The sequence below is a fragment of the Magnolia sinica genome, chromosome 18, assembly GCF_029962835.1.
Source record: "Magnolia sinica isolate HGM2019 chromosome 18, MsV1, whole genome shotgun sequence".
Classification (NCBI taxonomy): Eukaryota; Viridiplantae; Streptophyta; class Magnoliopsida; order Magnoliales; family Magnoliaceae; genus Magnolia; species Magnolia sinica.
The window spans coordinates 45,971,167-46,043,255 of record NC_080590.1 but is presented as its reverse complement, the minus strand read 5'-3'; the positions used below and the strand labels follow the sequence as shown (position 1 = coordinate 46,043,255).

The window sequence follows — 72,089 nt, the reverse complement described above, 5'->3', positions numbered from 1 at the left end:
AATTAGCATTTGTAATGGGTTCATAATTTCTAACTTATCGGCTAAAATGTCATTTTTCTCGATGTGAGGTGTCGTATATGGACTTGACCACCCACATAGAAGGACGTTTGTCACGTACAACATTCCCATCATCTTCATATATCACCCAACGTGTAACCTGGTGTGGTGTCACAAATGATGACACCGCCTCGATGTGTGCCCCTGGCTCATGAATGTCACTAGGAATTGCCCCCCCCCCCCCCAATCCACTTTAGCCGCTGCATCCCCCGCCTGATCTAGAGTGGCGAACTAGGCCCTCGACTCGTCCATTTCATTAGCAGAGTCCTCCATTTGATCTCATGATGCAAAGTGGGTCCCCGACTCATCAGATCACATGGGCTGCCTCCGCGCCTCAACCCCTAGTGACGTGGGATGTATACTCTACAAGATCATATATATATATATATATAACATACTTCGAATTAAACTAAATTTGTACATGATAGAAGTTGAACATTTAAATGCCTCCTTGGACTCCACCACAACCCATAAATAGTTTATTTCCCTACGTAGTATCTTATTCTCCCTTTTGACTTCATGCAATTCTTCTACATACTATGCCAGCCTTTCTAACAATCCCTTTTGGTTGGCGATCATTCTTCTTATCAGAGCCTCTATTTCGATAGAACCCTCCACCATCTCTTTCCTTCGACCATATTGTGTAACACCTTAAATTTTCACGGCCAGAGTTTATACTCATGCCCGAGAAAATCGGATATTAATAATGTAAAACTTGGATGCTTTAAAAATCTCACCATATTTATTATATTATTTAAACTACATCCGGATACATTCATGAAGGCATCATCCATGAGAATAAAAATGACTGTATTGATTATTTCATTAGAGTAAAATAATTTAGTAAATAATCAAATGCCCTCTCAATGGAAGCTTATTACATTTATCGAGTTCGCAACGGAAGTATAAGACTAAATAAGTATAGTCTTCTATAGGGAGATGGTTCTCTAGGTCTTCAAGCTATACATCACCTGCATCATCTATACAGTTGGGAGAGGGTCAATGCCCTACTCGTAGTGATAGTTATCCTTTAATATTAACAATAATTCAAAAGATTCATAAAAATAATGTAAAGGTTCTAATACGTCTCGTACTTCATAACTACAAGAGGTATCAATATGCACAAGCAATCTACATGAGATGCATGTTTAGCAAAGTATATACGGTTTATCACGCTTAGAGATCACTACAATGTGGAATATGATTAGAGTTATCCGACTCACCGCGCATCCCATACTACAGAGATTCACCGGCGCGTCACACATTTAACATGAATTTATGTGGTTATCCCAAGACAAATACAACACATGACCAGGTGAATCATGCAACCCGGATTGGAGCGACTAATTGTGACATCCAACCCCCAAAAGAAAAGACCAGATTAGAGCGACTAAATGCGATATCCAACCCAAAAAAAAAAAAGAATTGATGTAACACACACACACACACACACACACACACACACACACACACACACATATATATAACGATTTATATACACCAATTTATGCACCATCACCCATGAAATATGGAATTATGTGTTGCCCCAGGGCCGCTACCGAAAACACATTACATCCACGATATTTATTCGATCACTAGAAGAAGGATTCCCAACATAATACTTGCACTTATAAAGAATACAAACTGAATCATGAAGGTTCTGGAATATCAAGACATATGCACGAGCCCTTTTAAAGATAAATAGCAGAAGGATAATATGGAGAAGAGTGACAATGGTCAACTTAAATAGTGGCAATGGCCAACATAACAAATAGGAGAGTGACAATGGTCAACTCAATAAAAGAAAAGTAGCGATGGCTAACTCAACAAATAGAAGAGCGGCAACGATTGATTCTATAATAAGGAGAGTGGCAATGGCCAAGTTAATAAATATAAGAGCGATAACGGCTAAGTCAATAATAAGGAGAGTGGTAGGGCCAACTCAATAAATTTAATAAGGTAAGGGCAAGGCTTGTATCCATGGCCCCACATAAATTCAAAAAGATCACTTGTAATCAACATTATACTATAAGTCAAAGGCAAATAATTGATGGTAAAACATATAATTACAGAGAAGATTCAAAGTAATATGAAGGCATGTAAAAGGCAAGATAAAATAACATGAAAGCATGTAAAAGGCAAGATGAAATAATAGGAAGGCATGTAAAAGGCATGATAAATATAACAACTTAAATTAGTGTAAGCTTAAAGGATAAAACCCTCACCAGCGTTTTTAGCACAGTAGGACCTAAAAATTGGCTCGATCCCGACCCTGACTCTGTCAAGAACTCGGTGAGTCAGCTCAACATACACTCTCTTTCCCTCTCCTTCTTTCTTCCCTTTCCTTTCTCTTTCTTTCTTTCTTTCCTTTCTCTTTTCTTTTTCTTTTCTTTTCTTTTCTTTCCTCTTTCTTTCTTTCTTTCTATTTTCTTACTGCTACGTCCAGTAGAGAGCTAGACGTTATTCTCCCTCTCTCTCACACATTTTTGATGGGGCGTCTTTCTACAGCAGCGACGTCCTCCTTTTCCTCCCCTATTCTTCCTTCTTCTTATTCTTCCCTTAAAACGTCGAGCGGGGTTCCCTTTTATAGCAATAGGGAGAGTCTTTTAGACTCTACCCATGATTTTCTGAGTCTGTGTGTAGGCCTTACGCTGGTGGTTTTTGTAGCGCTGAGATAGGCTCCACATCCCCCTCTTTCGCTCCGTAGCATTGATCAGATCGGCACAAAGGGTTGTAGTTTCTCCTCTGATTCATTCTGCCATTGTGGGAAGGATCAGATTCCCCATTCCTATGACTTAAATGTCTTGATCAGGGCTAAGACTTTGGTCTGAATCACACTACGTGCGAAAGGTTCAGACACCCCCGATTTTCCTTATGCACGTGCGTTTATTGCGGATTGGACCCATCTGCATTACCTGGTCGGGCCCACGATCTCAGACATCTAGGAAATTTGCTCCTTCCATCAGCTTCATCGTGACTTCTTGGCCTAGGAGCACGGATTTTTGATTTTATATCAGTGGGGCCTACCCAGCTTATTCTCGCGATGAAGATTCAACCGTCCAGTAGGGTGGGGACGGTTTCTGATCTTTTCTCAACGGGACTTTCTAGGTCTGGTTGAAGGCCCCATATACTTCTGGTGGACGGCTCAGATCGTCTGTATGGTTCTAATTGGTGGGCCATTAACAATCTCAGCGATCGTCTATTTAAATCCACTACGGCGGGAAAAATGGAAGGAGAAATCCTTTCGTTTCTTGATTTCTTGCTGTCAAATAGAGTTTGATCGTTTTCCTTGGCTCGGTACAGTGCATGTGCACCTTTATGTGTGCACACTCCATTTGATGTGGGGCCCACTTAGGGTGACCTCTTTAGAGATCTACTCCGTTCATTTGTTTCTCCAACTAATAAGGGGGGTTGAGTCCAAAATTGGAGCATATCCAAAGGTTAGGTGGACCATACTATATGAAACAGTGTGACTTATGGTTCCCACCATTGAAACTTTTCTAGGCCCTTCAGTGATGTTTATTTATCATCCAACTTGTCCATAAGATCATCCAGACTTAGAAGAAGGGAAATATCTTACTATAACTACCCATGACCTTTGATGGACGCCAAAATCAATAGTTAGGGGTTGATCTGTCGATTGGGTTACTTATACAATGATCTAAGGGCTGAAATTCGACGTGTATGGCTAATCTATGATACAAGGATATACTGTAAAATTTCACTTTAAACGAATTGTGGGAAACATGTGATCAAGAATTCGGTGGTTTATGTTAATGGCATTTTTGTAATTATTGCTGATATAAGAGTTTTGTGAAATATAAGGGTTCTACATGGTTGTAGGCACGTTTCTAATTAATTTTTACAAAAGGACTTATATTTAAATCATTATGGATAAAGAGTTATTCACTGGTTTAGTCAAGGAAAGGTACATGTATCAAACCACATGATCAACGGTTGGATGACTTGATTTATGAATGAAGATCATTCTCAACAGTTAGGTTTGTGTCAGGGCAAGGATGTAAGGCTAGTATAGTTGAATTTTTATCGTACACATGTATATATTATGTTGAATCTCATGGTAATGCTTGAGAACTTTCGATGCTCGAGTATCGAAAAGTTCGGGGCATTACAATTGCTTTGCACTCTCCTCCCCACCTCTCTCCTTGCACTATCTTGTTTAGTGTTATTCACCTCCTCATTCGTCTTCTTCTTCTTCTTCTTCTTTGCACTACTCATCTCCCACTCCTTCTCCCCCTCCTCACCCCTTCCACCTCCACATTCTCCTTCACATCCATCTTCCTCTTACTCCTACTCTCTTTCATCCCCGTAATAATTTCACGAACTTAGATAAGAGTGACAATATTTTCCTCATTTGCTATGGGAATGAGTTCGTCATTAATCCTAAGCTGCAATAACATGTATATAATGTCATAAACATTGATCATGGTGTTACAAAATGAACAAATAAATTACTAATATTATAACTTACTTGCACATTCTTAAATATTTTTGATGTACTATTGTATTTTTCCACGATGTCGTACGTCTAGTAGCCCAACCCTTCAGGATAGATAATTCGGAGAAAACCTCATATGCCTAAGCTTGTTTCATGAAGGAAATAAGAAAAATTAAAATAAGACATAGTATAGTGGCAATGAATATGGAAACCTCATAGGAAAAATGATTTCCTATAGGGAAAATGCGCATCCACAAAAGTTGTACATGCTCAGAAAGTGTGTCTTAATTACAGAATTTACTTCTTACTTTAATATCCCATACCTCATAGCCCCCCGAGAGTATCTATCAAATGCATATTTATCATTTATAAAATATATATATTCATCTGCACATGTATTCTTTTGGGCGATCCAACAACTAAATTCTCTACGGACATCAACATAGCCAGCTTCATGGCGCCCATGTAAAGATTTGTCCTTTGGATATGTTTAAATGCAACTTCCAAATCCTCTAAAATTATAGACTTATCTTTAAAATATAGTTCCTTAATAGTCTTTCTTCGTGGTCCTGATATAGTATGCTTCAATTCTTCATCTTCTGACCACTTGAGACCCATAATTAAGGCAAAGTTCATCTTCTTCTTCTTTTTCTTTTTCTCTTCTTTTTTTTTTTTTTTACACACACACACACACCCCACACACTCACGCTGGTGGAATTTCACCACCTATGGGTACTCGAACCCCTGACTGGGAGTTGAAACTCCTGAGAGTCTACCACCCAGGCAAGAGTATGGACCGAGGTGCCTTTGCATTAGTCAATGGATCACCAATCTATTTTCCCTCCATCCGCTTCCATTGAAATCAACAAATGTCTGAATTATGTATTTCGAAACATCTTTGCCCTGTACATGGCAATTGCTGAAATTTTCCTTAACAATCCATAGAAATCCTATTGAGCACCTAAGGGAGACCTTTTCACTTTCGTACTGTAAGCATGGACTAGGTTTTCTCACATCGAAGAAGGATTATGTGAAAGACAACGTATTTGATTTAAGTACAATCATACCAATGTACATCGGTGATTTAAACACACTATCTATATTACATTAAATATTGTGGATCACAGGTATTCACTGTGGATTACCCATATTCACTATGGTTTGTTGATAAACATTGTGGATCACCAGTACTCAATATGTCGACGAACCAAGGTGAGTATCAGTGATCCGCATATATATCGGTGAACCGCAATGAATATTAGTGATTCCTGGAATAAAAAATCCTCTTTTTTTTTTTAAATCACAACTTCGTCGGAACTTGCCCGGAATTATGTTTGAAATTTTGTTCGAAGATATAAAAAAATCCTATTCTTTTCGCCCGGAACTTTGCCAGATATTGGCCGAAATTTATCGTCATCATCGGGGAGTCGAATGTCGGACTATACAACTACCGACCGTCGAGGATGCTTGTTGTGGTTCCTTCCTTTGAAAATGGATAAATAAAGAGAAAGAGAGAAGAAAAGACAAAACTGCCTTTCCCACGTAAGGGACCTACCTATTGAACCACACATGAGACCCTACATAGGGCCCACTAGATTGTCTTGTATCAAATCCAAGTCGTCCACGTGCAATAGGTTTTAATTTCAAGCCATCAGACGAAGTTTGAAGGCAGAACTCATCACAAATGGACCACATCGGTAAAAATGATAATTAACACACAATGCTTATGTGGTTAAGGGACAAACAACTCCAATTTTATTTTATTTTTTGAAATGACTCTACCATGGGTTCATGGATTAAAGTAAACGGATCAGATCGGGTGAAGAGTGGTCCTAATCATTGATTTAGTGAGGCCAACACCCACTTTCTCAAAAAGCCCTCTCAAATTCTGCAATATACTATTGTCGTACGAGAAAATGATTGGCAAATGGCCATTTTTATCCTTCAAAAATCAAAAAGTACCCTGAGACTAAAATAAGATATGGATTAAATATACAGTGCCAATGTCTTTATTACATCATAATTGAGAGTTAACGTTATTTTAATTATTTTTCCTCCCATGGTAGGCCAGATTAGGTACTAACCCATCGGGACCTAGGTAGAGACGAATGTTGATGGTAAGAGCTATGCAAGGCCTATTATGATCTATATGCTTTATCCATATCATTCATTTATTTTGACATATCATTTTATAGCATGAGCCCAAAAATGAAATAAAAATGAAGTAGATCCAAGGCTTCAGTGGACCACACTGCATGAAGCAATGGTGATTGAATTGTTTCCTTGGAAAGATCTCAGGCCGAACATGATATTTGTTGTATTTTAAATTATTTTAAAATAATTTAGTGTTTCAAAATATCCTACGGATGTGTCTTTTCACTGAAAGGTTATATCCTTTCAATTTTGTTTTGAAAAGTTGTGTCTTTTGAAGCCTAAGGGTCACACCACTTGGGTTTAAACCCAATAGTCACAACCCTTTATGAAACGGTGTCTTCACAAAGTCTATAAATAGACTTCTGGTTGTAAGTTTTTATTAGCAAAATCAGATTTCCTTTTAAAAATGTGTTCAAGTATTTTCTAGTTCGGGTTAAGACTACAAGTGGTTCGAGCCCGTGTACAGTGAGTGCACCGCTGGGACTGGGTCATAGTCGTTGTATCCTGGAGGTCGATTGCTCTGGAAACATGTTGCACTTGAGACGCTATCCAAGGGGAGCAAATTCGATTTCAAGCCAAGTGACTTACGTCACGCCTCGACTTATATAAATCGATAAGTTTTCTTTTATTCTTAATTTAAATTTATTTTGTTTAAATAGTTTTTCACACTCCATATCCCAACAATCTTGAAATCGAAATTTTGGTTTGGAAAACTATTTAAGAATTATGGTTGCATTTATTTGGTTGGAATAGCCTAAAATGAAACCACACCAACCCGATTTGTAGGCCATGACTTATATAATCGAGAATTGTCATATCTCATATAAAGGTCAAGATCTTATAGATACTTATTATGTAAGTTCTTTGGACCACATGTACAAAAGTGAACATATGTACCGACTAAGTAGGATATACACTGATCTTTACATCCCTGTACAATAAAGATCAACCCATATAATCTGGAACCATCATATACCATCTAATAGTTAGGATCTTATACATATTTGGTATACATATTTTTTGAACCACCTGTGCAAATCATCTAAAAGGCTTAAAGTTATGCACTGATGCTATAGCTTATTGATTGTTTTTATGTTTATGTCATTGACAATGCCAATCTAAGTTTGCTAGTTGCTCACATGCGGATGGATAATATTCATTGTATGGTCAACCGGTTGATGGATCTAAATCCACCATGTACGTGCCAGAAATAGAATTCTTGATATTGAGAAATGTAGTTGCTAATTATGTACATTCTCATCATTTTCAAGTTGGTGCAACCCTTAAGAAGGGTTCTAAAAAGGAGCATCTGGTGGTTATAATAGTTCTATAAACTTGACAAGTTGCATGAGAGCAAACGACATTCTGATGACCCTTAATCTAGTCCACTGATCTGATGGACCTTAAATGGGAACAAAATCACCAAATATGGAAAGACTTGAATGTCCCAATAATGAGATTTCTTGGACAATCTCATTAAATAAATAAATAAATAGGTGGAAATGACTCAAATCCAAAGAGGTGTAAAAAAAATAAAATAAATAAAAAAGAGTAATAATGAACCGATAATCTAACTCCTTGTTCAGTGGGAATGAAGTGGACAGTTAGAATCATTTATCCTAATTGCTCATGGATTTATTCTCTTATAAGTTTGCTTTCCTATGCAACTTTTTAATACTTTAACAAGAGCATTATGGTTCATACACATGCAATCTATAATTTTATATGTTATATGTCTTTGGATAATCTAATCCAAGCCCAATTTTGATGATCAAGACTATTTAGTTAATGTGCCGGATCATGTATAATGTGTCACCAAAATATTCTTCTATTAGACAATCTTACATGTCTAACTTATGGACTGCAAGTGGATGGTTTATTGTCTACTTTATAATGGAATATTTTGAGAAGATATTTAATGGCAACTGATGGTGGGTGGCACAAGAGTATATAGTCTGAATCGTGAAAATTGGGGCCTACTATATTATTGGTGGTAGAACAAATATAACATATCATTTTGATCAAGTGCATGTTAAGGAGTTGATTTTTATGTGATTGATGTGCATAAAATGAATACCTATATTGATTTTGATCTTTAGAAATGCAGTAGAATGCACGGTTATACACTAAAGCTTCACTACACACATGTTTGTAATATGATTAATTCATTAATGGGTCCTTCTTTGTATTTATAGTGACCTAAAATTAAGTTATAACGTGGACCAACCATTAGTATGAATAACCTTTATGATAATAAGTGCACATAATGAATAAATGAGTATGCTATATTGAACTTGATCAAATCAATGGCCAAATCTATCAAGTCTTGTATTCATATGTTACATGTACAAATTATATTATTCCCATTATAATATGAAACATTAGACAATGTATGACACTTGATACATAGACACTCAGAAATTGTACATATATGGAAAAGATCTCATTTATAAAGATTTTAAATTGTGGGGGTTATGTACTTAGATGTATTACAAGGGTCCAAAATTATAAATCCATACAAATATTATATTTGCCCATGTGGGATGATTGGGCTAGTGTATTTTTAAAATATTACCTTTTGCATGCCTAATAGATAAAAGGTCTAGATCTTGCATGTATATTATTTTTATGAATATTAAGTATTTGAAACTCACATTATATGAATGCTTGTCTTTCTGGAGTTTCACTTACCATGAAGCAAATGGTGACTTGAATTTCTCAAGTAGACTAGTAGTGAATGTGCATTAATTCAATGTTAATTCTGACTTACATTTTATTATGTAGAAAGTGATATTATAGAATATTGGATCCAATAACAGACGGACCATCGACACATATCACTTAACTGTTTAACACACTTATCGCTGCTTTTCTATAAACGGTTCATATTATTGCTCTTATATATAAAGTTGTTGATAAAGTGACGAGTACGCATGCCTAATTTACGTGACAAGTTACATTCACTTTCGGCATTGTTCACAATACTTTCTAGACAATATTACCTGCTTAGAAAGGCGGAGGAAATGTTATTTCCATCCGATCATGTGCCAACCTAGAACACCTGTTAGATCCAGTCAATTCATATGATAGTTCCTACCAAAGATTTCTCTTAACTCTTGGTTAATGGGTTTATCAGGTGGGCCATAAATATATCTATCAAGGCTAAATCTGAAATTTTGGGGGTGCACTTGGATGCATGAACCACTTAACACATGGAATCCAAGTTTAGTCAATATGTATTTGATAAATGGGTTGACATAAAATTGAAGATTTGCACTAAGAAAAATATATGTTGAATGTTATGGATCAATATACACATGTTTTATATTGATGTGTATGTCTTTGAGACAAGGTGTCTGGAATTAAATATATTGCATGTTTTAATGATCAAATTGGTAGCCATCAAATGAATGATAGAAAGAAAATTATTAGTGGTTTGAATTCAAAGGTGATTATTGGGTCAATGAGATTTTTAGGCTATATTCTATTCTCATTGGAGGCTAAATTTGGACATTTGAGATTGGTATTTATATGAGACTATAAATTTATGTAATGAACTGTGTTATTTTACCATCAACAAATGTATCTAATAGCCAAACGTATTCACATATGGAGCTCATTGTTCAATCCATCGATCAAGATACTTGATAATGAACTTGGACATTTCTCTTATATATTCAATTGTTAAATATACATTGATTATAATGAATTTTAATCATCAATTGATAAATTGGCCAACCTTTCATGTGTTAGGGAACATGTGATAACATGATAATATTGTAATATGATTACATGAAAGTTATACTCTATTTTAGTTGTCATATGTTTATGCATGACAAATTACTCTAACCTCTTTGTATTGCAGATACAATAAGGTCGATTGACTTTACCACCAGTTAGTTAATGGTGGGCTAGTGAAGTTGCTTGAATTATAAGAGTACATTCAAGGCTAAGAAAGTTGGTTGTATTCAGAACCAGTGATACAACAACTATCATAATAAAAGTGATGCTCAGTATCTGTTACTTGATGGAGTCATAATTGTTGACTCTATGAGGTTAGAAATGAGTTCAGTATGCTTTAACTTAAGATATGAATAATCATAGAGGCTACAACTGACCGTCAAAGACTTGATTGAGGAGCAAAAGGAGGAATCATCCTAGGCAGAGGCTCATTTATAAGTGGCTAATTGGTGAGGCAATAGCTTGCTAATACGATGATCACTAGCTGATCTGAAAGGATGATTAGCTACAGTGGGACTAAGACATGGCCAAACTCGTATGAGAAAGAAGCCTGATGGAACAATGACAGGTGGAGGTAAAAGGCCTACGGGTCATAAATCCTCTGACCAAGTGACTATTTAAAAGATTAGTCAATGATACATCGAAGGGAATGGGGCTGAGCCTAATATATGAGCTGCCAGTGTTGGCAACCCAACCTATACTAGTAGAGATCCTATTAGATAGGTTCAATGGGTAAACAACAAGACACGAGGTAGACGATTGCACTGATGTAAATGAGCCTCTTCTATGGTATACAGTGCGAGCAGCAACGCAAAAGGATGAGTTTTTAGAACTCTTAATGAATCCATAGCCATATATTTGGTGGTGTATACAGTTGTTGCATACACTTGATGGAATTCACTTATATGGGTGTGGAGGTGGAGGCCGCTTCCTATGAGAATCTAGGCGAATTCTCTAGAGTACTCATGAAATCCAGGTAATGGTGCATGGCCGAAACGCACCGAACCGCAGAATCACTTGTAGCGGAAAAGTTGTGTGAGTAGTATGTACTTGCGATCTACATCAAAAGGAATCAGGTTCAAGACTATGGTGTCACCTGATTCCTGTAAATCTGTCATGTTGACTCTAATGTCGGTTCAAGTCTATAGCGACACCGGCACCATTGCACAATTCTTCCATCTTAACCTGAAATGTCAAAAAATTTTGAAACATGTGGGGGATTGTTGTATTTTAAATTATTTTAAAATAATTTAGTGTTTCAAAATATCCTACGGATGTGTCTTTTTACTGAAAGGTTGTATCCTTTCAATTTTGTTTTGAAAAGTTGTGTCTTTTGAAGCCTAAGGGTCGCACCACTTGGGTTTAAACCCAATAGTCACAACCCTTTGTGAAAGGGTGTCTTCACAAAGTCTATAAATAGACTTCTGATTTTAAGTTTTTAAATGGATTAGCAAAATCAGATTTCCTCTTAAAAATGTGTTCAAGTATTTTCTAGTTCGGGTTAAGACTACAAGTGGTTCGAGCCCGTGTACAGTGAGTGCACCGCTGGGACCGGGTCATAGTCGTTGTATCCTGGAGGTCGATTGCTCTGGAAACCTGTTGCACTTGGGACGCTGTCCAAGGGGAGCAAATTCGATTTCAAGCCGAGTGACTCACGTCACGCCTCGACTTATATAAATCGATAAGCTTTTTTTTTATTCTTAATTTAAATTTATTTTGTTTAAATAATTTTTCAAACTCCATATCCCAACAATATTTATTTGGCATCAAACATGGATATAAGCTTGATTCAAAACTTCCGTGGCCTCAAGAAGTTTTACGTCGGGCTTTAAACACGGAAGCGGATTGCGTAGTGAGTACTACACTTAGCGTACTGAGTAAACCTTATGAGGTCACCGTGATTTATGTGAGGTCTACCATGATTTATGTATTTTATCTGCTCCGTCAATCCATTTTCCCAGATAATTTTAAGGCTTTATCCTAAAAATTAAGGATATATGATGTTCAAATGGACCACACCACAGGAAGCAATTATATTGGACTTCTACTGTTGAAAATTTCTTGGGGCCACAGAAGTTTTGGATCAAGCTTATATTTGTGTTTTCAATTCATCTTTGTCTGTATGATCTTATGAACAGGTTGGATGACAAATAAACATCACTATGGGGCCTACAAGGTTTCAATGGTGGAAATCATTATCCCCACTGTTTCTTGTGATATGATCCACTTGATCTTTGGATATGATTGAATTTTGGGCTAAACCCCTTAAATTAAATGGGAAATAGATGGATAACATAGACCACATAAATTCAAGGTGGGCCCAACTGAGTTTACTCAGTACGATAAGAGCGTACTGAGTAACTCAGTACGCAATCCGATTTCTTTAAAGACCCACTGCCCTGCTTCATGCGGCGTAGTACAGAAGCGGATTGGGGGCGCGGCGCGGATTAGATAGTGACGAGGTCAGGAGCCAAATGGCCACGGAAGTGACGTCACCAAGCTCTGTGGACCCACCATGATGCATGTGTTGTATCCATACCGTCCAAAAATTTGTAGAGATCGTTTTATGGCATTAGAAAAAGAATGAGATAGATCTAAAGTTTAAGTGGACTCCACCGTAGAAAACAGTGGGGACAGTGACACTCACTGTTCAAAACTTCTTAGGGGCCACAAAAGTTTCCAATCAAGCTTATATTTTTATTTTCACTTTATTTATCTCTATGTTAACTTATGGATAGGTTGGATCTAAAACATACATCATGGTGGACACTATAAATGTTTTAACAGTAGGTGTGGCTGATCCCACCGTTTTCTGTGGTGGGTCCACTTGAACTTTAGATCTATCTCATTCTTTTTCTAATGCCATAACAAGATCTCTATAAATTGTTTGGACGGTATGGATACAACACATGCATCATATTGGGGTCCACAAAGCTTGGTGACCTCACTTCAACAGGGATTTGGCTACTGACCTTGTGGTATCTAATCGAGTCCCATCATAAGGTATTTATTATATCTAAACTGTCCGTCTTGCAAGCTCTTCGTAAGGCTTTTACCAAAAATTAAGACAGATCCAAATATCAAGTGGACCACACTGCATAATGTAGCGGGGGATTCAACGTCTACCATTGAAACTATTTTGAGGTCACAAAAGTTTTAGATCAATATGATATTCTTTTTCCTCTTTGTCCGGTATGTGTGACCTTATGGACAAATTGGATGGAAAATAAACGTTATGGAGGGCCCCACAAATGTTTTAACGGGGAGAATCATTATCTCACTGTTATTTTTGGTGTGGTACGCATGGGCCTTGGATATGACTCGTTTTTTGACTCATGATCTAAAATGATCTCGCCAAATGGATGAATATTGTGGATATAATAAATACATCATGGTGTGGCCCATGTAACTTTGATCTCCTTTGAACGGTTTGTACAACTCGAGTTAACGCTGGTCTTCGCACGACACGTACCCACACCAGCCATATTCGCAGTGTGTAGTACACCAGCCAATCCGCTTCCGCATGGTCCACTTGAGCCTTCTATCTGACTTTTTTTTAAAGCTCATGCCTAAAATAATATATTAAAATAGATGGACGGTGTGGATAAAACATAGAGATCTATATCACGGTGGATCCCACATATCCTATGATCTCTGGCTATGTCCTGGTGGGAAACGGATCGGTTACTCCCCCTGCCACCAGCCAATGGCTGGTGGTTGGTACTATGTGGGCCCACCATGATGTATATGTTTCATCCATGCCGTCCATCTATTTTTGTAGATCATTTTTATGGTATGAGATTAAAAATGAGGTATACCTAATCTCAAGTAGACCCCATTATAGGAAACAGTTGACCACTAAAAACACTTGCAGAGCCTAAAAGTTTTGGATCAAGCTGATATTTGTTTTTCCACTCCTTCCTGTATGACCTAATCAACAGATTGGACGTCAAATAAGCAATACAGTGGGCCTTAGGAGGATTTGATTGGTGCTCACTATTGTTTTCACTTTTCACATCGTGTGATCCATAGGAGATTTGTATCCCTCTAATTTTTGGGATAAAGCTTGAAATGATCCGTAAAAATCAATGAAACACATACATCATGGTGGGCCCACAGGACCGACAACCAGCCACCCGGCTGGTGATAGTGGGTGATGGAAACGGATTGGCTACTCCCACGGTCACCAGCCCGGTGGCTGGTTGTTGGTCTTTGTGGGTCCACCATGATGTATGTGTATCATCCACTCATTTCTTCCATTTTTAAAGGTCATTTTAGGGCTTGATCCCAAAAATGAGAGGGATATGAATCTCGGGTGGACCACACCACAGGAAAACAATAATGATTGGATATCCGCCATTAAAATCCTCCTAAGGCCCACTATACTGTATATTTGACATCCAATCTGTTGATTAGGCCATACAGACCCAGATGAAGGGTAAAAACAAATATCAGCTTGATCCAAAACTTTCATGGCCCCCAAAAAGTTTTTATTGGTCAATGTTCATTTAACACTATTTTCTGTAATGTGGTCTACTTGAGATTGGGACATACCTCAATTTTGTTCTCATAACATAAAATGATCTTTAAAAAAATAGATGAACGGCATGGATGAAACACATACATCATGATGGGGCCCATAGAGCACCGACCATTAGCCATTGGCTAGTGGCGGGGGGAGTAGCCAATCCGATCTCGTCATGACACCATCCTCAGAGCTGGTGGTCGGTGCTCTATGGGCCCCATGTTGTCACGCCCCAAACCCAGAAATCGGATTCGCAGGAATCCTGATCACCGAATCTGGTGCCGACAGCCTCCGTAGTACCCCATTCTCGGGTCCTAGCGTCCATACGCCAGATTTCGATCCTGAGATCCTACAATGAGGATTTTATTTTATTTTTGTACATTTAACTCATAATAAGCATAACCACAAGATTACCCAATTCACAAAGGCAACATCATCATCACATATCCACTAATAATCATTTGAGTACAATGCTGAAAGGGAAAATACATATATCGAAATCAAAGCTCCAGAATACAACTGCACGCTCCAAGCTCAACGCTGCTGCAACCTAATAACACCTGCACGCATCTATCGTGCATAAGCTTATAGAAAGCTTAGAGGGTGGTGTAAGTGTGTACACAAGGTAAGTGTCAAGTATTCAATACAATGTCATTATCATACAAACTGGAAGTACTGGTAATCAATAAATCGTACAATATCGGAATAAGCAAAGATACTAGCAAGATCATGAATTATCTGAGTAAGCAGAAATACTGACAAGAGCAAGAATTATCAGAGTAAACAGAAATACTCACAAGATCATAGATCATATGATAACAGAGTAAGTGAAAATACGAACAAGTCCATGAGCCAATCAATATCAGAATACGCAATATATAACAGCTACGCAAACGAGGAGTCATAAAGAGCCAAATATCAAATGCCGAGAATGCAATGGGGTATATAATTCTTTATGTGTTCACAAATACGTCAGCCATATCTAGACCATATAAATGCAGAAGTACAGTAACCCAAGATGTCGTATGCCACGGATGTAATGCAATATGCGATGCGAATGAAATGACTATGTTGGAGTGTGAAGTGGGGATGGTAGTACGTAGTATCGCAGGCTATGGGGTCCATCACAAGGGACTTCTATCTAAACCAGTCCCATACCTAAATTTGGATAGTCAGACTTAATGTGGTAAACTCCTGATCTCAGGTTAGTCGCGCGCTCCAACCGAAATCCTGGCCATTGCGAAGGCATACGTAACAACTAGTTGCGTACCACCAACCCGAGTAGATAGTGAATAAATGAATACATGAATGAGTATGCAACATTTATTTTCCCTTTCAGCATTGTACTCAAATATAAGTGGTGATAATGATTTCCACTACTAAAATGTCCAAGGCCCGCCATAACATTTATTTCCCATCTAATCTAATCATAAGGTCTCAAGATTTCAAAGATAGCCGTTCAATCCTCACCGTGCACTATGGTCCACTTGATAAGTAAATCTGTCTTATTTTCGTCCCAAACCAAAAAAATAGGTTCATTTTCCAAAAATGGTTGGACGGTTGGATGAAACACATGCATCATGTTGGGTCCCATAGGGGTGGAAGGTATAGATAAGTCACATGTTCCATGATGGAGGTCCACAATTGTGGACACAACACATACATAAATAGGTCTTAAGTAAGACCCACCAAAATGTTTATTTTCCACCCAACCTAGGGCCCAACATACTGTCCATCCAAACTGGGGCCAACATGATGTTTATCTTCCATCCAAACTAGTCATAGGGTCACATGGGCCTAGGGCCCACTGTAATATTTATTTGCAATCCAATCTATCCATAAGGTCACGTGGACCCTGGGCCTACCATAATATTTATTTATCATCCAACCTGGGCCACTATAATATCTATTTGCATCCAACCTGTTAATAAGGTCTTATAGACCTAGGGCCCACTACAATATTTATTTTTCTTCCAACCTATTGATGGGGTCACACGATCATGGAACCCACTGCAATGTTTACTTGCATCCAATCTGTTGATAAAGTTACATGGGCCAGGGGCCCACTGCAATGTTTACTTGCCATACAACCTGTTTATAAGGTCACGTGGACTGAGCCACTGTAATGTTTATTTGTCCACCAAACTTTTGGTATAGTTATGTGGTCCTGGGGTCCACCATGATATAGTCCACAAATCCAACCCATTCATTGTGTGTGTCCCACCAATTTAAGGGTCCAAACCGAGTTTTAGGTGGATCCAAGCTGCATATGGACCCCAGCAGTTGATTCCATGTGGCTTGGCATACCACCGCATGAAAGATGATGGTGTGGGCCATCCGAGAACTTTTTATGACTGATTTTTAGAACCAATGCATCAAAAAAGGGGACCTATTAAATGAACAGCATGGATATAGAACATACATCATGGTAGGGTCCACAATTGGGGCCAAGGGGGCCCTCCCTATTTAACGTTGGACGTCCAGACTCCTCTGGACATCAACGTATATACATGAATATTTATTATCATCATTTTTTTTCTTTTATCCTAGGTGGGACCCACATTAACCAGATCTACTCCGTCCATTATATGTGTCCCATAAAATTAGAGGTCCAAACCAAGTTTCAATCACATCCAAAACTCAGGTAGGCCCCACCAAATGATTTTATATGTTTAGGCATGTTTTCACATGATTTTAGATGGTGTGGCCCGCCTGAGTCCCGTATAAGGCTGATTTTTGGGATGGACACCTGGTTTGTAGGGACCCATCAAATTCATGGTGTTGATGGTCGAAACGCCGCCCGTTTGTCAGTCACGGGCCGCGCCTGCTGCGTGCTCTGACAGCAGCAGCTGCTGCTGCTTTACTTTTTTTTTTTTTTTTTTTTGGGAAATTTTATAGGTGGGGCCCTCATCAGGAAAATCCGTCCCGCCCATTAGCTTCTACCGCTCAAGACAAGCCAAACAAGACCAATTACAGCATATTTGGCAAATAAAAACATCAAGATGGTTTCTTTAACGGTAACCACTACTATTTCCTATGGTATGGCCCGCTTGATTGTCAGATCAGTCTCATATTTTGGATCAACGTCTAAAATGAGCTAAGAAACGGAATGGACGGCGTGGATTATCTACATACATCAGGGTGGTGCCTGCATAAGTGGCCCACCCCAAACTTTAAAAGAAATATATTTTTTTTTTGTGTTAGCTGTTAGTACCCGCCCCTGTCAATACACGCACTCCGTGTTAGCCTTCCCTATCACGTCCAGCGTCTTTGGACGTTGGACGGCATGGATGAACACGGACGTCATGGTGGGTCCCACATGTACCGTGGCCCACATTTCATCAAGGTAGGTCCCACATCAACGTGGCCCACCTGATTTGAATCCATCAGATACTTATATATATATATATATATATATATATATATATATATATATATATATACACACACACACATATATATATATATATATATATTTTCTGCCACCGTAACGTAGGGTCCACATGACTTGGGCGGTTTAGATAAGACATACATCAAGGTGGGGTCCATCCGAGTGGGCCATACATCACACAAAAAAAATGAGAAAGAGAAAGAGAAGCACCCACCTTAGATCTTGGACTCCTTCTTCCACCAATGTGATCTAGAGCTCCAAAGGAACAAAATTCAATGGTTGAGATTGATTTTAGAGGGTTGGATTAGGGGTGGAGAGCTTGCAAAAGGGTTGGAAATGGAGAGCTCTAATGGACATTGGGAGCTCTCTCTCTTGCTAGGAAAATAAGAAAGAAAGAGGGAGAGAGAGAGATAAGAGAGAGAGAGAGAGTAATAAATGCATGTCATAATGAAAGTAAGGGAGGGGGTTAGGGGTCTAGACTAGCTATAGGTGGCTAGGGGTCTAGACTAGCCATAGGTGGGTAGGAAATTATGAGGATGATGATGCCATGCATGCATAGGGTGGCGTGCCATGCCATAGGTGGGTCCCACAAATGTGATCAAGGTTCAAATAAAGCGCGGCCTACATCTTTTGATGTACATCTCGGATTGTCATACGAGACACGGCGTTGGAACCGCAGCGACGATGCGGTCGCAATGACATAGGTCTAAGGTCAAGCCGACTCGAAATTACAGAATGACACTCAAGGTCGCATGCAAATGCTATCTACGCATCGCAGGTCGCCGAAATTCGACCTGGAGGACCGCAGGAGCCTATGGAATGGTACAGGCTAGGATACGAGTCTCACACATGTAACGCCCTGAAAATCGAGGGTCGTGCATATACTCGACTCCCAAGTTCCCGGGGTCACTTATAGCCAATTTTCATTAATATGCGATCCAGTCTAAATGCGCAGCCTGGAATCTCCTGGAACATGAAGTACATCCACACAAGTTCACTGAAATGAAAGAGACCGAATACAAATATATATATATACATGTCCAAAAGAATACATGGGTCGCATAAGATGTTACCCAACAAAATCGCAAAAGAATAGTAAATCCAAAAAGGAATAAAACTAAGCCCCCCTGCTCAGCGATCCAATTCCGCCTCTCAAGCTGGCGGAGAACCGTCCATCAACTGGAAGTAGGACAGCTCGTCCTCCTCCTCGAAGCTCGCCTCACCAAGCTCCTCAAGTCTTGAGTCACCTGTATCTTTGAACTGGTCTGGTTGGTGTTTTAAAACACCGTCCCAGAGTAGGAGTGAGTGATCAACTCAGTGGGTGCTATTAGTCTCAAGTTATCACAGGCATCAATTATAATATGATCTTAATAAAAAGTAGACAATCACATACGTCTAAGTAATCTTATTAATACGCATGTATGCAGCATGACATGATGCATGCCCTCACCACAATGCTCCCTCGAGCGACACCATCTAACGATCGCAAATGACAACACTCCCTCAGTGCGACCTCAACTGCCAGTCGCCACCCTAACTAGTGCGATGCAATGCGATCATGTTAGCCGAGTTATTAGTTAGGTCCATTCATCCAACCGATTGGAGAATCTGGTATAGTCCACGTATCAACGCCCTAAACAGGCTGCGAGGCCAAGACTCCCCAATGCTTGAGGCCGAGACCCCGCGGTCCGTGATCCCGTCGGGTTCCTCATCCCCGACTCCAAGCATATAAGGAGTGTCGTGAGGAAGGGATCGCTCGCGGTCACTACGGGGAGGCGCGGTACCCCATCATAGGCCGACAGCTCGGACACAGTGTCCCATTCCACCATGCCCGGCTCACGAGGCTGTGGACCAATTTCAAGTGGGTTATTGATAGGCTACCATGGTTGTAGGGTATTCCAGGCTTCAAACATGTGTGAGCAAACAAGGTTAACAATCAAAGTTGATCTGACGGTAGGCTAGACCTCACGAGTCAGGCGAGCGTGAGGCGTGTGACATCGGGCACAAGGGTCCCATGTAGTCAAACTACAGCCACCCGATCACACCCGCCCAAACCCACAAGTCCAACCATAGCGTAGTCTTACCGATGGGACTACCGTGTTTCCTCAAGTTCCTGACCAACCCAAGGGTAGGAATAGTGACTCATAGCATGCCAACAACCAATGCAACATCAAGCATATTCAACACCTTGTTCTCATGTTGCTCAACATACAATTCAAATTTTTCTAACAAGCAAACCATTACTATCATGAATAAAGTGTATGTGTGTGGTGTGGGTTGGTGAGGAAGTTGACACTTCCTCCATGTTGAGAAATCATGTACACAAGAGTAATGAAATCATACATAATATGAAGCAACAACATATAAAAATCAACATGGCATGAGCATATGATCATCCATACACCAAATCATGTGAGAAATATGAACGACATCATGAGAGAGCCAAACATGTAAATCCATACCATTCCAACCAACATACAATTCCTAGGATTTCCCTAGACTTTCAAATATAACATCCAAGCAATCAAAATCATTAAGCCCGTACTAAAATTGGTGCTAGGCTACCTAAGAACAATAGTCCGTACCTTCGAATTTGTTGAAGGCTTGGGAACGACCTAGGAGCATGGATCTTTGGGGTTGAATGGCCGGAATCCCTAAAGCATATGTTTGTATGTTAGAACCCCATGTAAATCTCTTCTTCACTCAAGGGTTTCAAGAAAAAAAATGAATGATCTTACCTAGACGATCATGGAATGAATGGTATGGTCGTGGTGGAGAGCTTTTCCTTGAAGAAGAGGTAGGGAGTTATAAGGTTGAGCTTCCTTGGGCCCCACCATCAACAACACCCTCCTTCACTCTCTTCTTCCTCTCTCTTTCTCCTCCTTCTCCTCTCCCCTTTCTCTCTTCTCTCTCTTCTAGGGCAAAATCGTATGGGGAGAGGGGGTGCCCAAATGAGGCCCTTTTATAATGCCAGATTTAGTGAAAATGGCCCCAAGTGTTGGGCTTTTACTATACTAGACCTATGGGAGGGTCTTTCTAAGCTCTAGGGCCTACTATGGGGTGTACATATTGATATACACCGTAGGATAGTTAGCCCTAATGATGATCTACGTATAAACATGATCGGCCCGCCATTCGGATGCGCCGATCGACAAATACGATTAGAAGTCTGTTCAACGGTCAACGATGGTCGATCGGGGCCACGACTATACGGATATGAGCAGGGAAATATTTTTACTCCACATGTGAAGTTTGGTCGCAAACCGACGGTCCGAAATCCTCAACTTTGCATAAGAGTGGATGACTTAATTCACTTAAGTTTCAGTTCCTTTCTTTAGGGTATTTGCGCTTCTCATGCACTCGTCCTTCGGCTCAAGTTGAGTGGTTCTGGACACTACCCAGGTCCGAATCTCGCGATGGACGTCGAGCCCAATAAGACGAACATTACTCTATAATTTTGAAACTAATGGCCCACCAACGAGCGGTCTAGAGCTTGTTCGGAAAATTGGGGCATTTCTGTAATGAATTAGGTATTAAGATTTCTCATGGGCAATGATCAGGGTTTAGATTAACTATATTTATAGGTTGGCCTATTTATAACTAGTGGAAGTGGATATTTGGTCATGATCACTCTAAACTGTCGGTTTTAGACTAAAAGAGTAATGAGGTTGATTTAGTCTATTATTCAAGATCCGGACCTTATCTGACTCTGTTCTGGTTAGATCTTTAATTTAGTCATGCTTGCCTTGATTAGTTAGCGAAGGGTCAGTTAAATTTAAGCCCTCTGGCCTTAAGTTTCAATGAATTCTCACAATGGCCCTCTAGGATTCCTCATTAACTTTGGGGCGGACCCAACACCCCCTTGGCCACCAAATTTGGTGTGTAGGTGCCTTATGGCCCAATGAGGGGCCATATAAAATTTGGGAACAAATAAATGAACGGTTATGGGGTTTGAGTAAATGGTTCCGATCTTCAAATGGCCCTATGGGGTCCATTTTGGTGATTGGAGTGGTTCTGGTGGCCCTCTGGTTATGAAATTCATAGGGTAGTTGCTCCATGGCCTGATGAAGGGCCAACCAAATTTGGGGACGATCGGATCTGGAGTTTGGTCGCATGGGCCCGATTTGCGATCAACGGTCACCGTTCCACGATCAGGTCCCAGAGTTTACGGACGGGTGTAGAAAAATTCATTAGACCTCCCCTGAAAATATAGAAGAGATCCAACGGCTGGATAACCTTGTATCTCAGCTTCATTTGCGAGCACCAGATTTCGGTCCTGGCATAAGTGGGGTGCATTTAGTCAGTGTCAGATCCCACTTCTGGTTGTTCACTGGGTCCGTGGTCTGCGATGGTCCCCAAGCCTAGTGAGATCTATGCTCCCCTAAATTTTTATAATTTTCTGACCTTTCCGTGTCGCGGTATAGCCCGCACGGGCTGTTGCTAGGTGTAAACGGTCATCTGGCTTAGAGGCCTGCACCAGGTTCTATCAGGACCCGGCTGGTCTACTCAATTGGGTTAATCTTGGTCTAATTTATTTGTGATACCTCCCTACAAGTGGCTTAGATGAACGGTCATGTGGCAAATCCTTTGTGAACGCCCCAAGACATTGTTCTGGTTCGGCGGGTCGTTACACTACACCCGATGTTCAAGTGATCGGGCGGATTCATTGGCTTCCTACAGCTGATTAATCGGACTGGTGCGGTTCTTTACTGGTACCACCCTTGTATACACTAACATTGAGTGTTAATGGTTATTGAGTAATATTTAGGTTAATTAAATTTTTTTTAAAAAAAATTGATGGATTTTTAGAAATCCAAAACAGTGAAAATCCAGGATCTTACACCCCACCATGATGTATGTGTTTCATCCATTATGTTCATCCATTTTTAAATATCATTTTAGATCATTATCCCAAAAATGAGAGGGATATAAATCTCGGGTGGACCACACCAAAGGAAAACAATAGTGATTGGATATCCATCATTTAAATCCTCCTAAGGCCCATTTTACTGTTTATTTGACATCCAATCTTTTGATTAGGTCATAAATACCCAGATGAAGGGAAAATACAAAGATCAACTTGATCTAATACTTTTATGATCCCCAAAAAGTTTTTAATGGTCGAAGTTCATTCAACATTGTTTTTTGTAATGTGTTCCACTTTAGATTGGTAAATACCTCATTTTTTGTGCATTACCATAAATTGATCTAGAAAAATATATGGACAGAATGGATGAAACATTTACATCATGATGGAGCCCACATAGCACCGATCACCAGCCATTGGATGGTGGCTGGGGAGTAGCCAATCCGTTTCCTCACGGTGTGCGGGTATTACCGGATGCGGAATGTCCTACGTTGGGAACTTAGGTGGGGCTCACTGTGATGTTTGTGAGAAATCCTCCCTGTCCATGCCTTTTTTGAGTTCAATTTAAGATATATTGCAAAAAACGAACCGAACTGTACTAAAGGAAAATGTGGTTAGAGAAATTCCTACTGTTGAAACCTTCCTAGGTTCAACAGTGATGTTTAGATGTCATCCATACTATTATGTCATTCCTATTGGGATGAACCGAAAATAAAAACATTAGCATGAATCAAAACTTTTGTGACCCCCGAATATTTCAACTTTGGACGTTTAATTATCACGTTTTCTGCTCACTTGAGCGTTGGATACGGTTAATTTTTGGCAACATATCTTAAAATGAACTCATAAAACAGATGAACGGAGAGGATTTTTCACAAACATCACAGAGGGCCCCACCTGGGTTCCCGGCGCAGGAACTTCCTGCCAAAGGCTTTTGCAGAAATCCGCGTCCGGTATTACCCAATCAGCGCCCCATGCGCATGAACCATCACACTCCGCCGATTAACTTCAATGTTTTCTAAAACCGGAAATGCGAGCATGCTTCTTCCCCTAGCTAGAGGAACGTGCGAGAATGATACGATGAATACAAGTACGGTAGCATGCCTGTGATAGATCTGGACCATTGATCATGTAGGTACCACTGTGAACATGCCCTAGCCCAAAAATTTAGCCGGTCCGCTTACCTGGTGGGCCACACTTAGATGGCTAAAGTAGAGTGATAGATAGCCCATATGATGATTGTACAAGCCTCATTTCATATTCCGACACAGTCTACTGTATGGTCAGGATCATGCACAGGTGGTCCGAACTAGCACGTGTGCAGAGTGGCTTTTTATTTTCTCAGAGTATGTTCTTTGTTCCTATTTCCTTCTGCGTAGAGAGAGACAAGCGGTGCAGCCCAAAAGAGACAGAGACACGCAATGATTACGAAACTGTCCAACCAATCAGCATCAAGCATGAATCTCTGATCGACGGTCGGAAAGAAAACACATCACTTTTTCTTTAATCTTCCGTATCTTTGTCTGGAGTTTCGGTACTCCAACACGCGCTTCACCAAGATCGCCAATACACGCGGCCCCACGTGTCAACGTGGCACGTATTTACAACATCCGAGACGTGTATCAGGTGGGGCCCAAAGTGTATGCCATCTTGCTGAAAGATGATGAATGAAAACAAATGGACGGTCAGGAATTTCATACGTGAGGAAAGATTGACGATGTTGATCGGGGCATAGTTACCAACTTGGCACACGTGTGAGAGATCTGAGCCAGTCACTAGATGGGGCGCTATGCAACAATGCCACATCAAAATTCCAGGTTGGTCCACTAAATATAGGTCATTGTTGTTCCTATTCTAACCGTCCATTTTCCTCTTATGAGTTCGGCCACCCTAATGAGTGATCGTGGCCGGTCCTAGATCATAACTGGCGTGGATCTTGCACACGCGTGCGGAGTTGGCGGGCGTGTGGCTCTTAACCTGTCCACTGGCAGACCACCGTACGATTCCTTCTTCACAAAAGTAATGAATTGATGACGTCCACAACTTTGGTTCGTGTGGGGCCCACCTCATATTGCCTCTGCGACAGGAGTTCCTGCGGTCAGAAGCTAGGTGGGGCCCACTCTTATGTTGTGAGAAATCCACCCCGTCCATCCGTTTTTGCTGATGAGTGTCATTGATGCTCTGCGCACGTGCCAGTCTAGTAGGTGTAAGGTTGCGTGTGGGGTCAGCAATACGTCCTTCGTTTGCCCTTTCTGAACCTTTTGTATCTACGTTCAGATACGATATCAGTGTCCTCTCCCCAACCCTTTATCACTCATTGCAGCGGAAGTTAAACCAAAAAAAGGAAACTCCATAAAATAAATAAAAAGAAATTATCACATGCAGCAGTTGTATGTGAATCTTCACATCCAGCCGTTCCATTACCACCAATATGTCACACGTGTTAGATATCGGATCCGTCAAAAAGATGTACGATCCTCCATGAAGATCTGGTCTATATTAATATAGGAATCTAGCCTTATTGCATAGTAGCCATTCCTTAAATCAATCAACGGCCGATGGGATGATTATATTATACCATTGTGGCCCATCCAACGGATGATACTTTTTGATATTTATATAATATTATTTTCATTTTAAGATTCACCTTTGGAACGGATCAGACATCCAACACATATGATGCAATTGAAGAAAAAGCAAAGTTTTCATGTAAAATTTCACTTACGGCCTCTGCATGCGATCATATTCCTGTGATTGTTCACCACCATTTTACTAATGTTAGCGACTTTTGGGCCATTATCCACATGGTACAGACCCATGCAAAATCGCTGATCACAATCGTAAATGGAACATAACCCAAGTTTTTTTCTGAGCAGAAGACAGTAACTATCTAGTTCTCCCCTTTTAATTTGGACCATTCGTTATCTTACTTGTTCTCATCCAATTGATACCCGTTAATTAGATGATTAGATTGCTTCATCATTGTAAATTTAGAGAAATGCTCCATCCATAATGGGACCCACAATATGGATGGTATGGATAGCTGTACGCGATTGCCACATGTGAGAAACACGAGTCACCACCATTTTTTGAAAAGGTGATAAACCATCCTTACACTCTGAAACCTTTCTCCCGAGGGAAAAGTACAGAAACATAGTCCCGCATGTTAGTTAAGTACCATTTTGAAAATGGTGGTGACTCATCATCCATGCATGTGGCACTGTTGTATAGAATCCAGACCATCCATATTGTTGGTGATACTTTGGATAGAGGATATCTCTAAAATAAAATTGACCAAGCAATCTCAACCGTCCAATTAGGGGATGGATGAAGTCAAATAAAAATAGGTCAGATATAAGTACATATTTTTAGTTTATACTCCATCTACTGTTGGGCCAGTGATTCGGAAGGTCTGGATCGCCATAAAACTATACATATCTAGAGTTAAAGAGTCACCACCATTTAAATTTGAAACAAACGGTGGAAAACTAAAACAGAAGCCTTGCACAGTAAAAAACAACACTCTTTTCATCACTGCGGCAAGAGACAAAACCTCAAAAACTGGAAAAGCGTAATTCACTTTTGTCACGGATCCAAACGCCCATCATTCAAAATGAGAACACCTTTGATACTCGGGCAGAGTGTGATGCATGATACACGGGCACTTAGACATTATTCAGAACTTGTACATGTGGCATGCTAATAGTAAAATTAAACTGTCCATGTTACAGTTCCCAATATAGATGTTCAATGAACCAAAAATTTACTTAATATCAGATTGATGAACATTCATTGGACGGTTGAAAATGAACAGTATCCAATGACCCTACTTCAACTAACAATGGCCCAGGAATCAAAGGTTAGGATTGTACAACCAAACTGATTTTTGTACTGTGACTTATCAAAACTCTTTTTCATAATTTAGTTGGTTTAATTTTAGGTCATGTAGTCCAAGTATACAATTTCTAGGTGACTGCGTATCAAGCGGCATACGATGCCAGAGTATCATATAACTCCCCTTCAACGTTTGAGTTATTTGAAACTCCGGCTGAGTATGACTCTTGATACACAGGCACTTGGAAATGTTACACGTGGCCTATATGAATTCAAATTAAACCGCCTAAACTGTGGAGAAAAAAAAAAAACTGTCCTTAAGTTACAACATAAAACTCAGATTATTTGAATAATTCTAACCTCTGATTAGTGGACACTTGTTTTTCTAATATGACCATTGCATACTTTTCATTCCTAATCGTCCAATAAATGTCCAAAATCTAATATTTCAATTAAAAAAAAAAAAAAGAAAAAAAAAAAAGAAAGAGAGAGAGAGAGAGAGAAATATTTGGTTCATGATACGCATACACAGGTTCCTTTAATTGGGACAGTTTGGTATCACTTACATATAACCCATGTGTGCAATTTCTAAGTGCCTGAGTATCATCTATCACGCTGTAACAGAGTATCAAAGTATTAGTCTTCAAAATTTCAAAAGCCCACTGACGCTTTTGCAGACAGAAACACAAGGGCCGAGAGAGAGAGAGAGAGAGAGAGAGAGAGAGAGAGAGAGAGAAGGAAGAGTGGCCATGCATTACAAAAAGCTGAAGGTTTGATTCCTTTGTGTTGAAAGTACTTTTACTTTGATGGGTTTCTTTGTTCTCTATCTATCTGTGTCTTTCTCTCTCCCATCAGAGAGGGGACCACTTCCTTTTTCTTCTTCCGCCTGTCTGTTTTTTCACTTTTCCTTCGGTGTCCTTCTTATCGTCTCTCCCTCTTCTTCTTCTTCTCCCTCCTTGCATGAGTATTTGAGAGATTGTTTTTGTTCTTCTTTCTCATCCAAGGTCTGAATGTTATATATGTAGCTATGTAGGTATGCAGGCAGAGAGCGTGGCTAAATAGGTGCAATATCTGAGCCGTCCATCAGGTGGGTCTGACTGTTTAGATGTTCTTTACCAAAACTAAGTTTAGCCCATTTAGCAGGTGGGCCACCCTGTTTGAAACAATTGGACGGGTAAGCAGCCGAGTTATTATTTATTTTTTTCAGCTGTATATTTGTTTCATTATCTTGAGTTAGAGAGCGTGGCTGACAGGTGCAAGTTCCAAGCCGTTCATCAGGTTGGTCTCACCATCTAGATGTTCTTGATCAAAACTAACGCTGACCCGTTCATTAGGTGGGCCACGGTATTACAAACAATTGCGCAGGTAAGGAAACTTGAGCCGAGTTTTTTTTTTTTTCTTCTTTTTCAGCTGTATATTTGTTTCATAAACTTCAGTTAGAGACTGTGACTGACAGGTGAAAGATCGAAGCCGTCCATCATGTGGGTCTCACCGTCTAGATTTTCTTGAGAAAAAACTATCTGGTCCATTCAGCAGGTGGACCACGGTGTTAGAAACAGTTGGACAGGTAAGAAAACTTCACCCTAGTTTTTAAGTTCTTCTTTCTTTTCATCTGTACATTTATTTTTTATAAGCTTCATGTAGAGACGTAGCTGGACAGGTGTAATATCCGAGACGTCCATCAGGTGGGTCTGCCAATCTAAATGTTCTCTGGCCCATTTAACAGGTGGGCCACGGTGTTAGAAACAAATGGACGTGTATGGAAACTTCAGCCGAGTTTGTTTGTTTGATAAACTGTAGCCCACCTGGCGTGTGGACCCTGATGAATGGATTGGATCTTATACCAATATGCAATGCAGACACGTGTGGCTCGTCTAAATGAGCTGCCCTATCCACACGTGTGGACTTAATTAGCGAAAGCTCTATAAGTGGAGAGTTTTCTTTTTGACTTTCTTCTTTTCTTTTCGTTTCTGTATATGGACGTTTGATAATCCTTACATGCACACGTTTTAGGTGGTTCTCACAGGCTATTTCACATCTCAGGTGGAAAACAACGTACAGAACGAATTGTTTTAGTGGGTCTCACATGAAAACGGCCTTTTAGCTGTGATGCTTGGATCCTTCAAACGTGTGCCATATCGACATGTAGGCTTGCTTGTGGATGGGGTCTGTTTGGTTTATAAGCAGATAGGGGGGGTCAGGTAATGCAGAAGCTAAAAGCTACTGAACAAATGTACAGTTCTGAAAATCTGCCACTGTTTTAAAACCCGTCTACTTATTTCTAATATCGGGTGTTAGGTTGTTGGGGTAAAAGATGCAAAGGAAACATAGTTTTTTTATTAATCTAAACCCCGTTAACACCACATGTGCGATAAAGGTCATATTTCAAGAAAGATCAAACCAAGAGAACGGTTTAGATCACACATGCAAGCAATGAATCACATAGGAGAATTTTTTATGCTGTACATTGCCAACGTAGAATTTCTATACTAAGAGACCTCTTATTTATTTATTTATTCTAGTTTAAGGAGATGAGAAAACTGCTGTCTTTACTTCTAATAACGATCAGGAGAGGCACCGTACACAAGGGTGGACCACACATAAAACGTGTGACGATAAATAAGGGGATGATGGAGATGATAGAAAGGGAGATGTGTAACTCTCTCTCCACACATTGACGCTTAAGGGAGGGGCATCCCGGACTCTTTATTTTTCTTCAATATACTCTCCTTTTTACAATAAACCTGTATATAAGGAAGGGTTAGAATTTTAAAATGCACGATTTTAAAAGTGCACACCAATATTAGGATCCACTACCCTGAGAACTTTAGGGTAACTTACTATTAAGAAAGCTTGTTAATCTGCCTTATACATATACATACTAATGATCTAATCCCTCTATTGTCTAGGGCATCTACCATAAATTCCGATCTCATGTGTATCAAGTGGTTTATCATTGGATCCAGACTATTAGATCATCATCAAATGCGATTAAAATAATTTTAATAGTTAAAACAAAACTCGAACGGTTGAAAACATTTTAAAAGTCAATTAAAACCTTTCAAGTGTTGGGCTTAATAGAAAAATCACTTAATAAATCTTTGGTTTATTTAGATTTAGCCCTAAACAAGTTCTCATATAAATTAAATGGATTTCATGTTAGCCCATGCAAGAATCAATAAACCATAACCGAAGCATCACCCACTCTCAATGGCCTCTAAGAAGCCTCATAAAGTATGTCGTAACCAGTTAATCATGATCTAAGACCCACACATGTTCTCATGTCTAACGATCAATAATCTTTTTGCATCCGTAAGTCCCTGATATGCGATCATCCAATATAAGTATCCAAATGTCCAATACTAAGATCTTATATTCATGACACACTCATACTCATGTATGGAATAAGGGCGAAAAGGCACATTCAATGCCAAGACAATTTCCGATGATGGAGACATCTCATCTTGACCTAAGTCAGTCCCCTCACACAAGATGATCATACATCTCAAGGTGTGATACCCACAAGTGTGTCATAAGCATCTATGTCTACCATGGCCAGCCAATAATCGCTATGTCTAATCTCAAGTTTCCAAGAACCAAAGGTTGTACTCCTCAAATAACCCATTTCACAAGTTTAAGCAAACACTAGATATTGTTAAGTCATATCATATTTGTCCAAAGGACCCCATGCTTATCAAGATCAATGGTTAAAATTGACCCTATCATACACATGAGTAGTGGACAAGGGTGCACATTGGTTTTTAAGAGCACAACTCAAACACATAACACACCTTCTGAGCATGCCAACTTTATCTTTCATTAATAAAATCATATGATGAGGTCCATATGATGGATGGCTTGGATACTTCACTTGTATGCAGTAGTGGCATGTGCATTAGATGACTTGTGCAGGTGTGTGGGCTTAACAAAGTGCCATTTTTCATTCATCGATAAGTCAGCTTCTTTTTTAGTGCCACGAAAGCAAACCTCGAGTTGAATCACACAAGCAAAAGATAAACACAAACAAAACAAACCAGAGAACACATGAATTTATATGGAAAAACTCTTGCGGGAAAAAACCATGTCACAAAGCGACGAGTGATCTACTATGAAAATGAAAGTGCAAGAGATTAGATGAACTTACAAATGTGAAAACCCTAGTTTTCTCCCTTCAAAACCTTAGAAATGATTTAACTCACCTTGTTCTACTGTAATCCCATATTACATCCATATCTATAGTGTTACACATGGAATAGGAAACAAATCCTGCAATTATGCAAAATCGCGCACATTGTCAATCTAAGTATCGATCGGTCAACATCGATCGAGCAACCCTCGATCGTTCGAGCCCACATGTTTGATCAGTCAAACATGCTCAAAAGTATTTTGGAGAGTTAACATGAATTTTTTGAATTATATTTATCGCTCAAACCTCCAAGGTCGATTGATCGAACATGTCCAAAATTGTCCAGAGACCAAAATATTTAATCCGGGTTCACTTGATTGATTGAGCTGCCTATTCGATCGATCAAAGTCCCATATTTTTGCATGAATTGAAGACATCCAAATAACAATCCCCACCATGGCTTCAATTATCATGAACCACAGTTCTAAGCTCCATCTCTAATCATCTCCATCGTAGTAGCATTATCGTTATCGCTTCTCATGCACACTCCGTCTTCATCAAACTTTTGTCAAGCTTAAAGAAGTAGAACATAATCTAACCTTCTCTGCAGGAACCACCTTTATAAACATATCCGTTGAATTCATACTCGTGTGGATCTTCTTAAGAGTAACACCGCCTTCATCAAGCACTTGTCTGATAAAACGATGGCAAACATTAATATGCATAGTACGATAATGATGTACTGAATTCTTTGCCAAATTGATCGTGCTTTCGCTGTCATAACTAATTGGCACGACCTCCTGCTGAAGCCCAAGCTCATTTATCATTCCCCTCAACCAAACAACTTCTTCAAATGTCTAATACATTTCCATATATACCGCTTTGGTTGTGGAAACAGTAACCGCATATTAAAGCTTCAACATCCAATTGATCACTCTAACCGCTAGCATAAACGAGTAATTGAAAGTCGACCTTCTATTGTCCACATTTTCTGCATAATCAGAATCCATATAGCGTAGAAGTTTTTTCTCTAATTTTGTGAATGTCAAGATATAGTCTGTTGTACCTCATAGATATCGAAGTAGCCATTTCACTATCTCCCAATGTTGCTTGTTGGGATTTAACATGTATTTGCTCACAACACCAATTGCATATGAAATATCCGGTCTCATAGAAACCATGACATACATCAAAGTACCACTGTGCTTGAGTAAGGCACACGAGACATAAACTATTTTTCTTCATCTATAATATGACGTTGCTCTGAAAAAAGCTAAAAGTGAACAACATGAGGTGTGCTAGCCAATTTAGCCTTGTCCATCCAAAACTTAACCAACACCTTCTCAAGGGATTCTTCCTAAAACAACTATAACATGCCTCTCTCCCTATCTCTGTGTATATCAATGCCGAGAATCTTCTTTGCAGCCATCAAATATTTTATCTTGAATATCCATGATAACCGAGTCTTTAATATATTGATCTTAGAGATATTATTGCTGGTAATAAGCATGTCATCAACATATAATGCAAGTACAATGAATTCTCTAATACTCAGTGCCATGAATTAGACACAATGATCATACTCACTTCTGGTAAACCGCTGACACGCCATAAAAGAATTAAATCTTTTTTTACCGTTGCTTAGGTGACTATTTTAGGTCATATAGTGACCTCCTTAATATGTAAACCTTATTCTCTGACCTTTGTATCTCAAACCCTTTTGGTTATCTCATGCAAAACTACTCTTCTAATTTCTTATGTGAGAAAGTAGTTTTTACATCCATTTATTCCAGTTCTAGATTGTATTTGGCAACAAATGTCAAAATAAATTTGATAGATACCTACTTGACCACATGCGTAAAAATCTTGCTAAAGTCGACACTCTCCTTCTATGCATAACCCTTCATTACCATTCTAGCTTTGTATCTATCATGTTTCTTTTGGTAAATCCACTAACATCTTATCGCTTTACGCCAAACGAGAAGCTTCACCAGCTTCCACATCTCATTCTTATACAATGAATCCATCTCGTCCTGCACAGTCGTCATCCACTTCTCAGCATCTATGTCATCTAATGCTTCCTAAAAAGTAGACATATCCTCCTCATCTGTAATGAGAGCAAATGCAACATTCGAGTCATTTCTGTATTTAGCTGGTACTCTACTGAGCTGGTACTCTATGATCTCTCGGTAGATTTCTCCTCATAGGTGGCTGCTCCACCTTCTTCTATACTTCTTCATGTGGCTCGGCTTTTACCTGTGTCTCGCCTTTTTTTATTTCAAAGTCAATTACTTTGACTTTTTCAATTTCTTACGTTCATCCTTACAAAACAAGGAATCCTCATCAAACCTGACATCACAGCTAATTGTAATATTCCATGTGACCCGATTATATAGCCCGTATCCCTTCACACCATCATCATAGCCCACAAAGGTACACTTTTTCACCATTTGGTCTAGCTTATCTCTCTCAACTAATGGAACATAAGAGTAAGCATCACAAGAAAATATCTGCAATCCTGAGTAGTCTACATCATGTCCACTCTATACTTTCTCTAGAATTTTACAACCAATGGTCATAGACGGGGACCGATTTACTAAGTAACAAGCCATATTGAGAACCTCAATCCATAGTTCTTTGCCCAATGCATCATTATTCAACATGCTTCGAGCTCTCTCAAAGAGAGTCCGATTCATTCGTTCTATCACACCATTCTGCTCTAGTATATGTCTTACTGCATTGTGCCTCATAATCCCTTTATCTTTACAAAACTAATTAAATTTCTATGAAGTGAATTCTCCACCATTGTCTGTCCTCAACATTTTTAACTTCCACCTTAACTGTTTTTCTATCTTCACCTTTCACAACTTGAAAGTGGCGGAAACATTATATTTATTTTTTAGAAAATAAACCCGCACCTTTATGGAGAAATCGTCAATGAATGTGACGAAGAATGACGATCCTCCCTCAGAAACCACAGGTGACGAGCCTCGTACATTTGAATGCATATAATTAAGCAACTCTTTACTAGTATGCTTTCTAGTTTTAAAAGATAACCTTAACAGTTTACCATATATGTAATTCTCACATATATTTAAATCAAAAGTTTTAAATACAGAAATCAAGCTCGCGATCGAGTAATACCTTTATATTGCGTTTGCTGATGTGTCCTGGGCGCACATGCCATAAATGTGCGTAAGTGGATTCCGCTACAAACGTCATAGCTCCACCCGATATAATATTCCTAATAAACCCATAGAGATTGCTGCTCATTTATGCCTTCATAACAATAAGTGTCTCCTTTGAAACTTTTAAGACACTATCATGGTTAGCGAACTTGCACATAAGTAGCTCGAGAGCACCAAGAGAGATCATATTCTTCTTCAAATTCGGAACATGCTTCACATTTGTTAGAGTACACTCCACCCCATTAAATATTCTAATGCAAGCAGATCCAATTCCAACCATCTTATAGGCATGATCATTGCCATAAGAACTAGGCCACCATCATACTCGATGTATGTGGTGAACCAACTTCAATGAGGGCACATGTGATATGATGCCCTCATATCCAAAATTTACTCATTCTTACATTCATCGTATAACTGCCTGACCTTGGACACCAACAACACACCTCAACCACTCGTACCTACATCAGATTTCATTAAATTAGCCGATTCTATTGATTACTCATCTTTTCGGGTTTTAGGGTTCCGATAATCGTTCTTCATATGTCCTATTATCTCACAGTTCTAACACTTTATAATCCTTTATTACACCCATATATATAGTGTTCCACCCGAAATATGAAACAAATCATGCAATTATATAAAATCGTGCGCGTCATTGGTCAAAGCATCAATCGAGCCACATGTTAGATTAATTAAACATGCTCAAAAGTGTTTAAAGAGTTAACATAAATTTTCCAAATTATATCTATCACTCGAGCTTCTAAGGTCGATCGATCGAACCTGTACAAAATTGTCGAGAGACCAATCTGGTTAATTCAAGGTTCACTCGATTGATCGAACAACCTGTTCAATCAATCGAAGTCCCCTATTTCTACACAAATTGAAGACATTTAAACACACTATTAACTATTTTCATTCTCCGTTGTCACTTTGAACACCACTGATTTATGGTTAGTATCAAATAATTTAGGTGCATTTTGATCCAATTCCCATCCATAGTAGGGAATGTTGAATGGTCCAGATGTCAAACATGTGGTCATCTTACTCCTATACAACATTTCTACTCAAAACTAGCATTACCCTCATTAGGTCCCACATGGCAACATGTAGTGATCGGAACTTTTGTTCTGGTGGGCCATCAAGTGGATAGACGATGTCCTACAAATCATGGGGAGTGTACTGTTGGATGTTCTATCCAAAAGGATAACAACCCAAGTGCAAGGCTGCGATATAGTTTTAACTCAATGAGACTAAGATCAAATCCATAAGGACTTATATTTATGCATTCTCTAAAACACTTTAGAACTAGAAATAGAACTAAAACTAACCATGGAAATATATTTTAATAAGTAATGATTGAAATTAAGATAATTTAAAGAAGAATCAATAAAGCAAAACACTAGAGTGCCACGGATCCACTTTTGACCATTCTTAATGTTTCATAGACTTGATTCAATTATATAACTCAACTACAATCAAAGTCATATCCTATCCAGCTGAATAATGGAGTGATTAATTCATTATTCAAAAACCAAAATAGATTTTGAACTTCAATTGATTCGGTTCCTACATAAGGCACCAAAGTATTAATTGTACGGAATTCAAAGCATCTACCATGCCCTTAGTCTACGATAGATCAATAGATTTTACAGATCAATCCATTGCAAAATAGATAAGCAATCAATCTTAGCCTTCCTGAGCATCTAAAGTGTCCAGAGTCGACAATGGATCAAAATAAACTAAAAATAAAGCTTCATTCAAACCACTATCAATGAATTGTTTAACATTCAAACCAAACAACTTAAATCAAAGTAAAGTAGAACATTAAAAGCCACTACAAGCTTCACCTCTTAGCCATAACTAAGAGATTTAGCCAACCATAGTCATGATTGAACTAAACTTTAAGAAAAACATGAAAAAAAAACTTATAACCAAAATATTGGTGAGGAAGAATGACTCTATAGATGCTCCACTACTCCTTTATCTCTCTTTCAAACCTTAAATCGCATCTAGAAGAGCCTAAATCACCCCTTTAAATAGACTTGATTTGCATCAACTTTCAACTGACTTCAAAAGGTCGCACTTGTTACGCTTCGGTCACACTGACTGTAGCCTTCGGTCGCATCGAACATCACTTCAATCGGACCGAATTTGCCTATCGGTTGCAATCAAATTCTCTAAAATTGCTTATAAAGTCTATGTCTCCCTTAGGTTAGAATAAACCCTCCTTTGGTGGCACTGAACCTAATATTGGTTAGACCAAATGTTGAACCAAATTACAACTGAAAATCATAATTTATTATTAGACTGTTCTGTGCACTTTTGGTCGAACAGAGCCAACCTCAGGTAGGACCACAAAGTATGTTATTTCTGTTAATGCACTTTGTGATTTTTCATTCTTTTCTCTCTCATTCACACTTAGTTTTATTGAATATTTGACACTTAAATTCTTCAATATTGACATCCCTTCACTCGATCATTCTTTGAGCATTAAATCATCTCTTTAATCCTCAATTTCATCTTTGCTCTCCAAATCACCTGGCATAGTAAAATACATGTAATTAGATGAATTAAGCACAATTATGTATATAAAACCAATGCACAATGAGGGGGAAATATGCAATATTTCATACTCAACATTAGAGTAATGATCTACATTGACCAATTAAAACACACAACAACTATATGGTCAGGGTTGTCCAATCAATGTTATTGTTGGCCTATAGCCCATCACATGCTAGCCCACAAGATATGGTCTTGATCATTGCATTTTTGGCACGTACACCTTAAGGAGGGAATTGCATAGAACTTTTATGCAACACGGTTTACACACTAGCATTCTACTTGTATTATATCACCAAATCAAGGTGGTTACAAAAATCCAAGTATCGCATTTAAGAAAGAATTTTGTTTGAGGCATGGTTTTAAGAATTAGATGAGTTTGATGTGACTCGTCCAAGTTGACTCGGACTCAGTTAGACCTGATCCAATTCAATACCACGAGTCACCCTCGACTCGAACAAGTTAGAAGTCAATTCAGTGTCAAATAATTCAGGTCAAGTTGCTAAGTCTTTAAACCATGTTTTGAGGTTTTTTAGGAGAAAACAATTAATTGGTTTCTATTTTAGGTTGTTGTTAATTGGTAGTAGTTCTTGCTAAGTCTGGTCTCCTTTGGACATGTAAAGAAAGGGTGGAGGCTTCTCATGAAGGTTTGCTAATCCACAAATGTGAAAAGTGGCCCATCTTAGTCCATCACATTAATTTTTAAGTGTGACACATGGGTGCGAGATCCAAGTCTATCAATAGGTGGGTGTAACACCCCGACCCCTCCGGTATGATATTGTCCGCTTTGGCTGGCATTCACTGTCCACCTAACGATTTTGTTCTCGCAGACGGAAGCGGTTAGCGAACCACCCGCAAAACGCGTTATACTATTGAAGGCCGAAGCCCCACATATAGCCCAGATCTTCGGGCTCTCCCTTTCCGATGTAGGACGGGCACTAACACCATTTGTAACACCTCGACCCCTCCGGTATGATATTGTCCGCTTTGGCTGGCACTCACTGTCCACCTCACCATTTTGTTCTTGCAGACGGAAGCGATTAGCGAACCACCTGCAAAACGTATCATACTATTGAAGGCCAAAGCCCCACATATAGCCTAGATCTTTGGGCTCTCCCTTTTCGATGTGAGACGGGCACTAACACCCACCCCCTTTGGGAGACAGAGCGCCCTCGCTCTGTTACCATTTGTAACACCCCGACCCCTCTGGTATGATATTGTCCGTTTTGGCTGGCACTCACTGTCCACCTCACTATTTTATTCTCACAGACGGAAGCGGTTAGCGAACCACCCGCAAAACACGTCATACTATTGAAGGCCGAAGCCCCACATATAGCCCAGATATTTGGGCTCTCCATTTATAGGCTCCCAAACGAGCCCGCTAATTATGTAGTTGTGGGTGGGACCCACTGTAACACCCCGACCCCTTCGGTATGATATTGTCCGCTTTGGCTGGCACGCACTGTCCACTTTATGGTTTTGTTCTCATAGACGAAAGTGGTTAGCGAACCACCCGCAAAACGCGTCATACTATTAAAGGCCGAAGCCCGACACATATAGCTCAGATCTTCGGGCTCTCCCTTTCCGATGTGGGATGGGCACTAACACCTTGTAACACCCCGGTCCCAACAGTATAATATTGTCCGCTTTGGCTGGCCCGTCCCACATCGGAAAGGGAGAGCCCGAAGATTGATAGTGAGTGCCAGCCAAAGCGGACAATATCATACCGGAGGGGTCGGGGTGTTACAAATGGTATCAGAGCGAGAGCGCTCTGTCTCCCAAGGGGGGGGGGGGGGGTGTTAGTACCCATCCCACATCGGAAAGGGAGAGCTTAAAGATCTGAGTTATATGTGAGGCTTCGGCCTTTAATAGTATGACGCGTTTTGTGGGTGGTTCGGTAACCGCTTCCGTCTGCGAGAACAAAATCGTGAGGTGAACAGTGAGTGCCAGCGGACAATATCATATCGGAGGGGTCGGGGTGTTACAATGGGTCCCACCCACAACTACATAATTAGCGGGCTCATTTGGGAGCCTACAAATGGAGGTAAATGGGAAATGGAATTGGAGGTAAATGAATTGAGAGTAAATGGCTTACTCAGTTGTGTTTGAATGGGAGTAAATGAAATGCATTTGAAATCCAAATATTTTGCTCAGATTGAAGTAAATAGGAGGAATTGGAATGCATTGGAATTTTTCAATATATTCAAAAAAACATAGTGATATCCCAAATCAACTTTAATACCCCATTTAGCATACATATGTGATATTTAACAAAGTGATTGTAATAAGCCCATTGAAGTATATACTTTTGCAAAAAATGAGGAAAGTTCGAGCCTCTGGTGGGCCGCAATCATAAGGATCACAAACAAGCAACTTACGAACATTTTTTAACCGTTCATTTAGATGGCCAACCTTTAGATGGTATGGATCATTCTATTGGTGTGATTTTAGTGATATAGCCCATAATTGGATTGTTTCAAAGTATCATCATCGTGCCATGTGTATGGCGGACATGTGTGTAGCTGCACTTTTATTTACTCATGCGACTCTCCGATGGAGCTCAAAAAGGCATTTCACCCCATTTACTTCCAAATCCACTTTTAAAGAGAGGATTTCATTTATAAGCCCATTTACTCCCATTTCATTTTATTTCTATGCATTTACTGTCACGCCCTGAACTCGAAAACTAAACTCAAAAAATTTCTTATCACCGAATCCGGCGCCGATAGCCTCCGTAGTACCCCATTCTCGGCTCCCAGCACCCATACACCAGGTTCTGATCCTGAGATCCTACAAGGAGGATTTCTAATATCAATTTGATTCGTAATGAGTATAACCATAAGTATAACCCATGAACAATAACCACAAGAACACCATCACAAAATCCATTATGATCAAAAACCTTAAGTACAATGCGTATGAAATGGAAATACAATATAATGAAAGTAACAAAAACTCCAGAAGCTCGGTTGTACGCTCTTGCTGCTACTATGCTATGGCAGCGACCTGGCGTCACCTGCACGTATCAATCGTGCATAAGCTTATAAAAAGCTTAGAAGGTGGTGTAAGTGTGTGCGCAGTATAAGCGTGCTCAGAATGCAAGGTCAGAGTAATGCGAAAATTGTGCTGATGGGTATATGAATGCAATCAGCCGCACCAAGGCTATGCGGTGCAAAATATAAATGCTATCAGCTATATCAAGGCTATGCGATGCATGATACAAGTCAAGCATGCCAATCCACATCCACATATCAATGCAACTCCCCATTAGAGCATCAAATCAGTACGGTTCTTAGTCTGGATAATCACTAGGGTCTAGTACACTCTACGCTAACTTGCTGCCCCTGTCCGAATACATAACTGAGAGAGTGGAAGTGACCTCACTATCCGCCTGCCAATATTGGGCCCGACTTGTCGATAGCGGACCGATTCCTTAAGCTGGTCAAAATCAACCTAGAAATTGCCCCCTCACTCAAGCGGGTAAGGTCACATCCATTTCCAACCGACCATGACACAGTGAGAGACGTGGCCTACTGATATACGGCCCTCGCGCGCTCGTGTATCCACTCGGTCTTGACGTTGGAGTCATCCTCTGGTACCATCGAGTTCAGAAATTTTCACCCAGGGACATCTATGGCGCCCCGATGCTAGAAACAGTATTTTTGGTATCCAATCTGGCCACCCACGATGTGTCTGTGGAGGCCATGGCCCTGATGTCGCTAGGGCATACGGTAACCACAATCACATAAATGCAAGTGCATGAATCACCCTACCAGACATGCAACAATCCTGCGCGTACCACGCGCTCATGTAGGGCAACTCCACCTATCAGGGAGCCCATAAACAATCTGCCCGAGGGCATATGCTAGGATCAGTCACTCCTCATATCAAGCATACATATGATGCGTATGATCATGAATTATGTATCTTTACTAAACATGTTATATGGTGATGGACTCTATTCATAACGAAGATGGGCCTAGACAGCCTACACGCTACAAGTATGGGCTTAACAATGGGCCCTAGGGAGAGTGACAGTGCTGACATTTAACCAACATCATCCTACAATGTAGACGTCAAACCATCATTGCTTCCAAGGCATGGCTGCCAAAACATCATTACATAAACCATGGAAGAATCATATATTGTAATGGGCCTTAGGTACATCCCGTTGGGCCTCGACCCAAGGGCCTCAGATGCATCAAATGGGCCGCATAGCATGGGCCCCATATATACATCAAGGTGGGCCTAATCACATGGGCCTCGCATACATCACAATGGGCCTCATAACATGGGGCCCATATCTATTAAGGCGGACCCCAACAACGGGCCTTATGCAAATCAAGGTGGGCCTCAACAATGGGCCATAGTTATGGTAAGTGGGCCACACCACGTGGGCCACGTGAATATCAAATGGGCCACACACAATTATAAGTGGTGATAAGGATGTCCACCATTAGAATTCCTAAGGGTTTAATGGTGGACGTTCAAACCCACTGCTTTCCTAAAATGTGGCCCACCTAATCCTAGATCTGCCTTATTTTTAATTTCAAGCCTTAAAAGGAGCTTTTAAATGGTTGGACGAGTTGGATGCAACACATGCGTCATGGTGGGTTCGATAGGGTTGGATAGCATAGATGTTACACATACCTCATGGTGGGGACCACACTGATGGAAGGTGTGGAGCACACACATCAGTGGGTCCCACGTGGGGCCAACCACAATGTTTATTTTCCACCCAATCCTATTGATAAGGTCATACAGACTCCCACCGTAATGTTTATTTACACCCAACCTATTGATGAGGTCACACGGACCAGGGGCCCACGGTCATGTTTATTTTCCTCCAATCTGTTGATAAGGTCACGTGGACCTGGGGCCCACCGTAATATTTATCTGCCATCCAAATTGTTCATATGGTCACGTGGACCTGGATTGAGGAGGGAAAAAAAAAACAAATTTCATATTTGATCTGAAACTCATGCAACCCACGAGAGTTTCAATGATAGGCGTCAATCCTCATTGTTCCCTGTGATGTGAGCCACCTGAGCACCACATATGGCTGATTTTTGGGCGGCCCACAGCCCTGAGGAGGACCTATCAAATGGACGGAGTTTAGTCGTCCGCCCACGTGGCAGCGCAGGACGCTGCCGGCATCCTCTGTCAGCAGCAGCAACAACGTTACTGTTGTTTTATTATTTTTTTTGAAAAAAATATGTATTTTAGAGGTTTTTCATACGTGGGGCCAGCATTAGGGAAATCCGCCCCGCCCATTGGTTTCTATGGCTCGATACAAACCCATCAAGTCCAATATTCGATGGGTTTTAGTGTACCACAACATCAGGGTGTATTTCAACAGTGAATATACTATTCTCCACACTGTGGCCCGCCAGAAAGTCGGATTGGGCTCAAATTTCTGCTCAACGCCTAAAATGGGCTAAGCAACAGAATGGACGGCGTGGATTATCTACATACATCAAGGTGGGGCCTGCATGAGTGGCCCACCCCCATGCTTAGTACACCCCAATGTCAGTTTACACTTCACTGTTAGCCACATCCCAAGCCAGTTCACACTTCTCTGTTGAGCCACGTCTAGCGTCTTTAGACGCTAGATAGTGTGGAATAACACAAGCATCATGGTGGGTCCCACATGGATGTGGCCCACCATGGATGTATATATATATTATATATATAAAAATATAATATAAATATATTACATATATTTAGATTTAGTGGGTGAGATTTCCCTGATATGTGGTGGGCCACTCCGTCTGATGGATGGAGTAGATCTAACACAATTCGGTGGGGCCCACAACATTCTAGGGAAAGAGAAAAAGAGAGAGAGAAAGAGATACGGTGATGGAGGGGCCCCGCCACTATGGGCCCCACATGATACAACTCATACATCAAAATGGGTCCCACCAACAAGTGGGCCCTAAAAATAAGAATTTAATGGTGGATCACCCACCTCTAGGCCTTCTCCTTGATCCCTTGGACTCCTTAGCTCCTTACCTTCACTTTTGATGGTGATTGATGGGGTTTTGATTGTGGGGATGAGAGATGAGAGAGTGTGCCATACTTGTTGTTTGGGAGAGAGGGAGCTTAGACGTGGGATGTTGCTTGGGAGATTTTTGAGAAATGAGGGATGATGGGATGATAAGGGTGGGTGATGGGTTGAGTGATGGGTTGTAAGAAATGGATGGGTGGAGTGATAGATGAAGTGATGTAAGGGTTGACTTTGGGTAGCTTGTGTAAGAGAAAGGTAAGGATAAGGTATGAGTTGCTTGTACTTGACTTTATATGTGATGTATAGTTGATTGATGGGATTGATTGATTGAAGGGATAGGTTGTAGAGATTCTTTCGAAATTCGAACGTGCGGCATTTTCTTCGAACTGAACGCGGGCCCACATCTTCTGACCTGAGTATCGGATCAGTGCGCGAGTCGCGGTGTTGGAACCACGGCGACGGCGCGGTCGCTAAGATACAAGTCTTGGTTCAAGCCGACTTTGGTATGCGGGACCCGGCTTAGGATCGCATGCAAACATCGGATACAAGTCGACAGTTGTCGGAATTTGACCGGGAGGACCGCGGAAGCATACGGAACGGTACGGTATAGGATACAAGTCTTACATTTACTCTTATTCAAACGCTCCTCAAATGCCATTTACCTCCATTTACTCCCATCCAAATGGCCCCTAACCGTACTTGGATTGCTAATCAGTTCAAGTAAACTAAATCTCAGTTGATACATTGCAATTCGTTACTCTCAGTCAAACTAATTGACTTAATTCAATTGACAACTTCTCATTTGTAGTTTGCGAAGTGTGTTGATTTAGTCGGAGAAAAATTCTACATAATCAAGTAATTCTAAGGACAACAAGAAATGGAATGGAATCATAGTCGTTCCAAAACTTGGTTACTTGACTCAAAACATAGCCAAGTCAACCTGACTCGACTTGAACGAGTCACTTGCAGAGTTAATACGTCTTTAAATAAAAGTATATAATTAGCTATTGGTGGGATTCAAACTCACAGCCCCTAGCATGAGCAACAATATGTACCAACAGGCCAATACTACTTTTGTGCTTAGATGAACCTACTTTTGTACACATAATTCTAAACACCTATTATAAGTAAAATTTTATGTATAATTTAATTATTAAATATTTAGTCAAGTGAAATCAAGTCTTAGAGTCGACTCGACCAAATTGGATATCAAGACGAGTGGAGATTTTGAGTTTTTAAGTCTATAACTAAATTATGCCAAATTAAAGCATTGTATTAGTAATATGTAAAGAGAAGAAATCACTGTCTATCTTCTTCTCAAGAATACACCTTGAATCCAAAAGGAGAGGGAAATATCTAAAAATGAAAGATAAAATTGATATTATTGATGAAAGTTTGTTTAAAGCCTTTTTCATATGACTTAAAACCCTAAATTCATAATTTTTCTAAAATAGTAAACTTTTATAAAATAGTAAATTTAAAATAAATGCAAACTCATTCCTGTGACTCGACCAAGGACATTAAGCTATTCCAGGACTCTTCAAACCCTAAAATTTCTTTAAAATAACAAAGATCATAACTTATTAAAATAATAATTTTTTACTTAAAACTCAAAAAATAACCCTTAAATCGATCTATTTTTGGAAAACCATTTTGGGCCCAATTGCCCTCAGCATTGTCCAGCATGTAGAGCTTATCAATAGGTTTCCAATGACATTATATATACATGAAATGGATAATCATCCACAAAGTTATGGCCATTTAAAGCTATAGTGCATGCTAGACACTCAAATTGAACTTTCTAATCCAATTTCTTTTGATCCTAGCTGCCCGTGTGATTGTCCTTGACTTTGTCCTGCATCAACTAATCCATTGAATTAAGCGAATCAGAATTATTATTATTATATAAAAAAAGGAATTAAATAAGCTATCCTTTAAAAATAAAAATAAAAATTTTAAAAAAAAGGAATTAAATAAGCCTGTCCCACCTACCCCAATGAACCAATGAATTTTGACAACTATCAAATTACAAACTTCTCACTTGAACCCAAATAGATTGAACTCGGGTCAGGTAACTATGATGCCAATTTCTAATGCCTTTCCAAAAATCAATTTGGTTCACTCTTTTGCCTGGGCGACAATGTTAGAAACAAATGAATGTCTTACAAGACTTGTCCTAGCTTTCCTTTCACCCATCCATCTGTTTCATGCACTGTGGAAAATGTTGTCTAACCTGCTGCGGTGACTAACTCATGGACGCTTGGATCTCTAACCTGTGTTGTATGTTGGTAAATGTAGTGGCATTTAGATGGTAGCAGCTTATACATACATGTGAGATTTGCAGACCTCAGCTTATCTCCTAGCCTGAGAAAATGAAGACCAACTGTCTCAATTCTTTTCTGAGAACTTTGTTTGAGTCGATGCCTTTAAACTTCCTTGAGGATTTTAAAAAAGTTGTCTTTGAATTTTGAGTCGAGTGAAAGGATATTTTGTTCTGACAAACTTGCTTTCTCTTCGAGTTTGTTTTTGCACTAAGCATTGTTAGAGAATGAGATGTACACACACACGCACACAGAGGGAGATGCTCTCACACAACTAATTGCAGTTATATATATATATATATATATATATATATATATATATCTGCAACTAGTTGTGTGTGAGCATGTGTGTGTGTGTACGGTTTTGCTAACATTCCCACCTTCATGGGTCGTTAGAAATGTCTTCAAACCTTTTTTTAAATGGCGCACATGGTGACCTATTGTCTATCTGAATTGTTCATTCATTCATACAACTAGAGTAAACCATGGTGGAAAAATTATGCCAATTGGGTGACCCTAAGCTTCCCATATTGACCAGAGAAATAAAACAGGTCCAATGATCATCTTGAATCTACTACATAGATCCCATTTTGTATCTCTTATGATTCCTAAGTAACACTTCGATTTGATGATTCTAACGTTGTGATTTATGGCTTGTAAGCAATGGACAGTTAACAAATTGGCCCCATTAAAAGGGTTAGGATCATTTGATTGGCATGATTCTTGCACCATGTCTTGCTCCTAGTATGAATGAATGATGGGTTCAGATTGACAATAGGTCACCTCATGTGCCATTTAAAATGGTTTGGGGATATTGCTAACAATCCCATGAAGGTAGAGAAGGTTACCAAAACACATATGTATGTAAGTATTTAGGTATTCATGCATGTATGTTATTGCAAATATGTATTCATGCATGTATGTTATTGAAAATATACTCGAATGCGCGTACATCGAAGAGTTGTATACTCTTAGTACACAACTCGGGTTTCTCCACAAGATCATTTTTATTTTTTTTCTAACTGCAACATAGCATCTCAATTCTCATTTTCTAATATTTCAGGAATTTGTCCTCCAGCTGAAAATAAATAGACAACAATATATTTCTACTTGGTTTTTCTCTCTTATTTTCCTCTCTTTTAATGGAAATTTCATACTACCAACAGCTTGTAACATAAGAAGAGGAAGAAGTAACCTTCTTAATTCGGTTCCATGATCCATCATCTTTGACAGGCAATTCTATCTGAACTCTCATCGGTTTCTTGAGTGATACAGTTCCTAAGAAATGGTCGGGAATCCGGCTAGTTTCGAAGACCGTGGTTATGTTTCTCAGTGGGATGGAAAAAGCAGCAATGCTACAGCATTTGTTCAATTCAATGGGGTGTTGCTACCCAGCATACAGACACTGGGCGAACGAATGTGTAGGACTGTTGATCTTGTACATGAGGATGACGAAATGTGCAGGAGGAGACATTTGATAGAGTGCGATCGTCAAGACTACAGCTCTTCACATGGCCAAGGACTATCTCTATCTCTCAGTTCATATCCTCCACCTGTCATGCCGATTTCTTCATTCAGTTACACTCAAACTGACTTGCACACAAATCAAGCAGGCTGTAGTCGTTCCATTTCCAGAGAAGAGGCAGGAGATATGAGGTTTGCATCATCTGCCGTGTCGCAGAGCCATTCTGGTTCAACTTCTGATGAATTAGTATCTTTCAGTGCTGTCTTGAGGAATTCCAGATATCTAAGGCCAGCTCAGAAACTGCTTGAAGAAGTTGTTAGCGTCAGCAGAGATGTCGAGTTTGACTCAGATAAGCAGTTGAGACAGGACACAAGGATAACGCGGAGTGGGATGGGAGCTCTTGGAGCAGCTGCTGAAGCTGGGAAAAATGCCATGAATAGACAGAAAACAGATGTGGTTTGGAGCCATGGGGAGTGTTCACCCATCGACATGCATGATATTCAGATTAGAATTACAAAACTCGTTGCTTTACTCGATGAGGTATCACACTAATCAATTTTGCTTTACAGTTCTTTTTCCTCCTACCTAATATGAGTATGTGGGAATCCTTCTGCCATTGGAAGCAAGCTTGTTTGGACTTATATCGAATGTTATTTTATACAACTCAAATGGGTTCCTCATCTGATCTTACTTAGCAAAATGCCATCACCAAAAAAATGGTACAGGAAATGTTCATGTTTAATTCGGCCTTGATTGTTAGAAATACAGTAAAAAGTTCAGTCAAAGAAACGGAACGTCAAAATTTCGGAAAATGAAAAGTTCGGGTTTAACGTGAAAAAAATGGAGTGAAAATGTCTATAGGTGTGTGCATGCGTGCTCTGTGTGTGTGCGTGTGTGTGCAGGCGCGCATGTGTATTATATATAAGGTTAAAATCGAAATTTTCAATTAAAATAATTAAATTGTTTTTACGTATGGGCAATGATGTATATAGGTAAACAAACGGTGTTCTTTATCTCTCTCAAATCATTACTTTTCAAGCAATCCTCGTGAAAATCGATCCATCTCCACTAAATATTTTAACCTTCTACTCAATTTTCTCAATGGGTGGCAATCACCAATCTCTATTTTCTAAATCATCGAATAAAACATCTTTTTTTGAAAAATAAAAAAGTTTAATTTGGTTTGCCCGAAAAAGAGTGTTTTTGCCTATCTTTCGAAATATAAAGAGTTTGAAATTTCTAATTAAGTTATATGAGTTTTTTAATTATTTTTAAAATACCAAGTTTAAAATGGAGTTTTTCTCTTGATCAGATTATTCCAGAGTCAGTTATTAAAATGAGAGGATTGTTCACTTTTCTTATGCATTTCTTCTATCATGATGGTTCATAATGAGTGGCCATTGTCTATGCTTGATAAATATATCTGATTAGTCTTCCAACTCATATGGAATCCGGAAGCATATCTTGAAAATTGAGTTCTGCTCAATGCATTTTTCACCTTTTAGGTCGACAGCAGATATGAACAGTACTGTCGTAGGATGGGCGAAGTTGTGTCGTCATTTGAGTTGGTAGCTGGCCTAGGGGCTGCTAAGTCTTACACTGCTCTCACACTCCAAGCGATGTCGAGACACTTCCGCAGCTTAAGAGGTGCGATAATAACTCAAATACGTGCAGCAAGACGATGCCTTTCCAAAGAGTTGCCGAGAATCCACGGCGGTCTTTCCAAACTTAGCTTGCTCGACCAGAATGCCCGGCAGAAGGGAGGAGCTCTTCAACAAATGGGTATGATCCAAATCCAACAAGCATGGAGGCCGCTTAGAGGGCTGCCGGAAAATGCTGTTGTAGTCCTCCGCGCTTGGCTTTTCGAACACTTCCTCCATCCGTAAGTTCCTTGACTTTGCATTGTTGTATTCCACTTATCAAGGATTCTCACATCAGTTATTATACTGTTACAGGTATCCCAATGACTCCGAGAAACTAATGCTGGCTTCGCAGACAGGCTTATCCAGAAATCAGGCAATTTCCTAACACCCACTTGGAAAGGGAAGTGATATTACACCCAACGAATTTTCTGCTTTGCCAGAAGCAGAAGAAGCGGTGTATGGATCATCAAAAGCATAGGGTGTAATTGTCACCTCCCATTTAGAAATTTCAACTGTCTGGTTATGGTTGCAACATGAGCTTTTCGTGATTGTTTCAGGTATCGAATTGGTTCATAAATGCCCGTGTTCGGTTGTGGAAGCCTATGATCGAAGAGATGTACAGAGAAGAGACTGCAGAGGCATCTACGGATTCAAATCCATCCTCCGAAAACATGTCTATGGCAAGGAAGGAGGTGTGACTAGATCATGTAGGGAAGCAGAGAGGAGGATCAATAGCGAAAGTAGTGTTTCATGATCAGAAGATAAATTTCATCATTCTCCTCAACTCTGATTCAGTTCACTTATTTACTTGATCATCTAAAATTCTGTAACTGGTAGGTATAGTGTAAGTGAAAATTTTCAGCTAAATGAAGAAACGACATCTTCCTTTTTTGTCTTCTGTACTTTCATCTGAATGGAAATTTCTTGAGCAGTCCTTTTCTTACACCTCATAATAAGGATATGCATATATTGCACAGTTAGCTCATGTTTTCAGTTTGTCCAAGTGGGGTCCATGCTTCAGCGATCCAGACCATCGGTATGTCGCCCCCACTCAGGATAGACCATATTCCCAGATCGGAATATCCTATATACCATCTTTGGCCACTTTTTCAGTTGAATGGAGATTTTTCTGCACTTCTAAATACTAACCCATTCATTTTAAGGCCACAATTAGAAAGCTCAGGATCGGCGTATCGAGGAGAGATTTGGAACCATGGTCCATCCTCAGTGGGACCCAAAAGAGACCAATGGTCTGGACCACTGAATCATGGATGCCCCACTTGTATAAGTTCAAAACTGGATCCTTATCCTTGGTCAAGGATCATATAATTCCCTTTTCATTGTAAAGGGCCTTTGAAATGCTTAATCGAACTCGAGCAATCTCTATTCATTCAAATTGTATTTTGTGGGCCATTCAAAGTGCAATATAAAAAATAAAATAAAATGTGTAGAGTGTGTATTGGCCACTCTTTCCTACACCTATCTGTAGAATTAGCATTTCCGCCTTCTTACAACGCAATTCCCCATCATGTCATACAGCAGAACAGAGTAGCTATATTGTTAATTATCATCACCAGAATCATAGCCCAGTTATTCCACGTTGGTTTTTCTATACTTGATCAGCAAACTTCTACAATGGGGCGGTCCACCTAATATCAACCCTCCCCAACTCAAGCTTGAGACTGGTTAGTGCATCGCTACTAGGCAAAGATTCTTGGGCATATTCCTAATACCCAGAAGAAAATATTTGTTTTGGAGAGTAATCAAATTTCATTAGAAAGTATGTGGTTGATGTCGGGTGCACAGCCGGCTGTGGAACTTCTGCTAAGCAATCATGAGAATTCTAATTAATTTCGAATCTTGATCGAGGAACAGGATTTGAGAAGCCAACCCCAAATAACTGGAACAAGGCAAGATGATTATGATGATGTGGATTTCTTTCTAAGTAAAATGATTTTATTGTTTGTCCAGACAATCTTAAGGGTCAAGAAGCAAAGACCATCCTAAAACAGGCCATGCTGATCAAACTTGCAACTACCAACTTAAAGCTCCAAAACAACACCTAAAAGGCCAGGCAAAGGAGTGAAACCTGATTGTCTCTCAAGGTTTAAGATGACCTTCCATTAAGCTAGGTAATGGCCTTTAATGCACAAGTGGGTCCATGTGACTCTCTATCAGTGGGGCCCACCTGCCCCATTTATCTTAGTTTTGATGACTATTGCTTAGGAAGGGGGAGGGCAGTTTATATATTTTAGCACAATCGACTATTTTAAATGTTTTTTTATTACCCTTGATATAATTAATTCACTTAATTATTAAATATCGAGTCAAGTAAAGAGTGGTCTAAGTCTTCGAATTAACCCAACCCGGCTAGACATCGAGTCAAGTTTTACCATAGCTAGCTGCACTTGCTGGAGGATGAGATAAAGAAGATAAACATTAAATGCTTCAACGGATACTTTAATCAGAACCATGGAGATGAGGGAAGGGGACTACGGAGAATGCTCGTCCACAGATCACAAATGGCCCATAGAATTAGCCCAAAATCAGACATTCACCATATCGAACAAAGGGATCAAGCATGATCCAATCCTCACGACTGGCAATCCAAGCCACCATAATTCTAATGCATGCCTTGTGCGAATGCTACAAGAAAATGGGGAGGAAAGGAGGTGTGGACTACTTGCAAGGGTTTTATGTTAAATTACATAAACACACGGTTGCTTTTTTGTAGAAGTCTTTCTCATATCCTACAGTTTTAACTACTCCTAAAACTAATTGCTTGGGTAAAATTAGTTTTTGTTACTCACTTTTTGTAAGTGAAATCTAAACAGTCCATAGAATACCAGCTAGATTTTACAATTCCCAAAATGCCTAACTTCATTTAAAATATCAAAAGCTTTCCTCTCAGAGTTTGTTTGGATTCAAGGAAAGCATAAGAAAGGAAATAGTGTTTATTGTAAAGCCTTATTTCCAGGAAAGAAACTGTGGGAAAGAAAATATTGTTTTCCTTATTTGTTTTTAAACTAGATTTTCCTAGAAATTTATGATATATCTTCAAAATTGTTGTTTAGCAAAACAAAAAATTTTATTCAAAAAAGTTTTAGGTAGTCACTAGGTTTTGTCAGATTAACACATGTGGCACACATGGGATGCTTAAAGATGAACAATGGCACATGTGGCATACACGGGATATGTGGGTACTTGAAGCTGAACATTAGCACGCATGGTACATATGAGGTGCTTAAAGTTGTATGGTAGCACATATGGCACGAGACATGCATTGACATGTTTGACACATGAGCACTTAAGCTAGATGGCAGCACTTGTGAACATTGGCACCATTACACATGTGGCATATTTGGAGTGATTGAATATGGACGATGGCACATGTAGCACATGTGGCACATTGGTGCATGTGGAGTGCTTTGCACATGTGGGGCACAAGAGAAGATGAATGGTGTGGTACATGTGGCACACTAGCACATACGTTGTGCAAGAGAAGATGAATGGTGATGAATGTGGCACATGGAGCTCTTAATGCATGTGAGGTGTAAGAGAAGATGGATGGATGTTGGCGCATGTGGCATAGTAGTATGTGTAAGGTATAACTGGAGATGGATAACATATCATTTGGTACATTGGCACATGTGGTACATGTGAGGTAACCGAAGATGGATGGTAGCACATTTGGACTTAACCCCTTGAAAAACCCATTTTCCTTACACGGTAGGAATGTGCATTTTTTAAGGGTGGAGGTAGGACAAAGATAGAAAGTGGTATGTGAGGTTTCCCACAAATTCCCATAAAGAAAATCTTGTCATGGAAATAATATTTCCTTTCCTTTTTCTTTTCATGAATCCAAGAAGGTCCCGAGGAGAACTAATTAAGGGGTGAAAATGTCGAGCCACAGCTCATATTATATTATATAGATATAGATGAGATTTTCTAGATCTACATACATGTACAAGTAAGCTAATGCATATGTTGTATTATAGGTAGTGTGGCAGATAGGTGTGATATCTAAGCTATGCATCAGAAGGTTACCACTATGTAGATTCCATTTTTCATGGGCCACAACTAATTGAACAAATGTACGGTTATGAAAAAATCAGCCAAAGTTTTCTAACTTGTAAAATTATTTCTAATATCATGGCGCATGCACGGGAGCAATAATATCAACAAAGTCAGGTCCACCTGATGGATGGCTTGATGTTTCAACCATATGCTTGAAATTTCGAGTGAACCACTAATTGAAGTATGGAATTATGTCCAAGTGTCCTAGAGGGGAGTGAATAGGACTTTTCAAAAATATTTAGTTATTTAAAAGCAAACAATGCCTAACATAAAACAATTTACCAATCAGGCTAAGTAAGGCAAGGTAACTCTAAGGCTTCTAAGCTAATAGAGAGTCCATTCACATAGGCTACTCATGAATTACAAGTAGAGCAACTAGCCCATAGGGATAGTGTATATGAGTGTGTGGGATGTGAGTCCTATCCATTCTAAACATCCATCTAATCATGCATCGCGACTAATCATTCAAGATAGATAAGCATAATTAAATGAATGCACAAAGAGCAATCCCAAACACGATCATATATGGGAGTTCGGTTATCTGTCTACTCCATTCCCAACGGACGCACTATCTCCTAAAGTGTATCAGATTTCACTATCCAATGGTTTTAAATCAATTTAGCCATGAACTTTCATAGCCCTACACAAGGACTATAGATTTATATCCTACACAAAGACAAAGGTCCTACATAAGATCCTAAGGTTTAGGCCACATAGGCTAAGGTCCTACACAAGGGCCTATCAATTTAGGCCACACAGATGAAGGTCCTACACAAGAACTTACTTAGGAGCCTACACAAGGCAGCCTAACAATTTAGGCCACACAAACCAAGGTCCTACACAAAAACCTAACTTTAAGTCCTACACAAGGATAAGAACACGTATTCTCCTGTTGGATGCCTACGAAATGTCTTAGCGAGTTTGTTAATTTAAACTCTAAATCCTAATCCTACACAAGGAAAGGACTTCAGACGTAATAGACTCCCTATACTTACAAATAAATGGGTGAGCCCCGTTTCACTTTGGTCTTGTAATATTCACTTTGGGACTTACTTGACAGACTAACTCAACACTCACATATATTGACAAATAAGGGCACTTTCAATGCCATGCTAGCATATGTGGTGGCATGTGCAATAGCTCACCTATGTAGGTGCTTTGCAAAGCTCTATCATACTACCAAGGTAGAGACCTGACATGACCCAATTAGATTGCATTAAAGTTAGCTGAGCACTGCACTCAAATGGTACATCAAAGTGATATTCATACAAACTTGATTTTTAATTAAGTCATGTCAGTGCATTGATTTATATACTTTATTTTTCAATCAAGTGAGTCCATTGTGTTATGTAGTTGGTTGAGCCCTTATAAGCTAAAGACCGAGGACACAAGTGAAAGTGGAGCATGAAAGAGTAAAGGACATGTATATAAGGTGCCTTAATGATCCTAACACTTTATCTGAATCAACTTAAATCTCTAAATAATCTTAAACCAAATAGATAAACTTTTTATTGATCATCCCTTAAGTCATAGGAGCCTGGATTAACCATCCTTAGATTAGCTTTACAGGTCCCGTGTTACCAGAAAGACTGCACAACTTCATCATCTTTTGATCCCATTGAATCCACCTTTGGTCTGATAAAAAATGGCTAAAATAGGATAACATGTTGGGGTAGAATTTCGGGTAATTCAACTGTAGCCAAATGCCACATTCGGTCCCATTGACGATCATGTTTGATGCGACAAAAGGCCACCTTCGGTGCGAATGAAAGTGCCCAAGTCTGTCGAGCGGATTTCCTTTCTAATTCGGTGCGATCGAACCTTAATTGGGTGTGACCGAAGACTAGCCATTTTTGCCCATTTTATGATCATTGGAACTCAATTCCTTTTTAATGAAGATCTGGTCTTTTGGCATGTTAGAGGATTTTTTGTGTAATTGAAGCTTAGGTGAATCCCTAATTATATCTCATATCCTAAGCCTTACATTCCATGAGATTTTATTCATCTTCTTGAGTCTTACCACTCTAATGAGGATTCCAACTTCAATGTTGAAGATGAACTCAATCTCCACCGTTTTCTAGAGTTTAGACCAACCTCTGTAAGTAATCCATGTCTAAATCTTCTAGAAGGCTCTTTTAGTTGAATTCAACTTTCCTTTAGTTGTTGGAGATTCAGTCTACCTCTCATCACCTTGGTCACTGCACTGGAATATCGCATGCATGCAAGGTATTTGATCTTGGAGCTGAAGCATTGGCAATGCATCAACATCATGATAGGGGAAGCAAGGGGTAGATGATTGAAGCATGGAAGAGCATCAATCAAGCAACCCGAGAAGACACTATAAAATTGGTTTAATCTAACAAGTTATCATGTGCAAGAGTCCATGTACACTCCTTTTTTTGTGCAAGATTGAGTGTAAGAGTTTGAATTGTCAAACCCAACTAGGTTCTTATGTAGGACCTAAATCAAAGTCCTTATGTAGGCCACTAGACATGGGTATGTACATATTAGTCTCTAAGGGAGCTTCCGATGGGAGTAAACGTAGGTCCTTGGATTAGGACCAAGACCAAGATCAAGATTTTTGGTTAGCTAATAGAAAACCAACTAAAATCTTCTGTGGGAGCCTCCGACAAGATTGTACATTAGGGTCCTTATGTAGGATTGTAAATGATAGAGATGAACTTGATTTAAAACCTCTAATAGTAAAATCTGGTATACTCATGGGTTGGTTGATTACGTCTGTCAGAAGTAGAGTAGAGAAATCGAACCATTATATATGCTTGTGTTTGAGATTTTTATTTAAGCACTTGTTTAATTATGCTTATATGATTGAATATTTAATTATATGTATGCATTAGTAGATGAATGTTAAGAGTTGATAGGTAGCACATCCCACACCCACATGTATACTATCATATTTATAGAGTAGTTGCTTAATTATCATATCTTTTGTAGTTTATGTGATTACCCTCTATTGGCTTGGATGCCTTAGAGTTAATTGCCTCAATTTAATTACATATTGGTTTAAGTAAGCAATTGTGTGTTTAATAGGTATAAATTTTATTTGGTCATAATCCCCCCCGAAGGACATAACCTTCATTCCTTATCTCTGTCAAGCTTCCGCGCATAGCTTGTGAGCCCTTTACATGCAATTTCAAGTTTGTTATTGTAGACCCAAGCCAAAGCAATATTATAAATGGGGTCTAAAATATTACCTTAACCCATTCAAAATGGTCTACCAAAAAATCTTATTAGTGAAAGTTGTTATTTTTGTTATTTGGTGAATAGCTCACTTGAAGAATTTTGGTTAAGAGGATTGCTTCAGTGCTACTTTTCGAGGATAATTTATGCCTTCCAATGGTGAAACAGAGCTCTTACATACTATCTCCAAGATTCAACCAAGCCCAAACCCTTGTGGAGTCTGTATCTGATCTTAGTGCCAAAATAATATCTATCGTTGATTTGCATTACCAAGAAGCTAGATCATCATCTTTTTAACCTTAATATCAAGAGGAACTCAAAGAAGGAAGAATGAGACAAGAAGATTTATGTGTCTTCAAAATGAGCTAAGGTTTAAGTTTATATAGACTTCAGGTGACCGTTATTAAAAAGTCACATAATTATGATGTATATGTGGATAGAGTTAATATGATGGATACCTGCATGCATTTATTTGTGAATAATGTATGAATAATTATGAAAAAAAAAATACATTCATGCATCCATTGGTGAATACATGCTGTAGACACTCCACCCAAAATGAGAACAAACTACTCTTTAAACTCCTATCAAGCTTCGATAAAACCATCTTTGGGTGACTTAGAAATCATTAAACCACTACAAACGTTAGGCAAGAAGCATTCTCAGCATATCTCAGGAAGAACTGACGAACTAGATCGACAGATCAAGGGGCCTGATTGATCCAATCTTAGCCAAACCATTCGACTTTTCAAAATTTTGAAATGCATACTATTCCAATAAAACCACTTCCGACTGATCCCAGAGGCCTTAAAATCCATATGGATTGCGTAGAAAAGGTCATCGACACAACCTGGAAGTGATTAATGGATTAGATCAGGGGACCCACAATTCGATGAAATCATATATCATCCATTTGTCTAGATTACCCAGAAACTTTGGCCATGCACAACTTTGATCAAATCACATTTGGTTGACCCTAAAGACATCGAAAATCCAAGTGGGTAGAGCAGAATGGGTCCTCAGTAATTCACAGTGACAATAATCAAACTCAATCAACCAACACTAAATCTAGTGAAGAATAAATCGCGGTCGTTCATCTTGACTCCCTAAAACTCTGGAACCCTTTATACATATTAGTTGTTGTGCATAAAAATACAAAATTTACAACAGGCCTTTCAAAGGTCAATTTTGCAAAAGAACTCTCTTTCACCACATATCATCACTACCCATTCGAAAAAAAAAAAATCAGTGCAAGAAAAAAAACATTTATTGCCTACAAGGGTTTATTGTGCAAAGCAATTGCTGTTGGCATAAACCATGATTAACTAACCTTAAAAGACCCTAGCGCACAGAAAGAGCACCTATAACCTATAACCGGTCGCAGGTCTATTTAAGCAGCACAACAATAAGTCATCTAGAAGGCTAGAATGTAGTTGGAGCATTTAGAGGGTGATTAGAGGCAGAGATAGTGTATGAAGTAGGGTTTTGGCTTATTTTAGAAGCAGCAAGGGATGCGTGCAACACCTGTCCAAGGTTCCAGATGTCTGAAAATTTCTGATTGCATTGAAAGCTTGCCCAACTCAATAGAAGATTTTTAATCAAAGAAGTCATTGAAGTCATGAGTAGGGTTGAAATTGGGGATATCCATCCCTTTTACAGAAAAAGGGCGTATAGTATTTCATTTTTCTTCCCACATCTCAATTCAAATTGCATTCCATTTAATACATTTCAAGCACATCAGTAGCACACACTCACCTTTTTATTTTATTTATACGATCATCTCTTCTATCTACCTTCTTTTTCATTTTATCTACCTACTCGGGATCTTAAACCCAGTGAAGGCTAGCTAGGTATTATTTATTTTCTTTTTACCTGCTGAGAGTTTTAAACTCTGTAAAGTACGACCAGATGTAATGACATTGAAATTTTATTGAATCCCCTCAAAGCCGTTAAATCTCGCAAAGTAGAGACTTCACATCGTGCGAGCAAAAAATGGTGCCTAATCTATTCTTTTTTCGTAACCTAGGCCCTTACTCGGAATCTATGGCCACAAACCAATCACAGGACTTGAGTTAGAAAATCTTGTGATTCTCTAACCTTTAAGCGAATTTACGGTTTCTAACTAATCATAGATTCGGAGCTTCATTTAACTAGTGGTGACTCCAAATTAAATGCATTTTCACATCTAAGTCAACACACACCTTAGTTGCACCAAATGCTAGACAAAGCCAAGTAAGTGGGCCCCATGTGCGTTGCAGCACATTCACACATGTATGTGTCATAATGAAGATATATATCACATAAATTGTATCATAAGATACATGAGTAGTGCATGCCATAAATTTGAAACACATATGCAACAATCTCCCACTTCTTTTAAATACATGTCTTATGTAACTTCCACTATTTTTCAAAACCTTAGAAAGACTATGAATTTCTTTTATATCTAAGAAAATTTTGTATATAAGTAAATACATCTTTAAAACTTGAACCTTTACTCAATATAAACTAGTAAAATTTTATCAAGGTCTATAGTGACGAATGTCTTAAACTAATTTTGCCCTAGTGTATAAAACCATCAAAGCCACACTCAAAGTTATTTTAAAGTTTGTAAGAACAATAATTGAATAATACATTATAATATCCCGTGCCATCTCCTATTTTACCAAATACTCTAATGATTTAGCCATTATCTCATAAAAAGTGACTACTTTTATATTTAGACGCGTGAATCTATCAAAGGTAATCATGTAACTTAATCACCTAAATTCAATGTCCATAGATTCATCAAAAGAAAGATATTATCCTTCATTCATTACAAATATTTTTAACATTAAATATATCATAAAAAGGGTAAGAAGTATGTGAAATATTTCTCTAAATAGATAGTGCCAATGGCTTGTTTGTCCCATTGAATTTAGATTTTCAATCAATAGGTTGAGTTTTCACCATAGGTGATTAATTATGCATAGGCTTTAATCTTATCTCCTTTAATGTATTAGAGAGTAGATCTCTAACAAGGCCCTTGGTCAATGATTCAGCCAAATTCTCATTTGATTTCACTATTGAATTGAGATTATTCCATTCCTAATAATCTCTCTTAAATGTTTATGTAACACCTGAGCCTAACGACGCATGATCCTAGGGCGTCCACAAGCGGAGCTGCCCCAGGACCGTGCTAGGGAGACTATATGGGGAAGTGTGCGAAGCCCTAGAAACTAGGGATAAACAGGACTAATCAGCCACTTTCACAAATAGTGAAATGGATTGCATTGCAAATGTGGTCAAACCTAACTAAGACCTGAACCCAAAGCGGGCCTTGGGGGTGGGCTCTCTCAAGAATCACTTCGACAGACCAAAACAGATCCAGACCACTCATCGAAGTTCCGTTAAGCTTGAAACTGAAGAAAATTGCCCACCTCACTAGGCTTGAGGCCCATCACGGGTGACAAACTAATGAGGTGCATAGAACTGATCAATTTGGGCCAACAATTCAAGTACTTAAAACGTGCAAATCCCCTAGGCACAAACCTATATAAAAACTTAAGTGAAATGGGTCCCTTTGCTCCTTCGTAAAGTCGCGACTTTCTGACTGTCGGATTTTGACCAAACTCGAGGTGCGAGTTAAGGACATTTCCCCTCTCGTATCCATATAACCATGTCCCCGATCGATCACCGATGACCGCCCATCACAAGTGGGGTCCTTACGGTTGATCAAAGCATTCGATCTCCACCCGATTTTGACTAATCGCAGATCGTATGATGGGGCACCTACCCATTAGTGCGAATGAGCCAATGGGCCCCCGAAGGGACCTTGTGCATTAAAAACCAACCCACTAAGGGCAAGTATAGCCCCCAAGGCCATTTGGGCACAAAATCTGGGACTATAAAAGGCTCAAAAATTCACTCCCTCACTCCCAACCTGTCACGCCCCAAATCTGAAAATCGGGCTCACAAAATTCTCAATTGCCGAATTCGGTGCCAACAGCCTCCGTAGTACCCCATTCTTGGCTCCTAGCATCCATACATTAGGTTCCGATCCTGGGATCCTACAAGGAGGATTTTCTAATGTACATTTGTCTCATAAGAAACATAACCACAAGTATACCCAAATCATAAAGGCAACATAATCATCACATATCTACTAATATAAACATTTGAATATAATGTTAAAAGGGAAATAAATATGTCAAAAATCAAAGCTCAAGAAGACCACTGCATGCTCCAAGCTCAACATTGCTGCAACCTAACGCCACCTGCACGCATCTATCATGCATAAGCTTATAGAAAGCTTAGAGGGTGGTGTAAGTGTGTGTACAAGGTAAGTGCCAAGTAAACAATATCAGAGTAATCAGAAAAACAGAAATGCTGACAAACACATAAATCATACAATATCAGAATTACTGGCAAGTTCATAAATCATACGATATCAAAGTAATATGAAAACATGCCGATAAGCCTATAAATACTATCAACTGTACTAAGGCTATGTGATGCAAAAACGTAATAAGACAATGTCAGATGCCGTACCTAGACCATATAAATGCAGAAACACAGTAACCCAAAATGCCACATGCCGCGGATGTAATGCAATATGCGGTGCGAATGAAATGATCATGCTGGAGTGTGAAGTCGGGATGATAGTACGTAGTATCGCAGGCTATGGGGTCCATCAAAAGGGACTTCTATCTAAACCAGTCTCATACCTAAATTTGGATAGTCAGACTCAATGTGATAAACTCCTGATCTCAGGTAAGTCATGCGCCCCAACCGAAATCCTCGCCATTGCGAAGGTACACGTAATAATTAGTTGCACGCCACCAGCCCGAGTGGATAATGAATGAATGAATGAATATAATATTGAGTATGCAACTCCTGCTCTACAAATCAATAATGTGTATATCTGGGATCATCACCGGGGTCTCGTACACTCCAAGCTGGCTACCGCCCCAGCCGACCGCGTAGCCCAACGAGTGGAAAAGACCTCACTACTCGTCTGTCAGTAGTATACCAATGCCTACCCGGCTTGTCGGTAGTGGACCCATTTGGGAGCTGGTCAAACTCAGCCTAGCTTATAACTCCCTCACTCAGGCGGATAAGACCACACGCCCTCCCAACCAACTATGACATAGTGGGAGACGCGGCCTACTGGTATTTGACACTCGGGCGCTCATGTATCCACTCGGTCTAGATGTTGGGGCGTCTCCTGGCCTCGAAAGTTTAGGGACTTTCACCCACGGACATCCAAAGTACCTAGATGCTCGAACCAAACATTTTTGGTGTCCCATCCACCCACGATATGTTTGTGGAGGTCATAACCCTGATGTCGCTAGGGCGTACAGTAATCACAATCACATAATGCAAGATACATGAGTCATGTAGTCCAATCATGCATCAATCCTGCGCATACCGTGTGCTTATGTGGGATAACTCTACCTATCAGGGAGTCCCATAAACCATCTGCCTAATGGCACATACAATGGTCAATCACATCTCATAACAAACATGCAGATGATGCTTATGGGCATGTATTATGATGTTATGCTATCACATACTCATAATCGACATCGATAATTGGCCTAACGAGGCCTGAAGGAAGGTCACAATGTAGACTTTTAATCATCATTGCTCATCAATGTGGACATTCAACCAACATTGCTCCCAAGGAGTGGTCCACATAGGGCCGAACATATAGTGGGCCCATGGCCTCACACAAGGGCCTAATATATAATATCATGGGCCTCATACAAGGGCTACATACACATCACTATGGGCCACGTCACATGGGCCTCGCTCATGGGCCTCATATACACAACGGTGGCCCTTGCACATGGGCCGCAAATACATCACACGGGCCATAACCCATGGGTTAATGCACATCATAATGGGCCTTATTAAATGGGTTACAAAAATATCACATTGGCCACGCCATATGGGCCGAAAATACATCTCAATGGGCCTTACCAAATGGGACAGAAATACATCACAATGTGTCACGACATATGGACCGAAAATACATCTCAATGGGCCATGACCCATGGGCCTCAGATACGCTAAGTGGGCCTCATCAATGGGTCTGATATACACCACATATGGGCCTCATACACAATAGGTGGGCTGCATCAGTGGGCCGCACTAATGGGCCTCATGCACATCAAGTGGGTTGCATCAATGGGCGGCACTAATGGGCCTCATAGATGGGCTACAAATATATTAAGGTGGACCTCACAAATGGGCCAAAAGTATATCAAAGTGGGCCTCATCACATAGGCCTCACATGCATCACATTAGTCCTCACACAAGGCCACATGTAACATCATAATGGTCCCCATATACAGGCCGCATGTACATTACAATGGACCATATCCCATGGGCCCCGAACACTTCGTAATGGGCCACATCCCATGGGCCTCGAATACACCACATTGGGCTACGTCCCATGGGTCTTAAATATATCATAATTGGCCTCATACCTGGGCCTCAAATATATCACAATGGGCCTCTCATACATAACATCGGGCCTTGCCATCTGGGCCGGAAATACATCATAATGGGCTACAACCCATGGGCCTTAATACACAATGGGTGGGCCCTACACATGGGCCTAATATACATCACAGGTGGACCCTGCACATGGGCCTCATACACAATAAGTTGGGCCTATCAATGGGCCCTAGGGAGAGTCATAATGCGGACATTTAACCAACATTATCCTTACAATATGGACGTCAAACCATCATTGCTCCCAAGGCATAGCCCGCCATAGACATCATTACATAAACTATGGTGGAATCACACATTGCAATGGACTTGTGTACATCCCATTGGGCCTCGGCCCATGGGCCTTAGATACATCAAATGGGCCGCATAACATGGGCCTCATATATATCATGGTGGGCCTCAACAGACGGGCCACAAATACATCAAGATAGGCCTCATCACATGGCCTTATATACATTAAGGTGGGCCCCAACAACGGCCTTATACACATCAAGGTGGGCCTCAACAACGGGCCTTGTATATCACATCGGGCCTTATCAAATGGGTCGAATCAGTGGACCTTATATACATTGCAATGGGTCATAACCCATGTAGAGATCATTGTAGAGCATTTCACAAGGAATGAACCGCATCGAAAGATCATCTGGACCGCACTCCAGATAATAGTGGTGACAATGATTTCCACCATTAAAATCCTCAAGGCCCACCATAACGTTTATTTTCCATCCAACAGTTGATAAGGTCACACAGACCTGATAAGAATAAATAAATAAATTTTATGCTTATTCAAAACCTCTGGGCCAGAAGAGTTTCAATGGTAGACGTTCAACCCACCACTATTATCAATGGCCCACCAGATAAATAGATTTGCCTCCTTTTGGCCTCAAGCCATAAGACAAGCTTGCTAAATGGTGGACGGTTTGGATGTAACACATGCATCATGGTGGGTCCCATATAGATGGACGTCATGGATGAAACAGGTGGCCCACGGCACTAGGTGACGCCACTACAACAGCTATAAAGCTGGAGTGAGGTACACCAACCGTCCCACTCCATACGTGGGGACGGTGTACTAAACACAACGTCAGTGGGTCCCACGTGGGGCCCACCATAATGTTTATCTGCCATTTAATCTGTTGGTAAGGTCACACAGATCCGTATGAAGAGGAAAAATAAATTTCATAATGATCCAAAACTTCTGTTACAACCCAAAAGGGTTTCAATGGCAGGCATTCAATCCCACTGTTTCCTGTGGCGTGGGCCACCTGAGCTGTGTATATGGCTGATATTTGGGGGCACCCCATATGTAAAGGGGACCCATCAAATGTACAGTGTTGATGTGCAGCACACATCATGGTGGGGCCCACGGCTGGGACCACGTCCTGGCCCTCCAACGCCTACGCAACGTCCTACTGTTGCAGTAGCATTACCTGCTTTACATTTTTTTTTTAAACAGATTTTTTTGCGGTTTTTCGCAGGTGAGGCCCACATCCGGAGAATCCGACCCAGCCGTTGGATTCTATAGCTCAAGACAGCCTGAATGAGCCCAATATTCGATGTATTTTGGCGAATAGAAAAAATCAAGGTGGGTCCTAACTGATTTGAACGGTAGAAATCACAGTTTTTTATGGTATGGCCCGCTTGATTATCGGATTGGCTTCATTTTTCGGCTCAACGCCTAAAATGAGTTGAGGAATAGGATGGACGTCATGGATTAAATCCATACATCAAGGTGGGGCCTGTAGGAGTGGCCCACCCAAAAAGCTTTAAAAATCAAACTACCATATATATATATATATATATTGCTATGAGTACACCTCATTGTCAGTTCACGCTTCAGTGAACACGTCCAGCGTCCAAGGATGCTGGACGAACCGTGTACATATGTCAATCAAGGTGGGTCCCACACGGACATGAACCACTTGATCTGGATCACTCTAATATTTGTGTTTTCCCAACATCCATAAGGCAGGGCCCACATAGTTTGGACGGCCATGGGGTCCATTTGATGGACAGTCTAGATATCACATACACTCATCATGTGGGCCACAAAATAAAGGAAGGAGAGAGAGAGAGAGAGAGAGAGAGAGAGAGAGAGGAAGAGACACGTGATGATGGAGGGACCCCTGCACTATGGGCCCTCCCTTGCATGCAATCATACATCAAGTGGGTCCCATTACACGTGGACCCATCAAATCGAAAATCAACGGTGGAGGTCCTTTCTCCACCCAAATGTAAGGTCTAGATGACCCTATTCATGCAAGGAGAATAAACATCATGATGGGGTCCATAGAGAATGGCCCCATCATGGAATGATCATGAGAATCAAGGTGGGCCATCGGCCACACCTAGGGTCCAAAGTGAGATCCATACCATCAATTGGTAGGCCTCACTTAGCCCATCATCAAAAATGAAATCTATGCCTATAGAAACACCCACCATTCAATCTTCTTGGACTTCTTCTCCCACCGATGCGTCCTAGAGCTCCATAAAATGTATTTCAACGGCCGAGATGAAGCTTGGATGGTGGAGATGGGAGCTAGGAAGGTGGCCCACACTAGCTCTCTGATGGGTGAGTGATGGGGAGTGATGGGGAGAGAGAGAGAGTTGACTTTGGGGATGAGTAGTTGTACTTAGGGATGGGTGTGAGTGATGGGAGTGATGTATACTTAATTGAATGGTTGATGAGATTGATGTGATGGATTCTCTTGGGATTAGTAACGTGCGACGGTTTTCTTCGAACTGAACGCGGGCCCACATCTCCTGGCCCGGGTATCGCCTCGGCGTGGGAGACGCAGCATCAGAACCGCGGCAACGGCGCGGCCACAGGGATACAAGTCTCGGGTCAAGCCGACTTTGATATATGGGACACGACTCAGGATCGAGCGCAAACACCGATAACAGATCGCGGGTCGCCAACATTCGACCGGGAGGATCACGGAAGCATACAGAACGGTACGAGCTACGATACGGGTCTCACACAACCAAAATTTCAATTGCAAAGGGAGTGAGGGAGTGGGAAGAGGAGGAGAAGGAAACTCTTGGAGGATTTCTCCACTACCGCTAGCCATAATAGAACTCTCGATCACGTCGCGCTATAGGGAACAACCCGATGATAGGAAATAGGTAACTATCATGCCCTCTTCATGATTTGAGCCTTTTAGATTGATTGCGTGGGCCCTTGTGGGCTAATTTCAGTGGTGTAGGGCACCGACATGCTAAACTATAAACCCCAACCTTAGGAGCAAAACAAAAAATTGACAAATCACCTCTAGGTGCGAACCATTACCCGTATGTTGCCAATTATCGAACCCATGTCACCGTTAATGGTTTGTGTAATGAATAGACAATCGCATGCTAACCAGTGTACATTCACTTGATTAATTGCTTTCTAAATTTTCAAATTTGCGTAGTTTAGGCTGAATACTTGATTGTATGCTAGAATAGAGTGAAATTTATGAAATTTCCTGCATATGCTTTATTGTATTCCCCCACAAATGCACCCAATTTTCCCTAATTACATGCTAATTATGATAATTTGGAAACTCCACCCACATGTTTGATAAATTGCCTAATTCAAGTGAAACCTTCCTGAAATTACTGTGTCGGATCCTTTCCTGTACTTGCGATGAGCAATGTTTGAAATATACTGTTTGATTTGGATAACTGGTTAATTAGGTTGACCGGCAAACCACAAAACCAGTGAGGGAAGCCCCATTGGGCCGACTACCCCGGGACAATCTGACTGAATCAGGCCAAACACGGACAACCGATAGTTATCGGACTACACGGGATGCTTGCACATAGTGCCGGTTGTGCTGAAGTTTGCCAAAGTCGGCCAAGCTAGTATACTAGTTAACCAATCCTCTATGTGTCCACCATGTATAATTATGCCCATTTGAATTTGAAGTACCCCACACCCTAGAGAGGCCCACTCTTAGTTGTTAGCGATATGATCCCTAAGCCTCGGGAGTCGGGCATGGTGGTATGGAACACCGTGTCCGCACTGTCGGCCTACAATGGGGTGATGAGCCTCTCCGTAGTGACCGTGAGTAATTTAGTTCATAATCTTACCTATTGTATGAGTTCAACTGGGAGTGACGAACCAAGACGGATTAAGGATCGCATGAATGGGTCTACTACGGTCACCATAGGCCTAGCGATCAGGTTAGGGCCATTGATTAAATAGAGGTGTTTCACCTTCCCCAATCTTGTTGGATAAACGAACATAATTAAACACTCGGCTAACATGATCGCTCATCGCATTGCATTAGTATAGCTTGTGGTGACTTAGGCATAGTGATCGCGTGATAAGGGAGTGTTGACATTTGCGAATGAGGCATTGGAGTCATTATGAGGGAGTGTTGGTTTGCGAGGACATGCATCATCTCATAACAGCATGCATGTATATTAATAAGAGTATCTAGGAACTAAATGCTTAAGTTCTTTATCATTAATTGTACTTGTGGAATTGATAAATTGTGTAACTTGATGTTAATGGAACTACTGAGTTGATTACTCACTCCCACTCTGGGATGGTGTTTTAAAACACCCACTAGACCTATCATAGATGCAGATACCTGGAGTCCGACGTGTTGGATGAGGCATCTATGGACTTAGATGAGCTTTTGTATTTTCAGCTGGTAAGATGGCCACTATAGGTTGCTTTAGGGGTAGCGACGAGACCTTGAGCTGAGATGTTTTGTATTTTGGAGCCACATGTATTTTTTCCAGGATACGGTCCCATACACTAGACTTACACATCTTTCTGTTTAGTCGCATTTTGGGTCAGAATTTGCATTCATTTTAATAGACGTTACATGATCCACTTTAATTTTCTTAAACACTCACATGCCAAATAAAATAAACCATATAACACGCTTCTACGAAGCATAAGTGACACCCAAAATATTGGGAGTTGAGCATTTACTCAACCCTCGAAATTCAAGGCGTTACAGTTTAAGTAATAATTGTCTGGATTTTCCATTATATGATTCACAATATACTTTACACAAAGTAGCATTATTATCACAATACATACGAATATGTGGCATTGGCTTACTCCATGTAGGTATGTCTACTAATATGCTCCAAAGCCAATCTGCGAACTTTGACTCCATGTCAAGTATGTGAAGTAGGTTTTTGTTTCTTGGACTTTTAAGAAATCACTCCATCTCCTAAGGTGAAGATCGGATCACTTCTAGATTTTGAATCATCATGCTTTGAATTTCAAATGGCATCATTATAACCTTCAATTACAATTGAATCTCTCATAATGAAAATCATAATTTATGATTTTCTTTAAATATCTCAAAACTTTCGTTAGTGCCATCTAATTTCTCGGATATCTACTTAATTTTTCTACTACAAAAGCTATATCATGCCTTTTTTATAATATATGACATACATCAAGCTGCCACTGGGCACTTGAATATTCGAGTCAAGATACACTTATTCTTGTATTTCTTATTAACTTGAATTTAGAATCATATGAACTAAGGCCCGGTGTATAATCATATTGATTGAGCCATTAAAATTTTTTCTCAATGTAATGGAATTGTGTTAACACAATTCCACTATCTTTCTTTATGATTTTAATTTTTAATATTACATCAACTTTCTCCTATGTGTTTCATGTCAAAGTTAATGGATATGAACTTTTTAGTATAATTGATACTCTTCATATCAATTACAAAAATTAACATATCATCAATGTATAGGCAGAGAATTATAATAGAGTTCTCTTTGAATTTGATATAGACACATGTTTCCACCGTTTGTCTTAGATCTATGAAAATCCTAACTTGATTGAATTTCTCATGCCACTATTTAGGGCTTTCTTTAAACCATATAATAATTTAATTGCACACCTTCTTCTCTTGCCCTTATAGCACAAATCCTTTTTCTTATTCCATGTATCTTTCTTCCTCTGAGTCACCATTTAAGAATATAGTTTTTATGTCCATTTGACGAATAAGATGGTTATGAATAGATGTTCTAGCAACAAGAAGTCTTATTATAGCTACTCTAACCACAAGGGCATATATGTATTAAAACATCTATGTCTTCTCATTATTTAAACCCTTTAAGGCTTATTTGGACGCCTGCAAGCTTTTTAAATTTGTAAGTGACTTACAGGCAAGTCACCTATGAGTTAAAGTCACTTATAGATAATCATGTTTAGATATAAGTTATAAATCACTTACAAGTAAATTGGATTTTGTGTTTGGGTAACTTGTAAATTATTTATTTATTTATTTATTTTTTGGTTAGCTTCTTAGTACACCCTGTTGTCAATTGACACTTCACTGTTAGCCACCCCTACTAGAGATCGATACCAAGACCTCAGGTGTTGAAATGAGGTATCTTTCACTCAGTCTACCACTTGAGCTATGGATTAGGGTGGGTAACTTGTAAGTTAGTTACTGGTAAAAAGTTACATATTCACATGGAGTGGAGTTTGGAGTGGGGAATCATTTCAAAATATTATAATCACTTGAGAAAGCTTGAAACTAAATATGTTATTTTGTTTAGCTCATGTGGATGAATATTTGAGCTAATTCTTAAGCTAAACCAATCATCATGTGGACCAAAAAAGTAGTCCCATATATAGATTTAAAATACATATAATGTAGAACAATTATATCCAACAAATCTAACAAATAAATTAAGTACAACAAATAAAGGAACAATTCCAAAAAAAATACAAATGTGATCTAACATCGAATGAAAAGCTTACATCAAATGTACACGTGTAATCCAACAAACTATCCAATAATAAGTGGCAAGCTCTTTTAATTTCTCTTCACAATAGCATATTTAAGGTGAGCTTAGGATTAACTGTTGCAACTAATTTACAGTAGTCTGTGCAGCAAAAAAGTAGTGATCTCAACAAATTGTAATTACAAACATGTTAATAAAATAAATAAATGAAAATTAATTGTAATTCCAATCAATATATCTCAACATATAGTAAAATACATATTAACATAAAAACTTAGTCCATAATAATCAGACGCATAATCAAATACTAATAGATAATAACACAGAGAACATAATAATAATGCAAAAAAAAAAATGTAATAAATCAATAATGGATATAAATAATTCGATAATAAGGATTTTTGTGTGTGTGGCCTTTGATGGGTTGGACCGCGCACAAGATGGTTAAATAAAATGAATACCAGTGTCCAGTGTACAGAACCGTATCCCAACAAAATATATACGGTTCCAAAATATAAAATACCTCAGCCCTAAAGTCTCATCGTTGGCCCTAAGGCAACCTATAATAGCCCACCCAGCAGCTGAAAGAACGAGGACTCTTCCTTCGAGTCTGTGTGCGCCTCCTCCAACGCATCATACTGCATAGTACTTGCATCTACAAAAGTGTCTGTTGGTGTTTTAAAACACCGTCTCAAAGTGGGAGTAAGTGATCAACTCAGCGGTTCCATTTACTATAAGTTACATATGTTATCAACTCCACTAGCACGGGTAATGATAAAGTAACTTAAACACCCAGTTACTAATTACTCTTATTAATTGTAATGCCCTGAAAATCGGGGGTCGAGCAGAAGCTCAACTCTCGAGTTCCAATACATCACTTATGCAACATAAATAATGATGATTAAATGTTGTCCGTATTAGTACATTAAACATGAGTGGGATTATACCAAATTAGCATATCATACTCCAGACACAATTAGATTATGCAAGCGAAAGACTGTGATAAGTATATAAATCATATAAGTGATTGTAAGTCCCCAGAGTATAAACATGTCACCAAGTTAAATAGTTGCATGTATCATTCCAAAACATATAAAATGATGAAGTGTAATATCATCTATTCATATCCCCATAGCCCCGATGCGCAACTCCAGGTCTACATAGACCCGCCAGAGAGTTGCATGTAGGAGAACTCCTCGTCATCATAGAAGGCAAGCCCCATCTTGTAAGCCTCGTCATCTCCTGAAACTATAACAGAGTCTGGTTGGTGTTTTAAAACACCGTCCCAAAGTGGGAGTGACTGATCAACTTAGTGGAGCTATAAGGCAAAGGTTAACATGTTATTAATTCAGTCAAGCAGTAATGATAAAATAATACAACAAGCATTCCTAGGTACTCTGGTTAATACAAGGATGATATGTGTTAATAATACATGCCCTCGCCTACACTCCCTCTGCGACATCATCTCATGATCGCGGTATGCATCCCTTCCACTGTACTCAACTCTAACGCCAAAGGCACATGTAATGTTATGCATGTACTTGATTAGCCAAGTTCTTAATTAGACCTATTCATACAGCAGGTTGGGAAGCTAAGGCACCTCCCTTTATATCATTTATCCAAACAATGATCCATCTAAGGTCGTCAATCCTAGTTCGTCACATACGATAGGCAAGTTTCAGGTCATTACGGAGAGGCTCGTCACCTTAGCGTAGAGCTAGTTTATATTCGAAGTCACTACAGAAAGGCTCATCACCTTAACGTAGTCCTAGTGTATACTTGAGGTCACTACACGAGGCTCGTCACCTGATCGTAGGTTGACAGCTCGAATACAGTGTCTCATACCACCATATTCGGTTCACGAGTTTGGTTTGCTCACTGGTCATTACGGGGAGGCTCGTCACCCCAGCGTAGGCTGACAGCTCGACAACACTGTCCCATACCACCATACACGGCTCATGAGTCTTAGCGGATCATGGTACCAAGGTTAAACAGGCTTTTCACTGGTAAGTTGGTACCTTAGATTCAAGCAGTAACATCCATATATGGTGAATATATATTAGGTTAATCGGGTTACTTGAAAAGCTCGACTGGTACGAGTGCACGTTGACTTAATCGACATGGAGCGTGTAAGCACTCTGCGTGGCCTAACCACTATTGACAAACAGCGTACGACTCGGATTCATCGAACGTGTCTTATGTGGCAGAATGACCTCGGCCACTGGTTCGGGAATCATTAGCGATTACCTGGACTACATCGTAGCCCCAATCACATTTCAAAATAATAGCATTTACATGTGATAGTCAAAGACAGCATGCGACAACCAATCTCAACATAAATCTCATTTGAACATTTCTACAAACACGTAGTGCACATGTTATCATACATATGCATTTCATCCATGAATCACATAATAGTGAGATAAGTTACATAAAGGAAACTGTAATTATAGATAAGGGAATTAAGAATCCTATCTCAACACCCTCGTTAAATACATTTCAGCAAGCATTTTCTCATTCAGGTATTTTATCAAACACTTAGATTACACATATCACATACATGTAATAAATTAGTTAAAATATGTATTGTAGCAAACCCTTTCACAAGGGAGTTACCACGCATACAACAATCATGTAATCCCAAACAACAATCATTATAAGCATAAATCATGATTTCATATTCATACAAACATTTAAACAAACACATGGAATGCATTATATTTAACATAGTTTATATATATGTGTAATACATGGAAATCATCGCATCTAAGCATATGTGATAGCAATCAAGTCAGTCATAAATCATTAACTGACATTGAAAGCCTTGAAAACCATAACCTAAATGTTTATAGTCCGCACCTTTCGCCGGTAAACTTGTATCGAACTCAGTTCGAACACTAAGTCTTCGTCTACGGCACAACGACAACCTATAACATGAAATGGGTTAGCTATTTCATTATTTACTCTATCTAGAAACCTAAAAAAGGTTAGGGTTAGGATTTCTTACCCAACAATGGAATCGGAATCGCTGATGTAGCCACACGGGAGAGGCGATTCAGCACGTAGAGCGGTGGGATCGAATCCCAGCAACTATCTCCCACTCTCTCTCACTTCTCCTCACATTTTCCTCCTCTTTTCTCTCTTCTCTCTCTTAGGGTTTAGGAATTTCGTATGGAATGAAAGAGGGGTGGGTAAAGGTCCTTATATAGGCCCAGAACTGATGAAAATGGCCCTAGGGCCATGG

General features: G+C 39.7%; 1 protein-coding gene across 3 annotated transcripts; it reads left to right on the top strand.

Moving 5' to 3' along the window:
• The first annotated feature begins 27,844 nt into the window (after nucleotides 1-27,844).
• Nucleotides 27,845-49,242, top strand: LOC131233579 (BEL1-like homeodomain protein 11). 3 transcript variants are annotated; one of them, XM_058230348.1, is made up of 6 exons: nucleotides 27,845-27,940; nucleotides 28,054-28,393; nucleotides 28,485-28,595; nucleotides 46,469-47,240; nucleotides 48,206-48,582; nucleotides 48,656-49,242. In XM_058230348.1, the coding sequence occupies exons 4-6, from the start codon at nucleotides 46,521-46,523 to the stop codon at nucleotides 48,726-48,728; spliced, it is 1,170 nt and encodes a 389-aa protein (XP_058086331.1). In that variant the 5' UTR covers nucleotides 27,845-27,940; nucleotides 28,054-28,393; nucleotides 28,485-28,595; nucleotides 46,469-46,520; the 3' UTR covers nucleotides 48,729-49,242. The 3 variants fall into 3 exon arrangements, with proteins under 3 accessions (XP_058086331.1, XP_058086332.1, XP_058086330.1); XM_058230349.1 differs by lacking the exon at nucleotides 27,845-27,940 and having other exon boundaries at nucleotides 27,973-28,393; nucleotides 48,656-48,716; nucleotides 48,901-49,242; XM_058230347.1 differs by lacking the exon at nucleotides 27,845-27,940 and having other exon boundaries at nucleotides 27,976-28,202; nucleotides 28,363-28,393.
• Nucleotides 49,243-72,089: the final 22,847 nt, after the last annotated feature.

Bases quoted from the DNA above. Each gene is read 5' to 3' on its own strand.
- LOC131233579 (XM_058230349.1), top strand. From the start codon at position 46,521: ATGGTCGGGAATCCGGCTAGTTTCGAAGACCGTGGTTATGTTTCTCAG. The intron at 48,583-48,655 runs GTAAGTTCCTTG...ATACTGTTACAG, and splicing joins TTCGAACACTTCCTCCATCC to GTATCCCAATGACTCCGAGA. The intron at 48,717-48,900 runs GCAATTTCCTAA...TGATTGTTTCAG, and splicing joins CAGGCTTATCCAGAAATCAG to GTATCGAATTGGTTCATAAA.